At 40.0% G+C, this 72,089-nt stretch overlaps 1 long non-coding RNA gene and 1 other non-coding gene across 2 annotated transcripts; both read right to left on the bottom strand.

Annotated features, from left to right (window-relative positions):
* Positions 1–38,032: 38,032 nt before the first annotated feature.
* LOC111754776 (small nucleolar RNA SNORA2/SNORA34 family) lies at positions 38,033–38,167 on the bottom strand. The gene has a single exon (XR_002789442.1). It is a non-coding gene; the product is annotated as a small nucleolar RNA SNORA2/SNORA34 family (small nucleolar RNA).
* A 16,785-nt stretch (positions 38,168–54,952) lies between these two features.
* LOC134472639 (uncharacterized) lies at positions 54,953–63,500 on the bottom strand. The gene is made up of 5 exons (XR_010042532.1): positions 63,316–63,500; positions 60,036–62,712; positions 57,369–57,460; positions 55,723–55,883; positions 54,953–55,537 (listed from the first exon to the last, which is right to left on the bottom strand). It is a non-coding gene; the product is annotated as an uncharacterized LOC134472639 (long non-coding RNA).
* Positions 63,501–72,089: the final 8,589 nt, after the last annotated feature.

The raw sequence follows: 72,089 nt of genomic DNA, 5'->3' as shown, positions 1-72,089 counted from the left end.
TTAATAATGTTATTAGATATATTGAAATTGGCACCCTCATTTAGCCTATTTGTTCTAAATAGTCATCGAGGATCTCAGCAAAAGAGGGGAGATACTCTGTCGGGCAGATGGAAATCAGCCTCTCCATCACCCTGAGTGTCAGATGCTGCAGCTTTGCAGTAATGTGTTCCTGCTTACCTGGTAACTAAGCTAAACTAATCCTCATAAAATGCACGAAGTAGCTTAGGACAGTGCCTCGTGCTCCACAGGAAGGAGGCACTGTCCTATTTTATTTTATTGCCCATGTCTTTACAACAGAAAACTCTGACCTTGAAAATATCCCCAGTAACCCAATTCGCTAACTGAAGATAGTAATAAGCCAAACACAAGCAAACGTCAAGAAAATGGAAGATCTGACATTTATCCTGCTCACTAAATGAGCTCTTCATCCATCCACATCATGCGAGGTTTTAAAAATCGGTGATAAACTTTGGATTTGAAAAGAATTTGGCTCAATCTGTAGGAAGGTGCTTTTTGAAGAAATTCATGCTAGGAAATGAACTGGAAGTGAATGTTTGGAAATATTTGCCATGTTTATATGATTATCAAAAGTCGAGTGCAAATTCTTGCGAATAGACTTTTAATGAGTTGTAAACTTATTTGTTAAAAGTACAGATATGCAAGTATTTGTGATTACTTAGGAAAAGCAACTGATTGACATCAGAGAAGATGAACTTTGCTAGCAGAATTTAAACCAAAACCTTTGCACAACCAGTGGAACAGAATGAAACCGAGCATCTGAAAGGGCACGTGTTCCATCTGGTTGTGTGCATTTTTGTGAGACATTTTTCAGCTGCACTAGCAATAAAAGAAAGGAAGAGAGGGAAAAGCAAGAAAATGACCCCACAATTAGAATTGCTGAATCACAAGTGTTAAACCAACACTGTATATTCTAAAATAATGAAGCTCTCTCAACCACATGACATTTACTAAAAGTTATTACTAATAAATTTCAGAGAGCAATGATTTATCTTGCCTTGAAAATAATAAATTACTTTTAAATATGTATGCATATATGTATATGTATATTTTATGTCAAGATACATGAACTCAAATTTTAAAAATTTCCTTGTATTGTTTGTTTTTGGTACTGAGGGTCAAACTCACAACCTTGTGCTTGCCAGGCAGGCATTTATACCGCTGAGCTAAATCCCCAGCCCTTCTGTGTATTGTTTTATTATAGATATATATTGTATGTTTATACAAGTATAATAAGAACTCTTTTTATTGATTTTTATGAATTATTGCTAATGTTTGAATATTGGTTTCCTCTAAAACACACATTCGAATGTAATCATCTTTGTAACAGTACTCAGTGGCAGATGGACCTGGGGGTGTAACTCAATGAAAATCACCTGCTTAGCATGCATGAGGCCCTGGAATTGATCCCAATACCAACAGAATAAAATAGAGGTAGGACTTCTTAATAATAAATGTGATTCTGCTGTGGGACCTCCATCTTTTTGAATGGAATAATACATCTTTTTAACAGTGTCTCTATTACATATCACAGTTCGTTATAAAGTGTTAAGCAAGTCTCTGCCTCTCTCTTGTCCTCTCTCTGTCTTATCTTTTTCCTCTCTCTTCTCTCCCTCTCCCCTGTCCCCCGCTTTCTATCAGGTACTTAGACTTCAATCTCATATTGGATTTTGTACATTTTGGCCTCCATAACTATGAGGAATAAACTTCTGTTCATTATAAATCATCCACTTTTGGGTATTCTATAATAGAACCGAAACAACGAAAATGTTTGGGCTGAGTCTGTAACTCAGTAACAGAGTGCCTGCTTAGCATGAGTGAGGGCACAAACTGGATCCCCAAAAAGCAAAGTGATCACTCAACCAATCAATGAATATCTAATTGGTTTCAAAAATATTTGAAGATCACTAACAAAAACAGGAATAAAAACAATCCAGGAGAGGCTAAGTTATTCTACATGGTAATAACATCAGTCGAAGGTCTAGTGCAAAGTGAAGAACCCACATGTGTGTGAAGCTAGGCAGAGTCGGGCCTTCTAGACTTCCTTGATGTGTTATTCACCCACATTGTGCAAGGGAGAGTGAGCAAAAGAAAAGCAGTTGTCTTCAGAGTGTCGCTATACCATGTGCAGGGCACTGTGCTGTCCACTTCGGCACCTCTTCAAGGGATGCACACGAAGCCTGACTACCTACCCCATGCTTGTACAATCATGACTTGCTCTTCTGTTTGGGGTGGTGGTGAGCTGGGACTGTCATGGAGAGGCCTGGCTGCCTGGGGGTCTAAGAGGCAGGAGGCTCTGGTCCAAACAACACAAATGGCCAAGGCATGTGGTCAGAGGGACAAATCTATTTTCCTAAAAATTGCTCATTTAGTAAATATCTATAAATATAGGAGTACAAATTAATGAATATGAAATTTTTAATTTGCTTAACATCAAAATAAGTACAAAAAGAAATGATACTTCAAAGATATATAGAGTCAGAGTGGGGGTAAAATGTAAAACCTTCTCATCTTGGAAGGCAGTTGCAGTTTGAACTTGGACAAAACAAAGAGGAGAATCACCCATGATTGCCCTACAAGCAAATGCAGTATATAACAGAAACATGTGGGGTGCCTGTTGCCCAGTACCTCAATAGAGTCTCCAAACCCTTTTCCAGTACCTGCAGCCACTTCTATAAAGCATCCACACCAGCCACCTGGGGAAATGACCATGGACCTGCCTATTTTTTTTTAATTTTATTTTGAAAATAGTAAAAATGCAACAACATGAGACAGAACAAAGCCAATTGAGACAATGCAGTGAAACTGGTACAGGACTTCACAGCAGGATCCTGGGATAGCAGTAATAAGCACTATGCTGTATCTCGTTAACCTAACAATAGTTGTCCAGTCAATTAGATATAGCAAAATCCAACGAAAAACAGAACATTATAAAACCAATTGAGAGTATTAAATAGAGCAAAAGAAACATAAAACAAAACAGTGGAAACAACCTTTGCTTTCAAACAGAAGATAGAAGGAAATCCCCCGTATTTGCTATACTGCATATGATCATCCTCCCAAGAGATGCTGAGACATCTATCCCCAGTAGCTATGGGGCCGGGTGTATTTGTTTTTCAATCCACGTGCGGGGGCTCACAGGGTTCTCCTCCTGGCCCACGCTGGGGTTGCTTACCAAGAGGGCCACCGTGGCTGGTCTCAGGAGCGCTGGTTCTCCTCCTGGCCCTTGCCCGGGGCACTTACCAAGAGGGCGGAAGGATAAGCTGCCTGAGTCCCACCAAGACGTTCTCCAAACCTTCTTATTCTAACCGCAGAGACACGCCAGCTTTTCAAGTGAAGGAGGCCCATGCAGAGCCAGCAAGGTAGATAAAATGAGGAAAGATATGGAGGTTAAAAGTCATCAGGAACTTTTGCATTTTCAGGGTGACAGAGGTTAAGCTTCTAGGGGCTGGATATAAGAATCCCAAACAAGACACTCAAGAGTAGAGAAAGGCTATGAATTGTATAAAAACATACATGTGCACATGAAGAATGCATATGAATAATGTTATAGAAGTCAAGATAATTAAGAAGCATTTCTCTAACACTAATCATAAATATTTTGAAAGTCAAATCGAACTTTTCAGTATCACAGCTCCCAAAGCTTTGCAAAAGCAATGCACGGTGCTCACACTCTGGGTTTGACCATTGTGTCTGTTTGCTAGGATTGCTGTAACCAAACACTGCAGAGTAAGTGGGATAGGCAACAGACATTTATGTTTTCAGTTTTGGAGACAAGTATTCCAAGTGGACAGGGTTGGTTCCTACTGAGTACTGTGAGGGAAGAGTTGGTTCCACATGCTCTGGCTTCCAGTGATTGGCTGGCCATCTTTGGTGTTGTTCTTAGAGATTGTGTTTTCCCCCGGCTGTTTGCATTATGTTTTCCTTGTAGCTGTCCTTGTGTCCTAATTCACCTCCTCTCTTTTTAAAATAATTGATCTAGCAACACTGGACTGTTGACCTACACTATTCCAGATGACCTGATCCGGGATGACTTCCTCTTAACTAATTACAACCTAAATGCAATTATTTTCAAAGAAAAGATCACATTCTGAATGAGGTATTGGGAGCATGTGAATTTGAGGGATGCAATTCAACCTACACCAGCCATAATTTCATACAAATAGAAGTCTACCTCCCTCATTTCTTTTAAAAGTGTGGTTTTGGTAAAGGGTGAGGACACAGAGCACTTTCAGTTCTGCATTGCTGTCAAGGAATCACATCAGCCCTTTAATTGCTCCATAATTAATTTCCAACCAATACCCAAATATGCTTGTCCACAGGTGGAAACGGAACAGAAACATTTTGAGACAAGAAGTGGTCAAATCATTTGCACCCGTCCTTAGTTCTGCTTCTCCATTGCGGGTCTCTCTTCCATATAGCAAACTCTTTGTTCTTCTAAAGCTGCACACAAAGGATTGTAGATAAGGCAACATGTCAGAAAGTCTGCCACTTGTGAAATACCTTCCCAAAAGAACAGTGAAAGGAGACATTTTAAAGGTCTTATTTTAATACATTTTCATTCTGAATATACTAAAAGTGGGTTTTAAAAAAATTTTTGCCCTTTACCTGTTATCATTCTCAATGTGAATAAAAAATATTGTCCTCACCACAGGGCAGGAGGCTGCTGTTCAGAATATAGTCACTAGAAATATGCACTTAGGCAGTTGTAAATCTTTAGCATAGGTGATAAATAAAAAGTATTCCCAGACATTTCACATATTCTTCCACTGGGCACCAAGTGTTGCTTTCGGTATTCATGGGAATGAGCCTGAATAATGAATGAGGAAGGCCTCGGCAGCAGGCAGCTCGGGCTGTGGCAGAGAGGGAGGCGTCTCAGCTTCCATATGTAATTTCCTACTTAGAAATTACTAGCAGAATGTGTGAACTGGTCTGAAATATCTGAAATTACCAAACACTTCTTGGAAGATTAAAATATCTCAATCTAAATCCAATACTGAGATGGAGACTTGCAGAGGATACTTATAAAATGCATTGATGTCTGAAACTAATTTATGTCTGAGCCCCTGTTGATGCGGGGGGCCCTCTGAGGAAATGGATAGTGTGTGACCTCAGCTGAAGGAGTCTGATCGAGCACAGTGGCCATTTCACAGGCACTTCCTGGTCCATCAGATGGGGCATGTTTCAGATTTCTTTCATTCTTGAGATTCTATTAGTCTCCAAAAGTAGAAAACATTTATAGATCCACATGTGGCATGGGAAAGTAGGTCTAGGATGAAACCCAGAAGCCCTCACCTAGCCCAGCTCTGCACAAAAGTATCCAGTGCTGGGAGAAAAAAAAAGAGGGGGAGCTTGAATATAACCAATTTTGGGGGTATTCTAAATGGGACAAACTGCCTGTCATGTCCACAGGACAAAGAGGTTGGACTATTTGATGATAAGCAGAGACAAACTCTTTGGTGCATGTTTGGAGGATAAAAAGGGGTCAAGTCTCTCTGAAAACTACTGAAGTATTTGGAGTTAGAGATGCTCAGTTTGCTTTCAAATTAGTATGCACACAAGCACCTGTGAGAATCCTACAAGAGGCAGCTTCTGTCATTGCTCCCAAGATGAATTAACCTTAAAGAAAGAACAGAAGGTCACTCATTCAGTATGGCATTTGAAATCACAAGGGAATATGATGGCAAGCATTTAATTACTTTCCTCCTTATGACAGGTGTTGTTGGTGGATAACCAAAAAATTTTAGCCATGTAAAAATTTTTAAGCAATTTGAAAATAGTCAATTTAAACCACTATACAATGGCACACAGTACATTCAAAAGTCTTGTGCAAACATCTCTCCTACCTACCCCCAGAAGCCATGTCCACTTCCTCTTTAAACTAAAAGTGATGAATATACACATGGTTTTACACTCTCTTCTCTGAATCTGAGCATCTCCTCAGTCCTGCAGTGCCTTCCACTGGGGACAGCAGTGATGAGAACAGGTAGGGATCATCAGAACCATACAGTTGTCCCAGCACAGGTTTTATGACCTGTGTGTGACACAGGCCCAGGCTGGACTTTTCCTCTGCCAAGGTTGTTCCAGGAACTCTGCCTCCTTGGCATGGGCTGCTTGTTCTGTGCCAAGATGAGGGCTCAATGAATTTTAAAGATGCCATAAACTGAATGATGGGAAAATGAAATGGACTGGTCTGTTGTTTCTCTCAGGGGTTAATGACAATGGTCACAAGAAAAACAAATAGCATTCAGGCTGCAAAATGATTCCTTCCATTTGGTTACCTGTCTGGGCTTAGCTTTTCCAATGGTTTTATTTATGTAGGAGGAAGCAGTAAATCTCTGGAATTAGAATGGACTGCATGAGAAAACCAAGCACTGCATTGTGACTCTTGGCCTTGGATCCTCTCTACCATGTTCATTTGTCAGTGCCAGCCAGTGTTAAATGCTGCTCCTGCCTCTGGGATGAGGAGAGTTATAGGCAATGAGACTTTTCCAGTCACCCAGGGCTCCTTGTAGAAAATGAGATCAGCTTCATCAAGATATTAATTCTGGGCTGTGCTGGTAGCTCAGTGGCTCATGCAAGGTCCTGAGTTCCCCCTAGGCACGCAAAATACAACACTACCACTTGGAAATCTACCACCACTGGGCACCGAAAAACACCTGGCATCTCCACCAGATACCCAAGATGACACGGTAACACTTGTGTATGTTTGTCTTTGGGGACTTACTGCTGTAATAATATATTCTAGTCTTGTTTCATTCATTTCCAGGAGATAAATTGAGTAGGGTTTATGAATTAAAGCCTCTTCCTTTTGGGGAAACTGAGGCTTCATGAAATAAATCACTTACTCTAAAATAACCAGGTAATGCCCTAACCAACTTTACCTTCTGAATGGTGTATTAGTTCCTTTCCCAATGGGAGAGCATGAGAAGACCAAGATTTGACATTGACCCAGCAGAGGCAGAAATCAGAAAATTGACTAAGGAACAAGAAACTCTGAATAATAATAGCACTCCTGAATTGGAAGCAACCTTAAGTATTTTTTTTAAATCAGTGGTTTGGTTTAAATCTAAAATGTCTCCTAAACATCTCATGGGTTCAGAGGCAGGCCTTTGAGAAGGTGATTGCTTCCTGAGGGCTGTAACTTCATCAGTGAACTCCTCTACTGATGAGACCATGATTTGGTGGCATTATTGGAAGGTAATAAAACTTAAAATGTGGAACCTAGCTGAAGGAAGCAGATCATGGAATGTGATCTTGGGGACTATATACATGGTAATGGATTAAAAATTGGTGATCAATTTAGCACCAGCTGAATTAAATCAGCATGGTACTGAGTATAGATGGCTCAACTGAGGAAAGTTGCCAGCACAGAAAGAGACGTGGAGAGGAGGAGTGAGGCATTGTGGGTTTTCCTAAGTGTCATTGTCTGGAGCCATTGGTTCTCCTGGAGGAGCTTGTCATGGTTAGCTTACCCAATATGAATTTGACCATTATCATTATAAGAGCTCAGGAGCCTGTTGCTGAGAGTGTCTGTGGTTCACTTGGGGGAGATTTGGTCTTTACATTGAGCATCATTTCCTGGCTCTAGAGCGAAAGATGTGTGCTGCTTAATGTCTAGGAGAAGCTTGTCACACTGGCTTCCTGACATGTACTCAACTGTTTTCATTGTGGAAGGAGCTAAGGACCTCACTGAAAGTGAACGTTCAAGCTGTGAGACTGCAAATAATTGTGTTCAGTGATCCAAACAAAAATATTAATATGGTCATCGATTTAACACACCTAAACATGCTTGCTGTTGTATCCTTTAGGGCACTTTTTTTCCTCTCTTTATTACAACAAAATTTACACATTTTGGGTTTTATTGCTCCCATAGATCTTATTACTTTTTTTTTGTAAGAGAATAAAATCAAATATGATAAAACAAAGCTTTCAGTCAAAACCAAGGATAGACATAGCACGTGATATAAAAACAGAGTACAAGGTTATCAACAATGGTTACCATAATGCCTCTTGCTTTCTTAAGAATTGTCTATCTCATTAGGTATTATAAAGTGGAACTAAACAGTAGAGAATAAGACCTACAAAACCTAAACATTGTAAACCTTACAAAACTTCAAAAGAGGATAACAGTCAAACCAGAATGGGCATCAATATGAATCTTATTGCCTTCAAAGTAGTTGCCTATACTCTGATACTTAATACTATCATCCAGAGCGGAACAGAGTCTAATCAGTCAAAACAAGATAGTGGGAGTATTACAGGACTTCAAATCAAGTTAAAAGGAAATCAAAAAAGTTACTATAATATATCCTGCTAGTTTTTTTAAATTTTTTCTCCTTAGTTTAAAAAAGAAAAATAAAAAAAAATTAAATAATTTTTTAATGAATAAGGGAGCGGTTGAGATAAAAGAGGGCATAACAACATAACAATACAGGTCAAAGCATGACAGTTTCAGCAACCTAGTGCTTCACCACCAAATAACCTGACGTAATAGTAGTTACCATAGTGTTTTTTTTCTTGAAATATTTGAATATAACTTCACATGCTATAGCATCAAACATATCAAGACTGTGTAACACCATTCAAGTGGATGAAAGCATTGTACAGTATTTAGAACCAGCTAACAGAAAAATGAACAATGGTTTCTATATTGTCTCTTTGCCTATAACAATTTTTGTTTATACTTCCACATATGATAAAATCCAGCAAGATACAACATAATAAAACCAATGGAGACAGAAGAGCCATAGTTTGGTGGGGCTTTAAAACAAGATGATATTAAATCAGCACTAGCTATTATGATGTCTTGTTTTCTTCAAAATAGCTGTTCATTGCATCACAGGCCATAATATCAAACAGCCCAGAATACAGCCATTCCAATTAATGAGTGAAAACTTTATAAGCCTTCAAGGCCACATAATAGGAAATCATGGTTATCACATACTTTTATATATTTGAATCATTTCCTACACTAGGGAAACTATTCGGTGTTCACAGATGTGAGTTTGATTTATTTCACTTATGAGTATGGTTTCAAGCTGCATGCATTTATTGATAAATATTTCCATGTGATCCTTCTTTATAGCTGAGTAGTACTCCATTGCGTAGAAATACCGTAACTTTTTTATCCATTCCTCAGTTGATGGACACTTGGGTTGTTTCCAAGATCTGGCGATTACAAATTGTGCTGCTATAAACATAGGTGCACATATATCACTGTGGTATGATGCTTTCAGTTCTTCTAGGAATATGCCTAGAAGTGGAATAGCTGGAACAAATGGGACTTCCAATCCCAGTTTTTTGAGAAATCTCCAGACTGATCTCCACAAAGGTTGTACCAGTCTACACTCACACCAACAGTGTATGAGAGTTCCTTTTTCCCCACAGTCTCTCCAGCACTTGTTGTTGTTGGTTTTCTTGATCCTAGGCATTCTTTCAGGAGTGAGATGGAATCTCAGTTTGGTTTTAATTTGCATTTCCCTAATGACCAATGATGATGAACATTTTTTCATATATTTATTTGCCATTTGTATTTCTTCATCTGAGAAGTGTGTATTCATCTCAGATGCCCATTTTTGGATTGGGTCTTTGAATTTTGGGGGTCTGAGTTTTTTTAATTCTTTATATGTTTTAGACAAAAGTCCCTTGTCTGAGGGGGAGTTCACTAAGATATTTTCCCAGTTTGTGGGTTTTCTTTTCACTATGATGGAGATTTCTTTTGACTTGCAGAAACTTTTTAATAAGAGGTGGTCCCAGTTATTGATTCTGGGAAGTATTTCCCGTGCAGTTTGAGTCCTGTTCATGAATTCTGTACCTACCCCTATGTCTTCAAGGTTTCTACCTAATTTGTCTTCCAATAAATTTAGTGTTTCTGTTTTAATATTCGTATCTTTGATCCATTTAGATTTTAATTTAGTACATGGTGATAGGCTTGGGTCTAGTTTTAGTTTTTGGCAAATGGAGAGCCAGTTTTTCCAACAGCATTTATTAAAGAGACTGTCGTTCTTCCAGTGAACCTGCTTGGCTCCTTTATCAAAGACAAGGTAGTTGAGTGTGTTTGTAGTTGTGATTGTATCTTCTAATCTATTCCATTGATCTTCGGCTCTGTTTTGATTCCAGTACCATGTTGATTTTACTACTGTTGCTTTGTAGTGTAACTTCAAGTCAGGGATTGTGATGCTTCCTGCCTTGCCTTTGCTGCTTAGAATTGCCTTTGCGATTCTAGGTCTCTTCTGGTTCCAGATGAATTTTAGGAGTGATTTCTCTAGATCTATAAGGTATGTTGATGATATTTTTATTGGGATGGCATTGAATCTGTATAAGAGTTTTGGGAGAATGGCCATTTCCAGAATGTTTGTTCTTCCTATCCATGAGCATGGGATGTCTTTCCATTTTCTGAGATCATCTTCAATTTCTTCTTTCAGTGTATTATAATTTTCCCTGTATAGGTCTTTCACTTCTTTCATAAGAGTAATTCCTAAATATTTCATTTTTTTTTTTGCTTGTTAGTGTGAACAGTATGACTTCTCTTATTTCTCTCTGTGATTTTGTTGTCAGTATTTAGGAATGCTATTGATTTCTGAGTATTGATTTTTTACCCAGCTACATTACTGAATTTATTATATCTAAGAGTCTTTCAATGGAGTTTAGGGGGTCTTCTATGTAGAGTATCATGTCATCTGCAAACAATGACAATTTAACTTCTTCTTTTCCTATCTTTACCCCTTTTATTTTTCTCTCTTGTCTAATTGCTCTGGCTAGTACTTGTTAGGTCTGAGAAGAAGGGGAAGAAGACGGGAAGGGAAAGAGGTCCGTGGAAGGAGTGGAGTGGACAGCCGTGAAAGTAGTGGGTGGCGGTGGCTGCAAAGATAAGAAATATAAAATATAAGTAACCTTTATTTCAGGAATGCAGGGAGAGACCCCCCCCCCGGCCCCGGGGCGCAGCATCTCCACTGCACCCGGGGCCGGTGGTCTCTCTCTGGAACACACTCTCCCTTTCTCCTTCTTCTTCTTCTTTTCTTCTTCTTCTTCTTCTTCTTCTTCTTCTTCTTCTTCTCTAACACGTGGAGTCAGGCCCATAAGTAACCTCTGTCTGGGGTGGACCCCAAGGGGCATCAGGGATGTACAGGTATTTCATTGGCACACGTTTTGACGCCAGGGTTACACGGATGGGGGTCTAGGGTTACAGGCAAATCTATAGGGCTGCAGCTTTTCCTGGTTAAAGTGTCCGGTCTGGGCCAGCAACTCTTTCAGTACTTCCAGTACTATATTAAATAGGAGTGGTGATTAAGGACATCCTTGCCTTGTGCCTGATTTTAAAGTAAAGGCTTTCAATTTGGGGCCATTTAGTATGATACTGGCTGTTGGTTTGTCGTAGACAGCCTTTATTATATTGAGGTAAAGACCATCTATTCCAATTTTCTGTAAAGTTCTTATCATGAATGAATGTTGGACCTTATGGAAGGCTTTTTCTGCATCTATAGAAATGATCATATGATTCTTATTTTTGGCTTTATTGATGTGGTGGATTACATTTATTGATTTACGTATGTTGAACCATCCCTGCATGCCTGGGATGAATCCCACTTGGTCATGGTGTATAATCTTCTTAATTATTTGCTGCATCCTATTTGCCAATATTTTATTGAGGATTTTTGCATCTGTATTCATTAGGGAGACTGGTCTGTAGTTCTCTTTTTCAGTTGGGTCTTTCTCAGGTTTTGGTACTAGAGTAATATTTGCTTCCAGGAATGACTTGGGAAGGATTGCTTCCCTTTCAATGTCACTGAAGATTTTGAAGAGTGTTGGCATTAGGTCTTCTTTGTATTTCTTGTAGAATTCTGCAGTGAATCCATCTGGGCCTGGGCTCTTCTTTGTAGGTAAGGAATTAATTACTTGTTCAATTTCATTGATAGAGGTTGGGTTATTCAGCAGTTTTACATCCTCTTGATCTAGCTTTGGTACTTCATATGTTTCTAAGAATCTGTCTATTTCTTCTGTGTTATCAAATCTTTGAGAGTAGAGGTTTTCGAAATAGGTGTTGATGATCTTTTGTATTTCTATAGAGTCTGTAGTGATTTCTCCTTTTTCATTTCTTATTGCATGAATTTGAGCTTTTTCTTCCCTTTTTTTATTAAGGTTGGCTAGGGGCTTATCGATTTTATTTATTCTTTCAAAGAACCAACTTTTTGATTTGTTGATTCTTTGGATTGTTTTCTTAGTCTCTATTGCGTTGATTTCTGCTCTGATTTTTATAATTTCCTCTCTTCTTTTGGCTTTGGTCTTGACTTGCTCTTCTTTTTCTAGCTGTTTGAGGTGTAGCATCAGGTTGTTTATTTGTATTTGCTCTGTTTTCCTGATGTGGGAATTCAGTGCAATAAATTGTCCTCTGAGGACGGGTTTCATTGCATCCCACAGATTCCGGTAAGTTGTATCTGTATTTTCATTTTCTTGTAGGTATTGCTTAATTTCTTCTTTAATTTCCTCTGTGACCCACTGCTTACTCAAGAGTGTGTTATTCAGTTTCCATGTGTTTGGGGGATTTTTGCAGTATCTTTTATCATTGATTTCTAATTTCATAGCGCTATAGTCCGATAGCATGCAAGGGATAATTTCAACTCTTTTGCATTTATTTAAATATGTTCTGTGAGTTAATATATGGTCTATTTTAGAGAATGTCCCATGTACTGCTGAGAAGAATGTGTATTCTGTTGTTGTTGGGTGGAATACTCTGTATATGTCTATTAAGTCCATTTGTTCACAGGTGTGATTCAGTTCTTTTATTTCTTTGTTGATTTTCTGTCTGGTTGATCTGTCCATTGGTGTCAATGGTGTGTTAAGATCTCCTGTTAGAATTGTGTTACTACTGATTTGGTTTTTCATTTCTGTTAGTACTTGTTTTATATAACTGGGTGCTCTGGAGTTTGGTGCATATATATTTAAGATAGTTATCTCTTCCTCGTGGAGTTTTCCCCTAATCAGTATATAGTGACGTTCTTTTTTCCTTCTGATCATTATTCTCTTGAAGTTCACTTTGTCTGCAAACAGAATAGCTAACTCCGCTTTTTTTTTTTTTTTTTTTGGCTTCCTGTTGCATCAAGTATTGTTTTCCATCCTTTGACTTTCAGTCTGTGAGTATCCTTTTGGGTTAGATGGGTTTCTTGTAGACAGTATATGGTTGGATTTTGTTTCTTGATCCATTCTGCCAGTCTGTTTCTTTTAATTGGTGTATTGAGACCATTTACATTAATAGTTAGAACTGTTATATATTGGTTTATTGTTGACATGTTATCTTTCTGCTATAACATGTTTATCTTTCTGCTCTGTTTATTTGTCTGCTTTGTTTAGTGGTTTTTTCCTAAATGTATCTAGGCTGTCTTTCAGTATTCTTTGCAGGGTTGGCTTGGTGATCATGAGGTTTTTCAGCTGATCTTTGTCATGGGAGTATCTTATTTCTCCATTGATTTTGAAGGACAGTTTTGCAGGGTACATCAGCCTAGGTTGGAAATCATTTTCCTTTAGGATATGAAATACTTCACTCCATGCTCTTCTTGACTTTATTGTTTGTGCTGAGAAGTCTGCTGTGATTCTGATAGGTTTTCCTTTATAGGTCATCTGTCTTTTCTCTCTGACACCCTTTAATATTCTATTCTTTTGTTCAATTTCTGGGATGGTCATTATTATATGTCTGAGTGTAGATTTATTTTGGTTATGGCTATTTGGAGTTCTATATGCTTCACTGATCTTGATATCAGTTTCCAGTCTCATGTTTGGGAAATTTTCAGCTATTACTTCTCTAAATATCCTCTTGACATCTTTTATGTTGTTCCCTTCTTTTTCATTTATCCCTATCAACCTTATGTTGCTCCTCTTTGGGTCATCTTGCAGGTGCTGAATTGTTATTTCCTGATTTCTTGTTATTTTTAAAAGATCTTTTCTTTCCTGTTCACTGGCTGCAATCTTGTCTTTGAGGTCTGAGATTCTATCTTCACATTCATTGAGGCAGTCTTTACAACTTTCAATGGAGTTTTTGATTTCCTGTGTATCTCTTTGCATCTGTTTTATGTATTGTTTGTTTCTTATATTGTTCATCCAGGGATTCTATCTTTTTGTTTAGTTCCTCCAATTTTTTAACTGCGTCTTCTTTAGTATGTTTAGCATCTGCTTCATTTCTTTTACCATTTCTTCTTTTACCTGAGAGATTATTTCTAGTTTGATATCCTTTAAGGCTTCCCAGAGTTGCTACTTTATTTCAGTTACTATTATTTCAGGTATTTCAGTTATGTGGCATGTGTTTTCTACTATACACATGGCTCCTAGGCTTTCTTGGGTTGGGCTGGATGTTTGAGATTGCATTTTGGTCTTTCGTTTTGTCATCCTCCTGTATTTTGGAGCTTCAAGTGTTGTTCCAGGTGTGGAAGAGAGTTCTGCCAGCCTGGGGTGGGGTTCCCTCTGGTGGCCCCACTCACTGGAACTGGCAGGGGATTTCGGCCTGGTCTCCAGGCCAGGAAGAGAGTGCCCTCAGGCTAGGTGAGATTCCCAGCCTCCGATGCTCCACTCACTGGTCCGGCAGGGACTGTCCTGGTCCCCAGGTCAGGAAGGAAGTTCCCTCAGGCTAGGCAGGATTCCCAGCTGCCACTGCTCCATTCACTGTCTGGCAGGGACCGCCCTGGTCCCCAGGTCAGGAAGCATGGCTTTTGAATTTTAAAAAATTTAATTTTGTTTCCAAGAAATGGGAAGTCATTAACAGCCCTGGTATAGAGAAGGGATCATGTATGACACACAGAAGCCAGGGGAGACTAGGATCAAGGGTTCTTTTCAAGATGTGGCAACAACCTGTACAGTTTCCTGTGACTGTTGTAACAAAGTGCCACAAACTTGTCAGCTTCAAGCAGCAACATTTATTCTCTTATAATTCAGAGGCCCAGAAATCTAAAATGAGTTTCATCGGGCCAAAGTCAATGTGTCGCTAAGGCAACACTTAGGTCTTTATCTTTTCTAGCTTCTAGAGCTGCATTCCATGAGTTTCTTGGCTCTTTTTTGAGCACGTGCTATTTTTGTAATTAAAAGAAAGATCAGAGCAGCAAATGAGGGCCAGGAATAGGTGAGTGAAGAGGAAAAGGGAGCAACTTATATTCCTCCAGAGATCAAGTCTGTGAGACTTTGGCATCTGGCTGGCTGTCACAAACAATGAGGAATTCCAGACCGTTGCTAGGTTCCAGCCTGACAGAGAAGGGTGAGGTTGGCGGACACCTGGGCAGGAGAAACTGGTTTGGGGAAGACCATGTGTTATCTTTCAGCTGTGTTTGTCCTTTCAGGCAAGCCCACTGCTAGTACTTGGCTTTTATGCTGTGTGACTTGTAACTTCCACTGGCTGGGTAGAAATCTTTTTACAGAACCAGAACCTGTCAGCAGTTGTGAATGCAGAAACAGAGGAGACTTTGAAGTGAAAATCACCCTAACCCTACCTTGCAGGCAGCTCTAATGAGATGTGGCAGTGCCTTTGCTCTGGCCTCTCTCTTATCAGGCTTGGCAGTGCTGGATGCTCTCGCAGACTGTGAATCAGCTCCCCTGGGGAGTCCCATTGCAGCTCTGCTTAAGAGAAGAGGAAGGAATGGCTGGCAATTGTCTGGCTGGGCCCACACCGAGGATCCTCTCTAATGTCAGATAAAGATCATCCTCTCCAGACCTTCCAGACCAGGCTGGAGCCACCTCAGATAATGCTGCAGTGGGGACATCAGAGATCAAATCGGCCTTTTGAGAAAGATCCAGGAGGGGAGTGAGGGCAGAGGATGAGGGACTTGTATATGCAAAGAGCACCATTTTTTATCTCAGGGGAAAACTCCTTTGCAAAAAAAAAAAAAAAAAGTGCTAGGCTGGAAAATTAAGCAGAACACCAGAACCTTTTGTAGCTAGGAACTCTGTGCAAATATCCTAGCAAAGTCCTTCTTCTCTGGACCTCCCTCTGTTGGACTGGATTTCCTAGGTTTCCTTCCAACTTCAATGTTCTGGCCTCTGAATATAGGTCTTTTGGATTAAATCATAAAACATATGGCCTCTTTTCAACGTGGGCTTTGGTTTGCAGGAGTGTAGTAGGCTAAGAAAGGGTCCACAATGATTTCCAGAACATGTGCACATTATCTGACTTAGAAAAAGGCTCTTGGCAGATGTAAGGATCTTAGATGAGAAAAGTTTCCTGGGTCCTCATGCGGGCCCTAAATGCTATGCTAAGAGTCCTTTAGTGTCCTCAATTATCTTTGTGAAATTTCACAAAGAAAAAATAAAGATGGAGCAGAAAAGAATTCTAAGATACTGGCTTTGATACAGCCACAAACCAAAGAATACTGCAGCCACCAAAAACTGGAAAAGGTTTAAGATAAATTCTTCCCTAGATACTCCCAATCTACTGTATGTCTGGTAAGAGTTCCTGTTCTGCCCGCCTGGAAACCAGTGTCATGCTTGTGCCGCGCCAGACTGGAGACAGCAAGACCCAAACCTCTCTCTATGACTCAGCACCATTCTCTGACTGTGAGAGGAGACAACCAGGCCTCAACAGGAGGGGATCTCTGCCTGGGAACCAGCACCATGCTCAGGTTTTTGTTGGAGTGGGGACAGCCAGACCCAAGCCTCTCTCTGTGAGCCAGGGTCATTCAAGGTGAGATGGTTCCAAGGTGAGGGAAACATGGGAACTCACAAGGCAGGCATAATGTGGGACACAACTATGGTCAACCAATAAGATTAACTGCTCAGGTAAAATTGATTAAATCAGGGACAAATGGAGAAGCCAATAGAAAGCAGTCATAAATACAGAACTGGGCCTTTGGCTGTAGGGCGTTGGGATGGTGACTCTTAACTTTCTCAGAATGACAGAAACCTATTTAGAATATCAGTCCTTAGGATGTGGATGCATTTTTTATCTAACTTACTTAACTGTAATACTACCAGTACCCTGTAGCAGAAGAAGAACAAAGAAAAGACTCAGAAAACCTGTGTGACTTCTAGCATGTTACTCCATTTATCTGAACAATGATTTCCCAATCCAATGAAAACAGAGAAGAAAAGTCATTGTGTTAACAGGCAGCTGAGTTAGTTAGAAATACTATAGGCAGTGAGACAGGGCTAGGTCCTTGAAGGAGCCAGTGCAGAAGCCCAGATATCTTGCAACTATGGGGGAGACTGACACCTCCTGTTGTAGGCCAGCTCTCAAGACAAAGGATCAAACAAATACATCCACATCCTAAAGACTGATACTCTAATTAGTTCCCTATCACTCTGAGGAAGCCAGGAGTCACCCTTCCCACCCCCTGGGAAGAGCCACTGCTTTCTAAGAATGCCTGCTTTCTACTGACTCACTTCCCCTTCTGTCCCCAATTTAATCAATTTTACCTGAACTATTAATCTTATTGGCTAACAATAGTTCTGTCCCACCTTATGCCCATCTGCCTTATGAGTTCCCAGTTTATTCCCCCACCTTAAACCAATCTCATCCCATGATTTTACTCTATAAAAGTCCCTAGAAAAGACAGTCCTTAGCTGAGGACTCCCTCTGGGGACTCCTGTTTCTCTCAGAGACAAGCTTTCTTTCTCTCAATAAATATATTCTGCTCTTAACCTCCATTGTCCCTATAATTCATTCTTCAATTTTAGAGAACATGAACTCGCACTGGACATAGTAGTTGGGAGTTTCATTCCCCTGTATCAATTGCTTCTTGTCACTGCACAGCTAGAATTGTGCCAAGTAAACCACAGCAAGCACTCAATATTTACCATGTGAAAAATTAGGAAATTAGTACTGTATTTTTCTGCTTAACTCATAGGATTATCCATTTTAGGGCCCAAAGTAGAATTGTACAAGTATTTGGAGAGCCGTGATGTGTAAGCAAAAGTTAGGTACTATTAACCCAGATGTATGCTTCTCTATGTAACTCGAACTAAGCAAGTTGCAGCTGAGATCTGACTGGAAGCCAGAAGCCAAGTCTCCTGTATACATCCAGATAGAAATGAAATTGCTCAGAGACTGAAGCAGAATTGGGACCTAGAGGCTGTTTCTAAGAAGGCAAGGAGAACTTTTTTCCAGGAGCTGAGTAACATTGTGCGTTCTGCATTTAAACCTGCTAAATTGCTCTACCGTGTACAAATGTGGGAGACAATGATGAGACTACAAAGAATTGTAGTTTTGAAGAGATCCTCCCTTGTGCATGGGTGCACGTGATATTATAGAAACTATATCTGGTCTTTGTCTCCAATTCCTGGACACGGAGCTTTAAAAATGTGGGATTTCCTGAGTGACAGGAATACCTTCTGCTGTTTGTGGTTAGACCCTTCTGACTACTTCTGAGCTTATGCTAATGAGGTTGAGGCAGGATAGAAGAAAAAAATACGCAGAATTATGACAATGAAACTCAATTTTTGTCTCCTTTATTACCTAAAAACCCTGGGTCTTTTCTGCTCAGTTGGGTCAGATTTCTGCTCAGTTCTGAATGTAGATATGTTAATCATTTAGGAAAAGTTAGCAAAAGAAGTTTCATTATTCCTAAATTTTCCTAGTGTGTTTCACCCCCTTACCTTGAGGATACCAAGATACAAATAACTAGAGTAACTTTTGGGGCTTACAGGGAGGTTCAGTTGCTAGTTTTTACATCATTCAGTTTCAGACCCCTTAAAGCAATGAAGTCTCCCAACTTGTGGTCACCTGGATTCCAGAAAGCAGAGCTTTGCAGACATGATGAGGTCCTCTCCCCCCACCACCACACAATTAGTCCATGAGAATCAAGGCTGCTCCCCTTCGAGGAGAACAGTCATCTTGTTGAGGGACTGAGTTGCTCCAGAGCATTCTGGAGCTACACCACCAAGACAAAGGTAATGGCATGGCTCAGCTCAGCTCATTCTTAACAATTGGCCTCCTTCCTCTGGGAGTGGGCCAGTTTTTGCAGTAGTTACTCAGATCTTGTAGTAGTTACTCTCTACTACTAAAGTCTTGTATTCTCCCTTATTATCCAAATCTGCCTAATAAACCTGACCAAGTCTCACACTGACAAATTCCTTCCGTGATATCAAATTACTTCCGAAGTAGTCAAGAACCTACTTCTTACTCTATGGGAGATACAAGTTGAGTTCCCTGTTTCCTCATCATACCCCACTCAGTGATAGGATGACTTAGACAGACTCAAGAGAGGGCCTAGCTATCCTAGGAAGACCCAGACACGATCAGGGGGTTAGAACATTCACCTCACCTCCTAATCTCCAAGGAGGAGAGGGAGCTTGGAGATGAAGTTTAATTACTTAATTCAATTATATAGGATACAGCCTTATATAAAAACTCTGAGCACTTAGGGTCAGGGAATCTTCCCAGTTAATGAGTATGTGGCTGTGCCAGAAGAGAGGGCAGTGCATCCCAACTCCACGGACACCAAAGATCCTGCCCCGAAAGCCCTTCTAGACCTTTCTCTATGCATCTCTTCATCTGACTGTCCACTTACATTCCTTATAAGAAAACAGTAACAGGGAGTAAAGCACTTCCCCCAAGTTCTGTGAGGCATTTTACCAAATGATCACACACAATGGGATTGTGGGAAACTCTAGTTTGTATTCAAATCAGTGGTACGGGCCCCTTGTAGACCTCACTTGAAATTGGCATCTGAGATAAAGGCAATCTTGTTGGAGACTACACTTCAACCTGCAGCATCTGATAGGAACTCTTGTGGTTAATTTGAGAATTGAATTGAGCTGTAGGACCCCCCCCCAGTTGGAATTAGAGGACTGGTGTTGGAACCCAGTGCAGCATTCAGTTCTTTAGACTTTTCCCTTCGAAAAGCAATGGCAGAAGAAACAGCCACTCTCTCTGACTGACCAGCCAAGAAGGAATAGAGCAATGTGGACCAAGCACAGGAAGCCAGCTACCTGGGTTCTAGCACTACTTCTGCCTCTAACCCTGGAACAATGCCTTGCCAAGGACCCTGACCTACACACAAGACAGCTCGGCCACACATCAGAATCACCTGAGAAGTTTTAAAACATCCAATTGCCCCATCTCCACCTTTCATAATCAAAATCTTTGAATGTAGCCTCAGAAATGAGTATTTTTAAAAATCTGCTCAAGCAATTTTGAAACAATTAACAGGTAGTTAACCAAGTCAGAATTGTCTTCACTAGTATCCATGATAAGAACAGTTTGGCCCTTATTGTAAATCTATTAAATCAGACATTCCTTTAAAGAGACCTGGGAACCACTGTTTTTAGCAAATATTACAGGTGATTCTTACCAACATGGAAGTTTGTAAGAGCAAGACCAAGAGCAGTTCTAAAACTATGCTGCTGGAACCAGAATCACCAGCCACACTTATGCCACCTTGCAGCACCTTTGTCCCAGACCCACTCACTCAGAGACTCCAGGTGGGGTCGGATTTAACGAGCTCTGCAAGTGCTCTGATGCATCACAGCTTAAAAATCATTGAACTGGAGAACCTTGAAAGCTCCAGAGAGAGTTAAGATTAGACAATTTCAGTCTAAATCTTACATGGGAAATTTTATTTCATATATTCTGTGGATTCCATTACATAGTCTTTCCTAGAAATTACATAGCAAAGCCTCCCTGGAGGCTCTGATGTGGTTTACTTTGACCCTCAGGTCAATCCCAAGACCTTTCTCTCCAAGACTGACAAAGACCCATGCACTCATACAAAAGTCAGCGTGGAATGAAATCCTTTCCACTATAAGTTGCAAAGGAACCAGGTTTCTGAAGACAGATACTCACTCTCTTCATGGGACCACTTCACTACCAAAGCTTCTCAGGCACACTCTACTCTTGTTGACGGGTAAAAAATATTTGTAAGCTTGTTGGATGTAGGTTATACAAGCTATTCAAAACTCCGAGAGTCATGTTATTGGAAGGGGTTGGAGGTTCATCTTAGTCTGATCTCATTTTACACATTATGAATCAAATGGGCCCAGAGCTTGTTAATAACTTTTCCAAGCTAACAAGACAGCATCATACTCTGCTAAGATGCTGGACTCATGTTTGCTGCCGTACTACTCTGGGTGCTCTTACTGACTAACTGGTGCCTGGTCTCCTAAACCCTAAGATGTAGGCTGTACCAGGGAGTTCAAAATCCCCGGGACAGTGTGGACATGGGCTCAGAGAGGCGAACAGAGAAAGAAGGGAGAAAAGAGGCTTTGCAGACAGAGTTAATGCTGCATTAACAACAGCTCCTGCTGTAGAGTCTCCTCCATGTGCAAGGTGCTTCTTTCCCTCAAATTCACCCTGTGTAAGTGTGGTATAAGCCTTTCAGTTTTTCCAATGAGAAAGCAATGCACCAAGGGACTGAGTGTATTGATCAAGTCCAAACAGCAGGGCAAGCAGAGCCATATTAAAATCTTGCACCTGAATTCCCTACTCTTCCCATGAAATTATACTGCTTCCAGATAGGTCGTTTATGACAAGGTGGTGTGATTCCTTTCCACCTCAAAATCAGTGAGTCTTAGTCTTGACTGCAGGTTAAAATTATGCCACTATTTAAAAAGTACTGATAGCCATTGTCCTTCCTCACACTCCCCATTAGAATAGAACCTCTGGGAGTTGGATCAGGATATTGGGTTTTGTTTTTAGAACTCTCCAGGTAGTTCAAATGTGCAGAAAGGGATGGGAGCCACTTTTCTAAATTGTTCAATTTGCCTCAAAATACTTTAGCTAACCAGGAATAGATACTCTTCTTTAAGCTGCTGATGGTAATTTCATTAATTAAATTTCTCAACCCGATGATTAGAATTACATTTGGAAGTTGCATGAGAGGAGAAATGGGGAAGATGAGAGCTAAGTTTTGTTAAATAGTTTATTCAAGGAAATGCATGCTAGACTGGTATTGGATATAAAAAATAATAGCTCAAGAAGCAACCCTCCTACCCCTGCTTACCCTTAGAATTCCCTAGAGCACGGTGCTATCATGGTATGTTAAAATGCAGGTGTGTTTTTTAAAAATTAAAGCAAATTGAAAGTTAATTATTCTGAACTTTATTTTACCAAGAGAAAAATTCTCTTTAAACTTAGGATTTCTATTTAAGGCACTTTGTGTCATATCCGTAGGTTAAACATAGAAAACAGTCTCATAGTAAGTCAATCTTTGGGTCTTATCCAAACAGCTTTTTAAGTAATAGCATATTCATTAAGGTCAAAAATAGATTTTTAACAGAGGCCTTTCTTTAAGAAAATCAATACCCTCTCCTCTTCAATTAAGGCTTCCTAAGATGAGACATGCTTCCAGAAAATCTAGCCCTCTTGGCTTGATTCTCTAGATGATTTTTTTAAACAGAGCTTGGGAGTAACCAGGCCTCTACCTGGGAGCAAGAAGACTCAGGTGGTGAGGTGTACCAGAAAGCCACAAAGTCACCACGGCCATCTCATTGCCAACATGTTGATGGGAGAACAAAATCAACCACTAATAATATCCCAGAAAATTACCATCTGCTATGAAACTATTTCAAACTGAACCAAAAAGTAATTTATATGTTATGCTTTGTGCCTAGATATCCCTCCAAGCCTCATGCAGTCATAGGCATGCCTTGTTCAGAAATGGGTGGATCTAGAGTGTGATTGACTCATGGTGCCATGCTAGAATTAAGGGCACTGGGATGAAGTGTGGATGATTGCTAAATCAGTCCACCAATTGGTCTGGTACCCAGCCTAATCCCTCCAGCCTACGTAGGATATGAAAAGGACAGAGAGAAAATGTTTGGGTCCTTTGCTTGCTTTGCTACCTTCTTCCTGCCACAAACTGTTTCTCTTCCACTGATGCCTATCTGCAGTGACAACCTGCCTTGGAGCTATGCAATTAGGGACTGAAATCCCTACAAACTGTGAGCCAAATAAACCTTTTCTCCTTTAACTTTGGGAGTTGAATATTTTGTCTCAGCAATGAGACATAGTTACAGCTAGCTGAGTTAGATAGAAATACTATAGGCAGTCAGACAGGTCTGGGCCCTCAAAGGAGCCACTGCAGAAGACCATAGACCTTGCAATTGTCAGGGACAATTGACAGACATCTCCACTGTGGGCCAGACCTCATGACAAAATACTAGAGAAATGCACCTACATCGTAAGGATAATATCAGGGGTTAATATTTTAAATAGGTCTCTATCACCCCAGAGAAATCAAAAGGAGCTACCTACCCAACCTTCTACAAGCAAAGACTCTTCTGTATTCATGCCCATTTGCTACATGACTTGCCTCAAAATTTGTCCCCAATTTAATCAATTTTATCTGAGGAATTACACTCATAAGCTTACTGGTTGACCATAGTTCTATCCCTCATGCTCATGTTGCGAGTTTCCATTTTTCCCCACCCTGGACCTGCTTCACCTCGAGATTTTGCTCTATAAAAATCACTAGAAAAAAAGCAAGATTCTTGGCAACCTGCTTGGGACCCCTTTTGTCTCTCAGACAGAAGCTTGCTTCTCTCAATAAATATCTTCTACTCTAACCTATATTTTTCCTAAAATTCATCCTTCAATTTTTGAGAACATGAACTTGTATCAGACATCTAGTAGGTTGGGAGTTTTTTTCCCCCAATATTAACACAACATATTTGTACTTTTCTACTTGAATTTTTTCATACTGGGGGCAATACTGTGGCTTGAACCTAGCACATTGCACATAAAAGGCATGTTTCCTACAACCCCAAATCCTATTTAAATTTTATTTGCAGACAAAATCTTACTAAGCTTCACAGTCAGCTTCAAACTTGCAATCTCTCTGCCTCAGCGTATCAACTAGCTGGAATAACAGTTTTTAATTTTTTTTAATTTTACTTTACTATTCAAATGACTTTTAGTCAAGAAATGCAAGTAATAAATTTTTCTGTATTTGAAGTACATTTTTTCCACAAAGTCTTTCCATATACATTTCTGGAGACTTCCTCTACCTTTCTGTACTAAAGGAGTTGGTTCCAAAAAAAAAGCTACAATTCAGTGACAAGTGTGCTGAAAGAGAATGTTTGAAAAAGACTTAAGGTGCTACAATTCTTAGCCTGGACGATATTGGCTTTGGGGAAATCAGCTACAATTGTCTTCCATAGTGAATACAGAGATTACTCTGTGGAGAATGTTCACCACCTATTTTGCACATTCACTGAGGTGGAACATAGGAAGCTTTGTCCAGTTGCCCAAGGAGGGATTTAAAGAGAGCTACATAAGAAGAACTTTCTCTGTAAAAAACAAGTACTTTTTTCTTTGAAATGTTAAGGAAAAAGACAACATAACCCCTCATATTGACTGACATTGATTATTCTAGAGAATGAAAGGAGACCTTTTCACTTTGCAGTGACAGAAACACACCTGGCTGTTTTCGAAATGGGGAAACCATTGGCTCACACAAAGGAGTTCAAGGGACATTATAAGCGTTGCTGGGTTCCGGGTGTCAAACAACAGAGGCAGGGGACCTTTGTTTCTTTCCAGGCTCACCTGTTTGGCTATATTGTCTGAAAGACTTTCGTTGTGGTGGCAAGATGGCTGTGGGCAGATTCAAGGCTGGGAAGTCCTCAATGGGCTCTCTCCCAGTATCTATAACAATAGCATAAAAGGGTTGTGAGTAGCCTTGCATCTGCCCCTGGCCTGCTTAGAGTTCCAAATGAATCTGACAGTTGGGACTGGGTTGTGCGACTGCCCCTAGAACAGGCTGCAAGAGCCCTCCTTTGGCAGAACTCACATATTACATGAAGGATGAGACAGAGAGCTCTAAAGGAAAGAGGCAGGGCAGCAGGAAATCAGCAATCCTCCGAGTTCCTCGTGTTCTGCAACAACCTGCAGACAACGCTGGACAAAAACTTTAACAGAGCATATTTACCAAACTCCGGGATATTTTATGATTCCTGTGTAAATTTAAATTTAAAAGGAAATAACCTGGAAAAACTCAGACCTGCTAAGACGGCACAAAACCCACATCTCATGGGAAGCATCTACCTTGAAATCAAGAGGGTGATACCAGGATCCCATAAACAGGATGCAAGTAATTGCTTCATATCTACGTGACCAAGGAGCCCTTTCTGGTGACTTTTCTCAAAAAAAAAATGATTACTAGCAATGCTAATGTAATACTTTTCCACCAATAACCATTATAAGAAACAAGCTGAAACTCCAATGAGATATCGCTTCACATGCATTTGGAAGGGCTACTATCAAAACTCCAGAAAAGAGTGAGTGTTGGCCAGGATGAAGAGAAATAGGAACTCTCGTGCAGTATTGGTGATAAAGTAAGGAGGTAACTACCACTGCAGAAAATGTATGGCAGGTCTCTAAAAATTACGGATAGAATTGCTGTGCGATGCAATAGTATTATTTCTGTGAGTATAACTCAAAGAATTGAGAACAGAGTCTCAAAGAGATGTTTGTATATCAACATCCATAGTAATATTATTCACTGTGCCTCAAATATGGAAGGAAACCAAAGATGAATGGATAAACAAAAATGTAATACATGTATGAATATTATTCACCCTTGAAGTAGAAATTCGTTTTTAAAATTAACTTTGTTGGGACACTTTTGATATACATAATGCTCACATTAATTATAGGGAATTTGTCCCTTCACATAACACATCTTGCTTCTTTTTTCCTCCGTTACCCTCCACTCCCTTCAACCCTTCTTCCTCTTCCCATTTGCAGAAACTTTATTTTCATTTTTTCCTGTTATTCTTTTTTTTTGCCCTTTCCCTTGCTTCCCTTCCCCCTGCCCCTCTTTTGTTCTCTTTTCCATTTGAACATTTTTTTCTACTTCCCAATAGCTATCATCTTATTTACCCATTCAGTTTCTCACACAAGAGAAATAGGATGATATTTAAACAAGTGTGTCCATTTCACTTAAAATTATGCTCTCAAGGTACATCCACTTACCTAAAAATCATTCAAATTTATATTTGTTTATGGCCGAATAGTATTCCATTGTACATTTTCTTTACCCATTTATCTACTGATGGGCATTTGGGCTGTTTCCAAGATTTATCTGTTACGAACTGGGCTGCTACAAACTTGGGTATGCATTTGTTGCTGTGGTGCGATGCTTTTAACTCTTTCAGGAAGATACCAAGAAAAGGAATAGCTGGGTCAAATGGAAACTCTAGTTTTACTATTTCAAGGAATCACTGTGTTGACTTCCATATTGGTGTATCAATTTACACCCTCACCAACAGTGGAGAAGAGTTCCTTTTTTCCCCACAGCCTCAGCAGCATTTCTTTGGTTGATTTCTTAACAATAGCCATTTTTTTCTGGAGTAAGGTAGAATCTCAGTGTTGTCATTTGCATTTTTCCTGCGACCAGTAATACTGAACATTTTTGATACAATTATTTACCATTTGTACTTCTTTATCTGAGATGTATCTATTCATTTCAGATGCCCAATTTTGGATTTGGTCCCCAATTTTTTTTTAGTTCTTTATGTATTCTAGATATTAATCCTTTGTCTGAGGAATAGTTAATAAAGACATTTGTCCAATTCTATGGGTTACCATATCACTCTGTTGGTGGTTTCTTTTCTGTGCAAAAGCTTTCCCATACGATGTGATCCCTGTTGTTCTTTGTAACATTTCCTGTGTGATTAGGGTTTCACTCACAGTCTTTGTCTACACTTGTCTTCAAGAATTGCACCTGTTCTATCATCCAACAGATGAAGCATTTCCTTTTTACTATTCATATTTTTGATCCACTTTGATTTAGTTTAGTGCATCATGAGAAATATGGGTCTATGATTAATATTTGGCATGTGTGAAGTTTGTCCAGCACTGTTTATTAAAGGTGCTATCTTTCTTCCAATAAAGGTATTTGGCCCCTTTATCAAAGATCAGGTAGCTGATTGTGTTTGGAGTTGTTTCTGTATCTTTTATTCTTTTCTATTGATCCTCAGGTCTATTTTTTTTTTTTTTGCCAATACCATTTTTTTTTATCATGGTAGATTTGTAGTATAAATTCAAGTCAGGGATTATGATGCCTCCTGCTTTGCCTTTGCTGTCCCAAATTTTTTTTGTTATTGTATATCTCTTCTGGTTCCAAATTAATTTTAGACTATATTCTGTGGATAATTTTGATTGTTATTGTATTAAATAGGTATACAATTTTGATTGGGATTGCATTAAATATGTAACAATTTTGGGTATATGAACATTATACAGGTTATGCCTATCCAAGAATAAGAGATATCTTTCCATTTTCTGATAATCTTTTCAAAGTCTTGAAAGAGTACTGTAGTTTTCAGTGAAAGATCTTTTACTTCATTATATTGATACCTGAATATTTCATTTTTCTTACCCCTGGTATTAAATGTGTTACTTCCCTAACTTCTCTCTCAATGAGTTTGTTATTTATTTATAGGAATGCTACTGATTTTTGAATGTTGACTCTGTATCCTGCGATACTAATAGTTATTAATTTTAGGAATCTTTTGGTGGAGTTTTGGGGGTTTCTATTTGAGTATCATGTCTTCTACAAATACTGATAATTTTGCTCCTTTTTCCCCATTCTAATTCCTTTGATTTCCTTCTCTTGTCTAATTCCTCTGGCTAATGTTTCCAGCAGTATATTGAACAGGAATACTGGTAGTATACTGTGTCTTGTTCCAATTCTGATTTCAGAATGAAAACTTTCAGTATTTGACCAGTTAGTATGGTGTAGTTATTGGGTTTTCACAGATGCCTTTCATCAGATTGAGATAAAAACCTTCTATTCTTTAGGTTTTTATTACAAATAGATGTTAGACTTTGCCAAACACCTTTTATTTGTCCATTGAGATGATCATGTGGTTTTTGTTCTTGGTTCTGTGATATATTACATTTATTAATTTGAATATGTTGAACCATCCCTGAAACCTTGGGAGGAATCTTACTTGGTGATGATGCATAATCTTCTCTATGACTTGCTGCACGGTTTCCCAGTATCTTACTGGGGATTTTTGCATTTATGTTCATTAAGGATGTTGGCTTGTAGCTCTCTTTTCTCTGGTTTTGGTATCAGGGTAATAATTGCTTCCAGGAATGAGTTTAGGAGTATTGCTTCCTTTTCCAATTTCATTAAAGAATTTGAAGAGTAGTAGTATTACATCTGTCTTAATTACTTTTCTCTCATTGCTGAGGCAAACTACTCAATGCCCAAAATTAACAATGAAAAGGTTTATTTAGCTGATAGTTTATAGAGGTTTCAGTCCATAATCAGCTGTCTCCAAAGCAGGGTGGCATTGTACAGGGGCAACAGTTCAAGGCAGCAGAAGATAGCAAAAGCAGTAAGAGCAAGAAGGGAGAGAATAAGCCTCTTTTTCTCCCTTATATTGTATGCAGGCTGCTTGCCCTTGGTGGGTGTAGCATTACACCATGTCCTTGCACAGGTTCAAGATATTTACAAAGTAAGGACCCTGGCCCCCTGCTGAGTCACTTAAACTTCTTGACATGATGAATCAACCATTACAACATCCTGGAGCATAAATCGCTGCCCTCTGTCATGTTTTCTACCGTGTAAGATATAGAACTGCTGAGTCATTTAGTTAAGCTTCTAAACTTCTCAAATTGACAATGAATCAACCATAACAAAATCTTCTGTAAATTTCTTGTAGAATTCATAAGGGAATCAGTAGAGAACAGCGTTTTTCTTTGTTGGTAACTGGTTAATTACTTCATCAGTATCACTGACTGATATTGGGTTATTTTGAATATTTATATATTCTTGATTCGGCATTGGTAATCCATGTGTATCTAGAGATTTGTCCATTTCTACTGCATTTTCCATCATATTAGACTACTGGGTTTTGAAACAAGTACTGATGATTCTCTGTGTTTCTGCAGGATCTGTTGTGATTTAATCCTTTGCATTCCTATTTGCATGAATTTGAGTCTTTTATTTCCATTTTTTGATAAGATTGGTTAATGGCTTCACCATTTATTTAATCTTTCAAAGAACCAGCTCTTCAATTAAACATTGATTCCATTTTTTTTTTTTTTTGGTCTCAATTATACTAACTTCTGTCCTGTTTTTATGATTTTCTCCATTGTGCATGCTTTGAGTTTAATTTGCTCTTTTTTCTAAAAATGTAAGTCTCAACATTTAATTATTTATTTGAGCCTGCTAAGTTTTCCTGATTTGGGAATTCACCACTGTAAAGTTCTCTATGGGGATGCTTTCACTGCATCCCTTAACTTCTGGTATATCATACTGGCATTGTCATTTAACTAGAAAAACTATTTCATTCTATCTGTGACCCACAGGTTTTTCAAGAGGGTGTTAGTTAATTTTCATGTATTTATGCAGTTTGGTGGTTTCTTTGTCATTGATTTCCAGTTTTATTGCACTATGATCTGATTACATGCATGGGATAATTGCAGTTCCTTTGCATTTACTTAACTGCGTTCTATGAGCTAGTAGGTGCTCTATTTTGGAGAAAGTCCTGCACACAGCTGAAAAGAATATGTATTTTGTTGTGGGGTGAGACATTCTTTAGATATCTACAAAGTCCATTTGTTCACAGACTTGGGTCAGCTTTGATATTTGTTTGTTTGTTTGTTTTTCTTTTTCTTGTGTGTCTAGTTGGTTTGTCTATTTGTGCCAGTGGAATATTGAGGTATCCCATTACAATTGCATTAGTGCTTATTTGATCATGTTCATTAATATTTGCCTTATGTATTGAGTGCACTAGGATTTAGTGCATATATATTTATGATTGCTATCTCTTCCTCTTGTAGTTTTCCCTTCAAGGTATGTAGTGAACTTTTTGGTCTCTTCTGATTAGTCTTGGCTGGAAACCCACTTTGTCTGCACATAGAATAGATAACCCTGCTTTTTTACAAATTCCTGTTGCATAGAGCATTGTTTCCTATCCTTTGACTTTTATTTTATGAATTTTTTTGCACTAAATGTGTTTCTTGGATGCAACATTGTGTTGGATCTTGTTTCTTGATCCATTCTACCAACCTGCTTCTTTTGATTGATGAATTGAGACCATTTATTTACCTGGATAGTTATAAGTGATAGATGTGAACTAATCCTTGTCACATTATTTTCCTATTGTTAGTTCTCTTTCTTTCCTGTCCATTTAATTGCTTGCCTTTCTTGGTGGCTTCATTCTGTTGGAATTCATGAAATTACTGTCTTTTTCTGGAGAATCCTTCAGAAAGTTTTGGAATGCTAGTTTAGTTGTCATGATACTCTTCAAGTGTTCTTTATCATGGAAGTATCTTATTTTTCTATATCAATTTTTTAAAAATAACTTTTTGAGGTACATCAATCTGGGCTAGAGATTGTTTTCTTTTAGGGCTTGAAATACTTCACTTCAAGATCTCTTTGACTTAAGTTGAGAAGTCTTCTGTGATTCTTTTGGGCTTTCCTTTATAGGTGATTGATTTCTTTTGGCTAACAGTTTTTAACATTCTGTTCTTCTGTTGAATTTCTGCAATCTTACATTAAATGCCCTGGTGTAGATTTTCTTTTCTGATCATAGTTAATTGGAGTTTATGTGCCTCACTTATCTATATGTAAATTCTTTTTTCATTCTTGGGAAGTTTTATACCATTACTTCTGTGAGCATGTCTTAATGTCCTTCATGCTATCTTCTGCTTTTATTTGATTCCAGTCAATCTTATGTTATTCTTCTTTGCATCATCTTGCAGCCATTAGACTAATTTTTTTCATATGTCCCTTGTTATTTTTAAGAAGTCTTTCATCTGATGATTGCTAATTGTGAACCTGTCTTTTAGATCTGATATTATATCTTTTTGGGTATATACTTTTAATAGAATTTTTAATCTTTGTGATAATTTGTTTGAATCTATTTCATGAGATACAGTTATTTTTTATGTTGGGCATTCATGGTTTCCACTACTTTTCTAAGATTCTTTTTTTTAAAAATCTGTATCTACTCTGGATTCACTAACCATGTCCTTCATTATGGTCATCACCTCTAGTTATCTGTGTAATTATTTCTGATTTTTTTCTAGAAACTGATCTGCTTTATTACTTCCATTATTACCATATCAAAAAGTTCAGCTAGTTGATTTTTGATCCACTTCACAGCCCCCTGGGTTTGTCTTGGGTGAGCTGGAGGTGTGGGGTTCCATCTTGCTTCTATGTCTTCTTATTTTATATTTTTAAAATTTGTTTTCTGCATTGATGCTTGTAAATTGCTTAGCGTTAGGTAGTTTTATTATTAGTATTGAGACCTCCTTGGGAAATGAATACTTTTCAGAGGTGTCTTCTAGGTGTAGCTGGCTTTTGGCTTTTGCATCTATTTCAAGATGCTGCCCCTTCAATTTATTAGACATGGTATGTTGCTGTCTGTTTAGCCTCTTACCCAATTCTTTAGTATTGAATTATGGGATTTTTTCTGACACCACCCCCCTGCAATCTCAGTATTGGCATACAAGGAAGTAGAACTGATTACAATATGTCCCCTTTCTAAATGAGTAAAAACAGTCATAATAATAACATCAAACATGATCTATAAAATGCAAAACTCTAGTTACTGGTAATTTGCCTGGTTTAACCACTGGCACAAAATTTACAGTTATGTAACAAAATCTAAAACAAGTCAGAAAATTATGTTCAGTAAATATCCCATCAATAGAGCAATTTCACCCACAGAAAAGAGAAACTGAAGAGGATAATAGGAAAAAATAGAGAAATAAAAGATGAGAAAGAGATTAGAAGCAATACTGAAGGACAAAGGAAGACTATTTACGCTTTGGGAAACTGATGAAGACAGGGGAGAAAGAAAAAAGGAGAAATAAACAAGAAATAAACAAAACAAAAACAATGTCCATACTTTAAAAAACACAATCAAGAAAAAAAAGCAAAGGAAAAAAAAAAAAAGAAATTTCTTTGTGATTTCAGACCTGTGGTTATCTTTTTGATCTAAGGTTTTGTGATGGTATCCTATTCAGGTTGTCCCTGTCACTGTCACTGGTAGACACGAGAAGCAGACAGAGTTCAAATCTGTGCTGGATGAATCTCGAAGTTCTGCATTAGGATTAGGGTGAGGCACTGGATAATCCCAGTGAGCCGACAGAAGGAATAGGATGGGGCGCCAATTTTGGTGCTTACAACTCTACAGAAGTTTAGGCTAATCCTGACTTTGGTTGTGGGATTGGCGCTGGAATTGTTCAGCCTATAACACTCTGAGTGTCTCTCGTCTGACCTTTGCTCCCTGACCTTGAACGTCTGCCACAGTTGTTCCTCACCCAGTCAGTGAGAGCCCTGAGATGAAGCCAGTTCACAGCTGCTCTGAGTCCCAGGTTCAGATGGCCTTTCCCTAAAGTGCTGTCTGACAAGCACCCTCTCCAGGGGAGGTGGTGGAAGCTGGGCTGGAGTCGCTTACAGCTGTTGTAGCTTAAAGCATCCACTACTTTGTTCCATTCGAAAGTGGAAATTCTGACATAATAAATGCCATGGATAAACTTTGAGAACATTGTGCTAAATGAAATAAGTCATCAACAAAGGACAAGTGAAGTAGAGCAGTCAAAATCATAGAGACAAAGAATAGAATAATGATTTTCAGGTAGTTTGGAGAAGAGAATTTGGAGGGCGTATACAGATGGGGAGGAAATTTTCTCTCCTCTCTTTTTAAAAGTTCACTGTCATATAAGGACCCACATTTGTGACTTCATTTAAACTTAATTACCCCCTGAAACATAGTTTCCAAATATCTCGAAATACAGTCATATTAATGTTAGAGTTTTAAATTATAAATAGGGGGTACAATTCAATCCATACGGTAAAACTAAACTATATCCCACAAGCCATCCAATTACAACAGTTCCTCAGACTCTATCAAAATACCCATAATCATAAAAACGACCTCATTGAAAGCCATGAATTCTATTTTATGAGGCAGGCACAATATCTGTATGCATATGGCCAACAGATATGTGTTCATACACTCACCTACCTGTACTGGATTATATTCATAGCCCCAGAAGAAAGAAATCCCCCAAAATCTTTTTATTACAGAATGAATACAAAAGCTGTGATATATTCATAAATAGAATAGTTCACAGAGATGAAAATGAACAGAAACACAGATAATTTCAGTGACAATAGGAGTAAAGCAGTGAAATACAGAGTATATTATTCTATTACTATTAAGTTCCATACTGACCAAAATTACAGTCAAGAAGTCAGAATACTGAGTCCCCTTAGGAGAGGAAGCTAATGAGTAGTAGGGGACAGGGAGAGGAGGCTCTGAGATTCTAGTGATGTTCTCACGATCCATTGCTTGGTCTGGGTATATGCATTCCTGTTGTGAAAATTCATTGAATTCTGTGTTTTATGCATTTTCCTCAATATAGTTTAATCTTAGAGGTTAAGAGCTCAGTTCCCTGTATAGTCAGAAATTTACATATAAATTTTGACTCCCCAGTGAGTGGCCTGCTGTTGACCAGAAACTTTACCAATAATATAAAAAGTCGATTAGCCCATATTTTGTATGTACTACATAAATTAAAAAATACAAGAACCACTTGTTACTGCTATGTACAATTTACTGAGAAGGGGAACTGTGATGTGGAGATGATCAGTATCATAGGTGGATACCGGATAGGCTTGAGCTCACTGCAATGGCAGTAAGAAGTGGCTATGAAATTCTTACAGTGGTCCACTGTACTTCAGAATGGAAATGAACGCCAAGGCCCATGTACTGAAAGCTTGCTCCTCAGCCTTTGGTATTCTTAGTCATTTTTGCCAGAACAAAATATCCCATACTCACGATTTAAAGGAGAAGAAGAGGTTCATTTTGGATCATGTTTTAGAAGTTTCAGTCCTTGCATGACCAGCTGGATCCAGGCAATAACGACCTGGCAGAAGAGTCTGCTGAAGGAAAGCTACTCATCTGATGGCAGCCAAGAGACAGAGAGTAAAGGAGGAGCCAAGGAGAGATATAGGCCACGTGCGCCCGGTACCAAACTCCACCAGGCCTCATCTCCTAACAGCACATTTCGTTATGCATTCATCAGTGGACTAATCCACCACTGAGTACAGCAGCCTTATGATCCAATCACTTCCCCAAATCCCTGTCCATGATTACATGAGGTTTTGGGGATCACATAAATATATACTGAAAGAGTTGCTGGCTCAGACTGAACACTGTAACCAGAAAAGGCTGCAGCTAAACTCCCCCCCCCCGCCCCCTATGGACTTGATTGTAACCCTATATCCCCATCCTTAAGAACCTGTGCGCCAATGAGATACCTGTGCATCTCTAATGGCCTTAGGGCGCTGCCCTAAGCTTAGGCTATTTAGATTCCCCCACGCCACGTGTCAGAGAGAGTTCGCCAGAGAGAGATCGCCGGATTCCAGCGGCCAGCGCGCCAGTCTCCTCTCCCCGTGTTAACCACGGCCCCCCGGGTGCAGTGGAGGCTGCGCCCGGGCCGGCAGGGGGGGGCCCTCCCCACATTCCTGGAATAAAGTCACCGCTGCCCACTACTTTCACGGCCGTCCACTCCATTCCTCCCACGGACTTCTTCTCCTCTCCTTTTTCTCTTTCCCCTTCTCTCAGACCTAACATAAACTGCAACAGGTCTCAAGTATTTTGCCACAGTAATAAAAAGCTGACTAAAATGCACATTATAAACTATAGTTAATTTTATATAGATACACAATTTAACTGTGGGGGGGAGAGTACTAATTGAGATTGATTTCCCCAGCTCTATATTTACGAGTTAATACTGACACTTTTTTACATTTTGTGTATATTTCTCTCAACTGCAAATGGCACTATATACAATTTAGAACTTTTTGTATGCAAAAGTTATGACAATTTCAACTTTATATAATAGATTGTATATATTTTATAGTTGCATATTATTAAATTATATGTAAACATTTTATCCATTCATGATATACATTTTTCTTTAAAATTTCATATTTTTAGACTGTATGGCTTGCACACAAGTCTTTTCCATTGTTACAATTTCCTAAAAATATAATCCACATAAAAGTGGACCTACATGGTTCAAACCCATGTTGCTCACAGTTCAAATGTATATGTTAGACTTTAATGAAATTTGCTTTACAAAAAGCTTGAGCCCCTAAAGATCTGACATCTGATTCAGGGCACATGTAGTTTTCCTGGTCCTCTACAGATGTCCACAGTCAGTTGAGTGCTTTCAGTAGAACCAGGACAAGGGTCAGGGCCAGGGAGCAAAGCGTGATAACAGCTGCAAAGGCTCTCAGGAAAAAGACAGACCCTCGGCTAGCGGGCCGCGGAAGGAAGCCAGAGCAGATCAGCTGGAGGGATCACCACTAGGGAGGACCAGGGCAACAAGGGCAAAAGTAAACAAGATAGTGAGGGCAAGAGGGCTTGAGAAGGAGGGGATTTACAAAAGCAGATCAATATGGACAGGGTGGGAAAGGAAAAAAATTGCTTTGACAAAAGCATTTTAGTATTAGAAATGCACATAATGTGAATTTGAGGGGGAACCAGGTTCACTGAGAGCAAATGCAGATAAGTACAGGCTGGCTCAATACTCATTTGCATTTGAATCCATGGAACATTTCCTGTGAGACAAGATGTGCAGAACATTCTACCATCTCACCCAGCAGACAATGCTGATGTTCCTGCTGCCACAGCCTCTGGTTAGCAATAAGATCAACTTTTAAAACTAAGGGGCATGAATAGCCTGTTCCATGGAGGCAGGTTCTGCAGTACTACTCAGCTCAACTGACAGGACACTGGCTGCCCACCAGGCCCCCGGAGTTTTTAGAGCTTTTGTCAATCCATTGTTATAGTCATTGTCACAAGACCAAAGGTGGATATTGTATTCTTTACAAAAATGCAAGCCAGCAAGGAGTGGGGAGTGTTGGGGTGCAGGACTCTGCCTCTGCATGTTACCTGGAAAGAACTCAAAGCATCATCTCCCTGATATCCTGGCATTACATCAAACTGGTCATGACCAACAATTTAGCACCAGACAGTTTTATGAAATTTGCAGAAGCTAAGGGAAGCAAGCTTACCAGTTAGCATCTTACTCATATCCTTTATCAAAAGAAAATGTAAAAGGAGGGGATGTGGGTGATACAGTTCAGTGAGAAGGTCCTGAGTGTAATTCCCAGTATTAAAAAAAGCAATTTGTGTGTATCACATACCATTGTCATTGTTGTCATTATGCTAACAGTATTGGCGGGAAAGCTACAGCTCAGAGGCACTGAATAACTTGTTCAGCCACACAAAGCCAGTAAGTGAGAAATCAGAGTTTTCAGATCTGTCTGGCTGTTAAATTATATTTTTGGTACCCTGCTGTCTTCTAGTGTGATTAAAATCTAGAAGGAATTGATAAAACTAGAAATAAATCAGAAGATAGAAAAATTCAAGGAAAAAAATTATATCTGCTGGTAAAGAAGCAGATATAAGAGGGTAGTTTAGAATATTCTCTCAAAGATCTCTGTATTTTTGTTGTCTGTTGCTATGGTTTGGGGGTGGTTGGTCCCTCAAAGATTCTTGAGTTGGAAACTTGATCCCCAGTGAGGCAATGTTAAAGAATGTTAAAGAGATAGAGCCTAAAACAGGGTAATCAGGTTATTGGAAAATTAATGACAGTCTTTTAGAATAAGTTCTTGCAAGACGGGCCCTCCTATCACTCTGGCTTTCTGTCTTGCCCTGTGATTTCTCTTCTCATATCTATTTCTACCATGCTGCCATCTACCATAAAATGATACAGTTAAGGAGGCCCTTGCAAGGGCTGGTGCCATGCTACTTGAAATTTCAGCCTTCAAAACTGTGGGATAAGTAAACCTCTTTTTACCGTAAACTATATAGTCTATGGTATTTTATTAAAGTAATGTAAATGGACTGATGTATTATCTGTTAATGAGTCTGGGAAGGCCTATTCAGGGGAAATTTGCTGTCTTTGCTGAATAGTCTTACAGATGTTAGATAATTAACAGCTGGAGAGAAGCAGGTTTAAACCAGTCCTTCTGTTATCCCTGTATATTTGAGAACCTAAATGACACACGCTGGAGAAATTTCCTAGGACCAAACCAGGGGGCTCCAGACAGACCGATAGGAGCTAATTCCCTAGAGGAATTTTCTAGTAACATATCCTGTTGTCATCCTACATAAGGTAGATATTCATAACTCGTGGATGCTGTGGGTGTAAGTGACAGATGTCTACTTCGGAAGAAGATGAAGTTTTGGGAGATGCTCTGCATCCTGAGAGAATGAAACATTCCGAGACAGGATGGGAAAAATAATCCAAGAGAGAAGTCAAAAGAAATGAGTTCAAACAGGCAAAGGTGTGATGCAGTGCCAAAAGTTCAGTGAATAGGACAAAGTGTCAGCAGGAAAAGCTGGGAACCCCTGATTCTCAGAGGCAGACATGGGGAGGGTGGAGGAGGGGGTCTTCCATTTCCAGAGAGACACAACATGTACGAAAAGCACAACGATGTCCTAATGAGATCACACGGTTAGCAAAATGGGAGAGTATGTTCTCGTCCGTCCTCCTGCCACATTTATCAGGTAGTCATGAACTGTCTGCGGGTCTCTGAAGATAGAGCTGAGGGGAGTTTGAGCTGGAGATGCACTTAGTCTGTTGTTTTTTTTTTAAGGGGAGTAAAATTAAACACAACAAAACAGAACAAAATAGGACATAAGAAAGCAAGGTAAGAGATAAATTTCAAAGCTAGACAACCTGAGATTATCACTATCTATCATATTGTCTCTTGTTTTCTTCCAAATAGTTGTCCATGTCTTCACATACAGAGCATTCATACAAAACAACATAGTATAAAACTGATCAGAACAGAATGAGGAAGGCATTTTAGGTCTTCAAAATCAGACCATCGGGAAGTCACTAATGGCTGTCTAGAGTTTCTCATTTTCCTCAAAATAGCTGTCCACGCTTTCATGTATATTGAAGTTCAACAAAACAAAACAAGCAGGCGGGAGCGGTTGCTTGGTTTCCCGGTGCTCCAGGTCCCAGCATGGCACGGGCTCCAGTACACGCCTGGTGGCTGCCTTTCCTATCACACTCACAGCTGCTCACCATGGGAGAGGGCTTGCTTCAAGCTGTTTCTTTCTAATGAACTGACCATTTCACTGCCCAAGTTCTGAAATGGGCAACAGACCATAGAAAGATGTCTCTTTAGGCTCCTGCTTGAAACCAATAGCGAGGAAGTTGCCAGCCTTGATTTAGGGTCAGCACTTAGTCTGGTTTAATGGAACATATTTGTAAAGTTTTTAATAATTTCCATGCGTAATCATCCTCACATAATGATTTCCAGGAACATACCTAGCACGGATTGTGCTGACTCACTCAGCATCTTACCAGGCCCAGAGTTCTCATCAAGACATGAACAAGTTCTGTGCTGAAAGTCAGGAAAGTACAGTATCTAGTTAGTGGAGGAGAGAGACGTTTTGAAATGTTTCAAGCCAAGCTAGTCTAGAAAAACTCTAATCCCATGAAGACAACTAAAGCAGAAATTAAAATTAAATTCAAAATTAAATCTCTCTCATCAGGAATATATTAATTATATAACTATAAACTCTCTTTAAATCTATTTTTCCTTTTTTGTTTTTGTTTTTTTCCAGTCTGGGGATCAAACTCATGACCTCACACTTGCCAGGCAGGCACTTATGCTGCTGAGCTAAATCCCCAGCCCTATTTTTTCCTTTTAATAAGGAACATAAAATAGAATTTATCGAAACCCTTATATTTGTAGAGCCCACATCTGAATCAGTGCTAAACACAGTAAGTTTTGTGTATGAATTTGAATCTTTTACTCAAACCAGTTATCCATAAAAAGAAATATGTTCTGATGATCTATGCTAAAGAAAGTCTAAATTGTCTTCCTATCTCTCTATAGAAAATTATTTCATTAATTTGCTATCTGAATAAGTGATGAAAGAATGAGGAGGCAAAAAATTTTTAAAAATGTATCATAAATGTTTGTCAGGAAGTTAAAAAACAAGTTATTGTTATTTTATAGGTTTATAATACTACCTTTTTAAAATTTGTGATTTCTTTTCACATTCTAAATATATCCTTTTTATCTAAATTTAAATTTATATTTCTGTATTCTATTTTTTAGGAAATGCTCACAAAAATTGAATAAATGCCACCTTTAACTCAGATGAATGAATCAGTGAAGAGGATTCAGCAGGCCAGCTTGTGAAGAGGAATCTGTCATCAATGCAGAAGAGTTACAAGCTGCTGGCTCTCCCTAGAGGAGGATGGAGGTGACTAGCTAGAGGTGCTCAAGCACAGATATAAATGGGCAATAGAAGCCATAAAATGCCTATTATGGTTTCTCCGGGCCATAATTTTGGAAAGTGAGTGGAGTTCTCTGTTTGAAGCAACAGGACTGTCCCAGAGTCCACGAAAGCAAACCATGTGTGGCATTCCAGTGAAAGAAGGGACAGACAGAAGAGGCTACATTAGTGCATTGGTCAGCTTTGCATCACTATGAAATGTCTGAGGGAAGTAACTTGATAAAGAGAACAGGTTTTTCAGTGCATAGTGTAGAAGTTCAAGTCCCTGGTAAAGGTGACAGTTCACAATGAAAGTATTTGTTGAAGTGAGTTTTTCTATCTCAAGCCAGGAAATGGAGAAGAGAAAGCCAGGTACAGACTGGGGTCCAAATCTCTACTGAGGACATAACTTCCAATGACTAAGGTTGTCCCCTAGGAGCCCATCTCTTGATGTAGTGCCAACCTGGGGACCAAGGCTTTGCTTGTGAATCTTTGGTAGGTGCTCATCCAAACTGTAGCACTCAGTAAAATGTATTTCATAAAATTCTAGAGTAAGTATATCTTACACTAACCCATGATGCATTGGGCCCATCAGTTCCCCAAAGCTACTTTCACTCTCAAAGCCTTGAGATGTGTTGCTTCTGAATTTTATCATAGCCAGGCATACAACACCTCCATAATGGAGTACTGCAACCCATTACACCTTGGATTTTTTGAGAATTAGTGCGTAGAAATGAACTCAAATTAATTATCTGGCTATGATGACAGGATTAACCTTTAAAGTGGACGCAATGGCCATGATTTACATAATCTATTTAATCATCTTTCAATAGCTTTAATATTTAGAAGGCAAGTAGGGAGAACTAAATTATGTCTTATAGATTTTTGTGAACACCAAGTTCAGTTCACAAAAGAATAAAACTAACCTTATCTGAAGTATAGAATATACCAGGTGCCTGGAGCAATTAAGTATATTACGGAGATAATTATCACTTCTAGTGAGTAAACAAACAGTGCCACTTGTGAAGAGCAGGTTTCATCCATCACTCCCCTCTTTCAATCCAAATGAAATATCCTGATGTAAAAAGATGGTGTGAGACATTTCACAGGTACGTAATACATGTGGGACCATTTGTTTAAAGAGATGTATCCAGATTCATGGACTGTGGGGGAAGAGAACAAGAAGACACCAAGAAACAAAGCCCTCCCTATGAATCGGCACCATGTGTGAGCAGCTGTGGGGAGAGCCAGACGCCAGCCCTTTCCAGCATGGGTCGGGAAACAAGAAGAGTCAACTTTCCCTTCCCCACCACCCCCACCGTAAGCAACTGGCTGATCTGGAGAAACACAGGCTGTGATGATAGCTAGTGAGGTAACATACAGTTTAATGTTTGTAGTGGTAAGTGTTTCACTGACTTTGCAGGCCTCAAGCCAGTAGTCTAATCTCCTGTTCAGAGGATAACAATATGCAATGTGCCAGCTATTGGGAATCTCCTTCTGAGGGTGGTAGCCATTGTTAATTTCCTACCATATTGTTTTGAAGTCCTGTATCATTTTCATTGTTTTGTAGGGCTGGATTTTATTCTGTTTTCTTTGGTTTTATTATATCTAATGGCATGGGAAGCTGTTTAAAGGTAGCAAGATATATTATGGTAGCCATTTTGGATTTACTATCATTTTGTTTTGAAGTCCATTATTGAATTCATTATTTTGTTTTTATTGGATCTATTCTGTTGTTTTGTTTGATTTTTACTATGCCTGAAAGTATCTGCAGCAATTTTGAAGACAACAAGAGGCATTATGGTAACCACTGTTGATTTCCTATTGTTCTGAAGTCCTGTGTCACTTACACTGATCTGTTTTGATTGGCTTTATTCTGGTTTATTTTACTTCGTTTTATTCTCTTTAAAGTAAAAATAAATACATACATACATACATACATACATACATAAATGAGATGTATCCAGATGGAACAGCATGAATATTGATTAAATAGAACTTAATTTGAATCTATATACATTTCTTATCTGAATATTTACTTCATGTAGATTCACTGTGGGAAGGCGGGGCATGTTGGCTTTATTCTGCTTTCTAAACAGACAAAGGTCTAAGGACTAAACAACCAGAGTAAATGGTCCTCATTTCCCAGGGGAACCTGTGCCTCAGAGCCCTTATTTGAAAGTGCAGAATAGTTCTCACGGATTCAAAGTGAACTTTCTGAACCTAAATCCTTGGAAATCTTAGACTGTCCCAAAGGAATATGACTAGAAGAGTAGGAATGAAACACAGGAACTTGTCCTTTTTAAGAAGTTGTTTACATAGAAACTCAATTTTCAATTAAATAAAAGCATTTACAGTGAGTTTTGAAGTATGAAGGTAAAATGAAAGCTCAAAAAAAAAAAAAAAAGTAGGCAAGTTCTACCTCTTAAGAGGTTCCTGAGTTACACAGGGAAATGAACAGGAGCCTGAGAGTCCAGAGAACTGGGTTCCAGACCTGGTAGCCACTTACTAGCTGGGAGGTCCTATACAAGCAAGCATTGTTCCTCTGGGAGTCCTTGTCCTCACCTAAAAATAAGGAGCATGAGGTTCACAGTGCAGCGATTGGTTCACTGTAGGTTTAGGCTCAGTCTCCTTTTTGTTTGAGATTCAATCCTATTAACTATAGGATCTTAAACAAGTAATTTATCCCTTTTAACCTTAGATTTCTCATCTGCAAAATGGAGAAATTAGTAGGACTATCTCAGAGAATTACTGAGATGATTAAATTAACATATATTACTTTAATATATATATATATATATATATATATATATATATATATAATGTAGAGCACTTCAAACTGTACCTGACACGTAGTGAGAACTCAGTAAACGTTGGTTATTGTTGGATATAATGCAGCGCCTAAAATCTCTCCTGCTATATCATTCTATGACTCTGGTATATGACGTGAAGACAGAAAAACCCTTGTTGAAGACTATACAATTGCTGTAATTGTAGTTGTAAACTGTGTCAATTTATGGAAACATACATACACAATAATACTAAGTAGAAGAATGCAGTTGGAAGAATTTGTACTCATTGCATAGTGCAGAATGAAAGTAAGGCGTATACTGATAAGCCATAAAAAGAAATCCTTGCCAAAAGAGATGCAATGTTTCACTAACATTTTCTTAATAATTGAGAGTTCAATATAGACTGATAAGAAACTGAAACTCTATAAAAAGTGACTTTACTTTTCTCTGTTTCTGTGAAACTGTCCCAGATAAGTAGAGATTGCCATTTGGGCTACTGTTAATGGTCCAGGACTCTTAGAAAACCATTCTGCCAGGGTGATGGATCTCATTGTTTTGTGGTTCATCTGTAGCGCCTCACAAAAAGCTTTTTGAAAGAGAAAGATGATCCAATCTCTTCTAGTAAAACTTACTGAACATTTTTCCTCTGAAAATGTTCCTATTAGCTTTTCTCCAACTCAGCCTCTAGCATTTTGAGAAAAACTCATAAAGTCTGCCTACTCCAGAAACTAAATGGAAACACTCTTCATCAAACTTTGACTTTCACATTTTATTTCTTGAACTTAGTGGGAATGGGAGATGTGTGTGACTCTCCCGCCATTTAAATAGCATCAGAGAAAAAGAAATCATACATGAAATCAATGATGGGGAAGCTACCTGCTGACTAATGAACTAAATCTGAGTTTCTATGCCAGTAATCTTTCCCACTAGAACACCTGCACATTCCTCTAATAATTGTGGGAGCAAGAGCTGAATTACTGAGCATGTTCTACATGCCAGGCCCTGTGAAAAAGCACTTTACATGTTGCGATCATTCAGTTCTCATAACTGTGTTACAAGCTAGGTGTTGACATTGTCCTCATCTTATAAATGAAAACATGGGGGTTTCAAAAATTTAAGCAACTTGTTCAAGGTTACAATGTTGGCAAAATCAGAGATAGGACTAGAATTGCCTTCTGCTTCAGATGCATTGCCTTTTGACTATTGATTAAGTGATTGCTCAAGGCTGTTAACAATCTTCTCCAAGTTATTTTAGTGTCTCTTCTCCTTCAAGAGTGAGATATCCTACTCCTTATGGTTTAGGGAGAGTTTGCCTCAGGGAGGGGCAGCAACCAGCCAGTGGTGTTAAGGTCCCATTACTCCCAGTCTTAGCATTTTCTATAAAGAATGTACTGTACCTGAAGGAAGTCCATGGACAGTTAAGATTTTGAAAAATTAAATCTATCATCAAGTAAGAGGCTCCTTCTAAAGCAGGCCAGAGAACAGAAAATTCCAAACCAGAATGTATGGGGGGGAGATTGTGTCTGCATATTGGAAATTGAAGAGAAACGCTGCCCACTTATTCCACACAAAGCCAACAAAAAAGATGAGCAACAACAAGGCGAAAGTAGACTAGCTATTTATTCTCCAAAAGAAGAACACTTGATGAGATTCATCAACATGACATCAGCAATCTTCCAAATCATTTATACATGAATTCCTGGAAGCAAAGAGAGAACAAATCAATCAAGCACACAGCGTTTGAAACCATCACATGACACAGTTCTGTGATAGTCACTCAATGTCTGCGAATGCAGAGCCGCTCCCTCCACTGTGGGCTTCCTTGTCCTCCACCTACTGGACTGAAAATACAGCTCCGGGTCAGCCTAGCTGCGGTAACTGTCTGCAGCTTCTTGGGGCCGATATTCAGGAAGTGAAGTGGACAAAGCCCACTTGTCAACAGAAATAGGCATTTTCTGACAACAGAGCTCCATCTTTTCCCTCATAAAAGGGCCAGAGCTGGGTATTTTTAATGGGTTTTTGAGTTTCGTTTGTCCTTGGAGATGTGTTGTTTCTGTTTGCAAAGGTTAACTCTGGTTGTCATTTGCAGAGCAGAACATAATTATCAAATTGGATATGACACACATTTGTTTCTCTGTATCACTGATAGATCAGGGTGCTGGAGGGAAGAAATAAATGCACCAACTACATATGAGGGAAGAATGGATTTAGCTCATAAAGTCTATAGTGAGCTACCCTAACACTCCAGAGTTGAGTCTCTGTTCCTTACTTCTTTGAAAATATATTCCTGACCCCAAGATTAGCTTTTTTAAAAAAAAAAAATCACTACCAGGAATCTAACTCACGACTGCATGCTTGCAAGGCAGGCACTTATGCTGCTGAGCTAAATCCCCAGCCTCATGAGCTAAATTCCCAGCCCCCCAAGATTAGCTTTGTTTGTGCAAAGAAAATACTCTATGCCTTTATAGCAAATTACTTATTCACACGAAGGCTGGAATGCAATGGTAACTTTGTCCCTCACATCACTGTGGGAAGCTAAGGAGTTCGATCGTATGATCTTGAACTCTAAAGATGTGCAGATTTGAATTCAAGTCTTTGATTTTTGGGGGGCTGATATATCATGTTTAGGGGGAAAATTAGTTTTCAAGTTGAGAATTATGTACTTATATGACAAATTATACATCCTTGGGAACTATTGTGCAAGTTTGAGAGAAGAGTTGAAGAGTCACACAACCGTTTAAAAGCCCATCATGTGGTATTTGAGAAGTGACAGAAAATTCATTAACATTCCTGAAAATTTTATTTCTTCTTTTGTAAAATAGAAATACAATGTTCTGCCTACCACATAAGTACAACCCACTAGAACAGCAGTTGATTTCGAATAAAAATACCATCTTTTAAAGTTTTATCTCAAATCTTTGAGCAGCACTTTGGCATCAAGAAAATGCTGAAAAACATCACAGAAAGAATGAGTACATGAGAGCGGGACTGCACCAATGGATTAATAGTTTTAAGATGTGACATCTCTGCACTATGTATAAGCGCACTCTTCTCTAAATGTCATAAATTATAGGATATTTCCTTTGACATAGTTTATAAAGGATTTCCACTTATGATTTAGAATCATTTGAATGATTTTCTAAAGCTCTGCTTTCTCTTTGGAAAGACAGTGCTAACATAAGCATGACTCCTTCTGCAAAGAGTTGATGATTCATTCAAATTCATCTGAGCCCTAATCTAATGTCCTCACTGTTCTCCAGGTAGTACCATCCACTTGCATGGCAGCTTAATAGAAGGCTTATGAAGTCTCTTCCTTCCCTTTTCCATAATCCTTCCAGTCTTCAAAGAACTGCACTTCCACAAATCAATCAGCCTCCAAATATGAATGGGAGATGGTACTTTTCTTAGAAATAATTAATGAAATTCAAAACCTTAGTCTCAGGCCTGGTCTAACTATGAAGTAGAAAAGAAGGACCGATCTTTGAGGCTAGCTAGGTCCTACTATGCAGACCCACGTCTTCGCATTTAACATGTGCTAGCTTCCCTCTTTACCACAGCTCTAGGAAGATGTTAGCTACTGACTAGTTCCAACAGTGACCTCGGCCCTGTGCAAGACTGTGTGAGTAAATAGATGTACATGTGTCCTCTGCTGTACAGACAGACTGGAATGAATGCACGTAGTCTACCAATCATAAAGTGGAGCCATCTGAGTGGGATGGAGCTGTCAGGAGTGGAAGAGTGGAAGAGTTTTCAGGGAAGATTTCCTGGAGGAAATGGGACTGCTTTAAGGGTAGAGAGGGGTAGAAATCCCAAGTGGAAGTGATGACACAGAGTGAATGGTCAGGCAGTGAGCGACATGTATGCAAGGAGTCCAACACTTCAGGACCAACATCAGAAAACAGGGCTTCTTCAGAGGCTCTTCACTGACACTGGGCAGTCAGTGGGGTTGCTGTGGCCCAGGTCTCTTTCTGGACAAACTCACACCTTCATTCAGTCATTGTGAAGCTCAAATTCATGGGTGACATTCACATTACTTGAAAACTCTAAATATCAAAACAGACTCATGTCTTATGATTATTGTTATTCAGGAAAAATAGAACCAGCAAAAAAGACTGAGAAGGTCCACAAAGGGCCTGGATGATGGCTCCAAGCCGGGGCCCTGGGAGATCCTCTTCCCCATCAGCCGGCCCCCTCTTGTACCACATGCCACACTACCTGCCCCGCTAGCCGCATCTCCTTACAGTTGTGAAGGGGAGCATGAAAGCATGTCTATGAATATCGATGAAGAATGACTTCACTCTCGTTCAGCTCCACCTTCCATCAAAGCTAAAAATGAGAAAACCAACACAAGGGGTCTATTTGACAATTTCAGCAGAGGTTGCAAATCTGAGTCAGTGCTGCTTAGCAACAAGAGTTTTGCACAGTGTTGGTCTCAATTGGAGATGTGCAGTGAATTTACTGCTTCCTTTGATTTTTCTGGCCAACCACTTGGTCTGTGAATCTGTAGGGTGGGGGCTTCCACATTCTCTAAGGACTTGTCAAATCTTCCATTGGTTTACTCTGAACCTGAGAACAGAGAAATTCAGGAGCCAAGAACCTTAGGAAAGGTAGATAAAAGCCCGTGGAGGACACACTGACAACCACACATCCCACCTAGAGCCAAGGTGACACTTGGATATTCAGGGTACAGAGAGAAGACACATTGATGAATGACTCAGAACTTCTGCCACTGCAGAGTTCACATGCGGGGCAAAATCCAACAACTAACGTGTCATTACTATGAAGCATAATAGGTGTTGGCATGGAGCAGTGTTGCAAGGTAAGAGACAAGTGATCACATAGCTCTGGTGTTGGGCAGTGTCTTTCAACTCAATTTCTTCTTCAGTGAAATAGAGTACAAAAGAGTTGCTGTTTCAATGACTTATGAGAATTCAGTGTGACAAGACAGGGAGAGCACTAGCAGAGTAGCTGGCACACAGCAGCTATTGTGAAGGAGCAGCACAGGATAAAGGGCTTTCCTGACCTTTACTCTAATCATTCTCTTCTCATATACTCTTTGCCATGGGATTGTATGAAGGGTAGTGCTTTCAGGCTCTTGGGTAGGACACACGTTATGATTTATATCTAGATGCTCCAAGATTCCCATGGGCTCATAGGTGGGCTTTTGGAAGATGAATGGACCATGGAGCTCTGTCCCTCACTTGCTCTTGGAGGAAGGTCCTGGTCAGAAGACACAAGTCAGTATGGCCTGCACTACAAGAGCACATCTCCCTTCCCAGCCCTTCCCTTCACTCTCTCCTTCCTGACTGCAATGAAGTTAGCAGCTTATCCTCCACCATGCCTCTCTTCCATGCTCTTCCTTTTTTTGGAGCTGGCTGACCATGGATTGAAACATGAGCTAAAATAAACCTCTCCCCCTTACATTGTAGGTGTGAGATATTTTGTTCTAGCCACAAGGAAAGTGACTAAGACAATAAAGTATGATAAACTAGAATCTGAAGGAGGATGGTCTGGCAGCATCATGCAAGGTTGGATAGAATAGAAAGAAGTAACAATCAGGTTATAATTGACTGCCCTTGACTAGGTGGCCTGTTCAACCTAGTTGGCCATGAGTTCTGGGAGGAGGAAGTAGAAGCCAGGCTGGTTAGACAGCAAAACTGGGAAAAGCAATTCCCCATAGCAAGGATGTGAGTAAATGAAGTGAGTCTGGTGTGATATAGATAGAGGTGTCTACTCCTTTCCTTACAGTATTGGTAATTTTGGGTGTACATCATCTCTAAGTCTATTCAACCAGCTCATCTGCAGATTTGCTAAGTTCACTCTTGATTATCAAAATCCATGCTTTATTTCTGCTTTCTTAAAATGATCTTTCTGAAACTTCCAGGTTCTATGTCCAATAGTCTCAAGCCTGTGCACTTCAATCTTACCATTGTTTCAGAGATCTGTTCAATCCCATATCAGCCTCTGCCACTCTGGACTGAAGATCCCAGACTTTCCCATCTGCCCAGACTTCCATCCCCTTGATCATCCTATTGTCCTCTCCCTGGGCTTCCTCCTTAATGCCCGTCTTGCTGAGCAGCAATGAGGAGTACACATATTCAGCCTCTCTCAGGTGAAAGAAACGTATGCCATTGTTTCCAAGCTTTTCTTGGAGACCTCAGCCTCATATTGGCCATGCTGGCCACATCACCTGTGTGCCCAGATGAGCCAAATGATAATCTCGTGGCTGCCTTCTCATCCTGCATTCCCTCAGGTACAGACACTCTCTCCAAAGCTCTCTGAAAAATGATTCCCAGCCAAATAACAGCAATTTCACATTGCTGTGCAGTCATTATTGGCCAAAAGTAAGATTCAGTCAGAAGCAAAACCATTTTGCAGCCAACAGAATTCTAATCCTGGGCTAAGCGAGTATATATCCCAAACACATGCAGAGCATGGATTCTGAAAAACAGATGACACCGTCACAGTGGTGGGAGTCGAGCTGTTCACAATCTGCTGGCTTCATCCTGGAGCAGAGGCGAGAAGCTTTCTATTAACGCCAGCCTTTTTGATGACAGTCCTAAGGCGTAGCCGCAGTGAGCAATTTCTTTCCAAACAGCAAGAACTGAAATCTATGTGAAATGAACCGGATTGTGCTCATCAAAAAGCTCAAGTATCTATGTGAGCAATTCCATTTTCTGTGTTCCAGTGCAAGATTTTTAAAGGTTTTCACTAAAAATTGCAACCTTGGGTTAGCTCTCTATTCTGCAGAAACACACTAGTGTGCGCACACACACACACACACACACACACACATCTCACTTCATCCACATCTATGGTCTCTGTCTCTTTCTCTCTTTCCGTCTCTGTCTCCCTTGCTCTCACTCCTCCCTGCTCTTCCTTCTTTTCTTCACTCCTTTTCTCCGTGCCTCATCCTTCTGTTTTCTCCTTTTTGTCTTCTCCACATCTCCACATCTCTACTAACTCCCTTGATGCCCTGAAACGTCACAAACAAGCAAATTCAGCCTCGTCCCCTAAACTACAAGGGGACATATTTGTGACAAGGCAAATCACAAATATGCTTTCTAAATCATGAATGATAACATGACCAGGGTTTTGTTGATTTGGTTTGTTTTGGATATTTTATTACACTTTGAGTTTTAGAAATTTGGCAGTTAATGTGTGGTATCATTTTTGTATTAACATATAACTAACCAGCACATTAGATTAGCCTAAATACCATTTTCCCTTATTGTTTCACATGGCAAAAAGGTGCCATGGAAATTCTACATGGGTTCTTTGTGTAACATATGAGAAAATAAGGAAGAAGTATGTAAACGTCGTGGAGCATCATATTGGAATGTGGCCCAGCAGTGTGTGTAAATGTTCACAGACCTTACATCACATCCATATCCATTCTTGAGCCTCTGGTGGCCTGAGCACCTGTCTCTGAAAGTCTTGGATGTGACCTGCCCCTCTGACCCTACTTTTTGGCACTTTTACCCTTTTTGGCACTTTTGCCCTCAGAGGATCACGCACTCCTGTTTCCCGTGCTCCTGGCCTCTCAGCCTTACATGTGTGCAAGTTCTAGGCTGTGTATGTTCCTCCTTTCAGCTTCCCTGAGTACGGATGATGCCTTAGCGACTCTGTCCTGTTGCTCCTGGAATGAGAACGTATTTTACGTGTGTTCCAATTGCCGTGAATTATGGGATCATAAATTGGAAAGGGACCTCGGAGTTGTCCGCTCCAGTCTCCCACTTTGACTAATGAGCAGGGTGACCGGTTTGCCCGAACAATCTCGATTTATGCTCTTGTCTTGATACAGTCATTAATAGCTCCCTCTTGTACTCTCATATATGTCCTAATATGGATGATAAATTATACGCTTCTCCTACTGATGAGAGCAGCAACTTAGCTGAACCCAGGACCTGCACTCAAGGATCCAGTGTTTACTCTTTAAGAATTATCTACTGTACTCCTCCTTCTACTTTAGAGATATTTCTTTAAAGCAATGCTTCTTAACTAAAATCTCCTAGAGAGCTGTTTGAAAACACAAATGCCTTGGCTCTCATAACCTCTTAGGGTGGAGTCTGGATGTAGGTCTTAAGACAAAATAATTCCCAGGGCAGCACTAATGTATATTTCTCAGAAGCCCTGTTTAGAGAAAAGAGGAGATTAAGAGGGGTTGCTGACTCCCCAAACCAGGCATCAAGGCGGACTACTTTGAACCTGACCGACCATTTGCCAGACTCTGTTCTGCTTTCTGATGTGTTGTGTGATCTGGAAATAGACTAAACAGGGAGCTAAAATCCCCAGAGGTGACCCCCCTGTGGGTCAAGCTCTACAAGACATGCGTAAAGACTGAGGCGGTTTCCTTCAAGATGACTTTCTGCCTCCCATTTACCACAAGGAACTAAATGCTAACAAGTCTCCTTCATCCCATAACAGATGGCTTTGAGATAAGCCAAAAAGCAAGAATGACCACCAGCAATATGAAACTGATCACCAGAACAGGTGTGATAAATGGTAGGAATACTTCTGGTATTTTGTCTGGAAGAAAGGGAGCCAGAAGGAGAAAGTGAACCACAGCTGGAAATCTAGGTGAAGGAGTAAAGTGATTAATCACTTCTTGGAACCCATATGCTTCCTGTGGCCATGGAACCTAAGCCAGCAGCACCGCCTGCAGACGCCAGGACATGGGCTGAGTGTGTGGAAGAGATGCAGTTTTCCTGTTTGGTGAAGATGTAAAGATCAATTTTTAGAAGACTGGGGCTGTGAAGGGGTGGGCTCACTTTATCAATTAAGTTCCTGGGCCTTATCTGGAGTAACTATAGGTTGGTTTTCTCTTGTTTTGAGTTTTTGTAGTACATTTTTGTTTCACGAGTTGAAATTCTCTTCCTGGACTCATAGTTTTGCATAGGTGAATGATCAAACATATTTATCTTCCAAAATTCCAACTTAGAAAAAAAAATAAAGGTATTGACCCATTGACAAAGAGAATAGAAATAAAGAATGGAAAAACAGAATCTAAAATACTTCCGTAAATGAGAAGTTCACAGAGCAGAGAAGGGTTGATTTATTTCAGAAGAATAATGTAGATTACCAAGGAGTTCAGAGAAGGGTTGAGTGATGGCAAACAAGTGAGTTCTTTGTCTGTCTGTGTCTGTCTGTCTGTCTGTCTGACTGTCTGTTTATTTGAGAGAGGCTCTCACTCTGCAGTTCAAGCTGGCCTTAAACTCACTGTGTAGCCCAGGCTGGCCTGAAACTGACAGCAATCCACCTAGCTCAGCCTCCCAAGGCATGCTTTGAAAGGCTCTTAGGGCAAGCTCTTGCACCAATAGGATCACCCGCTCTGGAGAGCAGGTAAGTACCCTTGCTGCTCACCTCCTGCCCTGAGCTATACCAGAAGGTGTTGTTTTCTGGAGAAATTGAACTGCAACACAAGGTTGAACTGGAGCAGAGGGAAACGTGGTGATGTGGGTGGTGTGTTTCAGGACATGCATAATGAATGGTAAAATCCTCAGTCCTCTGCCTCAGCCCCAATTCCAGAATGCACAGTCAAGGGAGAGGAAGTTGGGGGATTCTTTGTATCAGTCCTCAGCAAAAGGTCCCTACACAATGAAAGATGAGGGTCTACCAGTGGAAAAAATAAAACCCGCATTCTTCTGTATTCCCTACAAAGGAGTGCCCAAGTTGAGTTGACAAACTCTACCAAGTGTACCAAGTTCACAGCTTATTGGCCAAAAGAAGAAGGCCACTGAAGAAAGCCAAAACGAGAGTTGCAGTACAAAATAGAGAAGGAGTCCTACAGGGGACATGAAGACTGGAAAGCAACCAACTCATGTGACACAGAAGAACGAAAGGATGCAGAGGTGATGTCCACAGGGAAAACAGTACAAGTGAATAGAAACGGATGCTTTCCTGTGTTTAGAAAAAAGATTCTTGGATGTTTTAAATATATCATGTAACATGTAAAAATGATATCATTTAGCATTATTAAAAAATAATAATCAGAGAAAAAGATAAGTACTCACAGCCAGTGTCTGAGATGATCCCCAGTGATACTCATTTCCTGGTTTTCATGCCCTTGTATAGTGCCCCCCCCCATTCAGTAGGATTGAATATGTAACAACTAGCATTTTGTGTAAATGAAAGGCATGACAGTTTTAAGGCCAGGTTATAAAAAACATCGAGGCTTGCCTTTGCTCTCTTAGGTCAATTGCTGTGGGGGAAGCCAGCTTGCATGATAAGATGACACTCAAGCAGCCTCAGGACCATGGTCAGCCAACAGCTAACAAGACTCGCAGGTCATGTGAGCGAGTGACCTTGGAAGTGGATCTCCTCATCTAGCCAAGCTCTAAGCTGACTTCAGTCTCCTGTCAGCACTTTGTACAAGTTCACCCTGTATGACCCAGGTCAGAACTACCTGCCTAAACCTCTCCTGAATTTCTGATCTACAGAAATCATTCAAGATAGTAAATGTTTGTTTTTGTCTTAAGCCAGTAAGTTTTGGAGTAAATTTGAAATATGAGGCTTTTGTTCTGAAAGTGTAGTACAGTGATGACAAAATCCTAAAAAAGTGGGTGTGGATTTGGATCGAATGGTGGGCAGAAACGACAAGGACTTTTAGGGAAAGCATCAGTGAAATATTGAAGAATGTTAAAGATTTCTTAATATTACCTGATGGCTTTTGAGGATGGTACCGAGAAAGCCTAAAAACTGGGAAGGGAGGTGATGTTATTAGAATATAGAGTAAAGGAGGTTCTTGTTGTATAGGGGCAGAAAGTTTAGCAGCACTCTTGCCTGTTCTAAGATGGAAAATAGAAAAATGTACCTAAGGAAGTAGGTAATCTCACTCAGGACATTCCTTCAGGGTGTTGGAGGCCACATCTTTCTTTCTGCTGCTTAAGTGAGAGTAGAGATAAAGGCCATGGGAAAAAAATGTTAAACCAAAAGGAGATAAGACTTGATAGCTGGAAACTCCCTAGCATCTCCAGATGGCAGATGATTCCAAAACTAAGAAATGGCTCCCAGATGTAGATCAAATTCAAAGCACAATGAGAAAAAAATATCACAAAGATGAACCTGAATGTGTGGCTGCAAAAAATACAAAATCTGTTACAGTGTCAGAAATATCTAAGGCAGAGCCTCAGAGAACTGTTCAGTGAAACAAAGCTCCTAAGAAGCTTAAGGATATTGACTCTGTCTTCTCAGCAAAAGCTCAAGGTAGGGAAAGGTTTATCTCAGAGATTTTTGAGGTGGCTTCTGTTTGATGGTATGAGTCGCAGGCGTACAGGAAACCTATAGATGTTTTACAACAATTGTATTGGCAAAAATGCCTCCAGTTTGGACAGAAAGGAATAGAAACAGAATCATTTATGAAAAGAGCTTTGGATCTCCAAACTTCTGTAGCCAGAAAATCGGCTGAGAAAATGCCCCAGCTGCTGACTTTCATGGGAACGGAAGAATGACTCACAGAGTAAAAACAAATATGTAGAAGGTACAGGCAGAAGCCTGGAGAATCTTCCTAAGCTGTAAATCTCAATCAAGGAATGTTAACTGAGTCCTGCTGGGTTTCAGAACTGCTGCAAACTACTGGTCCCTGTGTGTCTCCTCTTTCCTCCCTTTTCCATAACAGGATTTCCAGAAGAATCATGTCTGCCCCCCTCATGTATGTTGGGTGTGGGCTGCAGATGAGTTGTCCCTTTAGTTTACAGGTCTTCAGATTGAAAGGAACTGTGTTTGAAGGGTTATCAAAGAACTACCCTTGGGAGCTTCACTTTTCCTGGATCTGATTTAGACAATGAAAAAGTCACAAAGTTCTAGCTGATGCTACAGTGGGGTGAGATTTGGGGAAGACCTCTATAGAGGGTGAGTGAATTTTGCATGTGAAAGAATGACAGGGTGTGGTGTGGTTTGGATGTGGTCTGTCCCCCAAGGCTTGATGTGAAAACTTGGTCCCTATGTGGTGATGTTAAGAGGTAATGGAATCTTTATGAGGTGGAGCCCAGTGGGGAACCTTTAGGAGCACTTGAGCTCAGAAGGGATTAAAGAAGCATCCTCGGAACCCCTGATGAGTTATAAAAGAGTAAACCTAACCCCTCAATTACTCTCTCACTTCTAGTCACCCCATGTGATCTCTCACTACTGCTTTGCTCCCACCACTGTGATGCTGTTTTCCACAAGGCACAGAAGAAGCCACCATCCTGTTTTGTACCCTCAAAACTGTGAGTTACGTTGTTTTTTAATAAATTATCTACTCTCTGGTATTTTGTTATAGCAATGGAAAACTAATATAGGTTGGTATCCTACCTGAAGACTCACATTAGGCTTATTGGCTTACAATAATAATAACACAAAAATGAATCACAATATTTGGCTAAGCAATACATTGTATTTACATAGCCATGATAACATTAAAAACTGTGATATGACCATCTTGGAGAGGAGAGAGGACAAGCACGTGGAGATATAAGGGCTCAGTACTCACCTATCTTAATAGAATCAGTACCACTACCTAAAATTGATGCACTAATGAGTAGCCCCAAAATTCATATTAGAAAAAAAGAAAGCAGAGCTAAATACAAGGGTACCTTTGATATTCATCATTATTTTTTCTGTATGTATGACCAATACAACAAGAGTAAGTACCAAACAAATTTTATCTGGAAAGGATAGTAAATTAATCAATTTACTGTCACGGACACCAGGTTCTAGCTTGCCCATCAAATACCCCATAAAGGACTAGTATGGGAACAAAGGCATCAAAATGTGTCAAGTACCAAGTTTGGTAAGTTTCAAAGCAGTGAAGGTGTGACTGTATCAGAAGCACTAGCTAAAATTTTTGAAAGATCGTATTTGTAGGAAAGAAAAGCAGAGGGAAAGACTGGGAAAAAGGACTGATGCCCAGTCCCTGAGGTGAAGGATTTAATAGTGTACGGTTGTTCTAAAAACCAATGAACATATAACAATTTAATAAATATAAAATTTTATTTAAAGAAAAGAAGGCAGGCTTTAAATAACATCAGCGAGGGAGCAGCACGAATGCTGTAGGCACAATATAAAGAGAATATTCGCAGAACGGCTGAAGGGAGCCAGTTTCCTGGCCAAGGGCAGGAGCCTGGGGACCTTCCAAGTTTGGAGAGCGGCTCTTGGCTGCTGTGCTGGGAAACACACAGGGGATATGCGCTTCCTTTGGCCACCATCTTCCGCAGTCACACAGTCTCCCCTTTCCTGATAGCCCCGTGCCCTCATCCCAGCTCCCCACCCTAAAAAGAAGCAAAGGCGTTTTCGGAGAAGACACTGCTCTTGGAGAACACGCCAAGTAAGAGTGCTGGGTCAAGGCTCCCCTTGGCCACTCAAGAGTCCCCGCGAGGTCATCCAGTGCTCTGCTCTCCAGCCTGCACAGTCAGCTCCCTTACTGATTCTCTCATCCGGCCTTCAAAGGAGTAAGATCATGAAGAGGAAACCCCTCAGGCTTTGCACGCTGAGCACCTATGGAAACTTCCTCCCAGGATGTTGGTAGGAGAAGTCATGCAGCTTTCTGGACCCTGAAGAAAAACGGCCCTGATCACCATGACCTAGAAAACCTTAAGGGTCAGAATCACCCCCAAACATTATGGAGAGCAGGACCTTATCCTTTTCCAAATCAAATGAGGTGAACCTAATGAGGACTGAAAAACTGATAAACGTGGGCAGTAGAGCCCAGAATCATCTCACGGGACGGTTTCAGTACCTGGCCCCCTTCCACTTTCAGCACTGTCCCGAACAGCACAGGGAGACACGTTTGTAGTTTCCCTTCCTTCTGCTCTTTGTACCACACTTCCAGGATGGGATGGGCAGTTAGGGTTCCCTTCTTTCCTTCTTTCCTTCCTTCCTTTCTTCCTTCCTTCTTTCCTTTTTGGCACAACAAAATGAGACCAAGAGAAAACTTCGTGATTTTTGGCTTTGGCAGTTCTTCCCAATTGAGAAGGAAAGGTCTGAAGCGACCCCGACTTGTGTGTGCATGCATAGCCTGCCAGCACCAGTGTTACAGGCAGCTGAGTTAGAAATATTCTAGGCAGTCAGACAGGGCTGGGCCCTCAGAGGAACCAATGCAGAAGGCCAGATACTTTGCAACTGCAGTGGAGACAGACATCTCTGCTGTGAACCTGACCTTAGGAGACAAGATACGTCAAATGCACCCACATTCTTTCTAAGGATAAGCATCAGGTATTGATATTCTAAAGAGATCTCTATCACCCTGAGGAAGCCAGGAGTCACTCCCTACAGAAAGAGTCACTGCTCTTTAGGCATGCCAGCTTGCCATGTAACTGGCTTCCCCATTTGTCCCCAATTTAGTCAGTTATCTGTGCAGTTAATCTTATTGTTTTATTGTCCCACCTCATACCCACCTTGCACCCATTTTTCCCCACCTTCGGCTGCCTCACTTCATGATTTTGCTTAATAAAAATCCCTAGAAAAGACAGAGTCTGTGGCAACCCCTCAGGACCCCTTTTGTCTCTCAGACAGAAGCTTTCTTTTTCTCAATAAATATATTTTCCTCTTAACTTCTGTCATTCCTAAAATTCACTCTTTGATTTTAGAGAACATTAACTTGTACTGTACGTCCAGTAGGTTGGGAGTTTTTCTCCCCCTTTATCACAAGTACCTCTGTGAGCACATAGAGGAGAAGATACTGACGACAACAAACTCCCACCCCTTCCGCTTGTTCCTGTGAGGTAGGCTGGCTCCTTTCTTGAATTTATTTGAAATATGGAGATGTTTTTCTTTCATTCCTATAGCTAATGTTGGCATTGCTAGCCCATGGCAGATGTCTAATGATTGGGCAAAATGTTTGGGCAAACTGAGGAAGGCATCATTAAAGGTCCTTTAGCCACTTTATTCCCCAAACAGAGGATCATCCAAAGAAGGCCCATAAATAAGCCCATTTCCATGTGGACACAAGGTGCTAGTCTTTATCTGCTGCCCACATTTATCCCTGAAATCATCCTAAAGAGCAAAAACGTACATTTGTAAGCCAGAAAACCCTGCAATATGGTTCATGGAGCTGGAATTCTATTAGTAATTCTGCACCTGCTACTGTACATGACCTGCATTTTTGCAGAATGAAAGATGTGATTTATAGGGGAGAAAATCTCTTCTATCATGCTGCAGAATCCAAACAGCCATGCGCAGGGTTTGTGAGTTGCTTTCTGGAAAATGGAAAGCTACACGGTCTCTCTGCATCTGCACGTGGCTCCTGATTGTTTGGGAGATTCTCTAGACAATCAGTCTAAAACATCACACTCAGCTGTACTGAGACAAAGCAGAAAATTAGCTGACACACATATGACTTCTCAGTGGTTAAAACATAAAGAATTACAAAAATAAAAAACTCACCTTCCCTGTTTCAGGTGAGTTTTCTTTTCTGTAGCTGCCCCATTGTGTTTCATGACGGTGTGGCTTACAGAAAGCATTTCTGTTGCAGAGGCCTAAAACACAGACTTGAAAACTGATCATATAGTTATGGACATATTTATTGATTCAACAAATATTGAAAGCCTGGAGGTTCTAGGATTCAGCAATGGCTATGGCATACAAAACAATCATGGTATCCTCTACCTCTCTGGTTCTCATAGTAGAGAGATGAGGGACACGGAAGGGGGAATAAGATGGAGACATACACAGAAAATCAGAGACAAAATAGGCTCATGGGCCCCACACGCGGATCTAGGAGAGAGGGACCCAGCCTCAGCCACTGACTGCCGTGCAGTGTTGCTTCCTTCCTCAGTGCTTTCAGGGTTTTTGGTCTCTCATCTGTTAATAAGCAGTCTTTTAATGGAGCAGAACTGTATAGCTAGGTGGATTCTCGCAAGTTCGATGCTAATAAAAGTTTGATATGCCCACAAGCTGTTCTAAGAAAATTTGTTCATTCCACAAATACAAGCAGTTATCAAGGCTGAGTGAGATACAAGAAGCACAGTGAGATATTAAAAGATACGGTGAATGTTTAAATAATTCAAAAATTATTATAGTAAGGGACACATTGCTAAGAACAAGCTAATGCATTAGAAGTGATGAAGAATATTTTGCAGGGGAGTAATGGCAATGTGTTTCATTAGACTGCATTTTAAAATTTCAACACTCACTGTATTTTTTGACCACCCCTCACTGACCAACTGTTTATTGCAACTGCAGTTAAATAAAGCATCACACTGCGTCCGTATCTAACTGACTCACCAGGTCTGGCACCATTGGCTTCTGGCTCCTGCCCAAAGTCAAAACGACCAGAAAGGGAAACATTTTGAATCAATTCAGGACACTGAGGCAGCCACAACAGTGCAACTAAGGACATTCACAAGAGAAGACTTGCAGAACTGCTTAAGTAGATGGCCAGATGGACAGGACAAGTGTCCCCCTTTTTAGAAGGGGGTTAATGGCAATACATCTTTCATTCTAACAAACATTAAGCATATGCCATATTTTTTGTATGAATTGAGGTTAACTTAAGAAAAACTTCTATCTCTGATCTCAATGTCATGAGAGTGTTTAAATGTGGTGCAAGTCAACTGGTGGGATTTTCATAGTCAACTGGTAGGAAATTCAAATGCAAGCTAGAGGATAATAATGTAGTACGCGTGTTCAAGAACACCAGAATCCAACCTGGCATCTAATTCCAGCTCTGCCACCTGACATCTCTAAGACTTTGGAGCATATACTTCTACAATCTATAGTTTCTTTATCTGCCAGCCTGGCACTAATAATATTGATGTCATGCGGTCTTCCTGAAAATGAAATGAAATGGTTTTCGTAATGAGTGCAACACAGTAAGAACTCAATAAATGGCAGCTCTTATCATCTTTAAAAAGGATTTCAATTCTGCTACTTGTCCCTAGTCCACATTTTTCCTGTAAATACCAAGTCGAAATGACCTACAAAAGGAAGCACCATGCTAAACTTCTGAGGAAACCTTGTTTCTGCTGTGGCCTTAACAATTACTGTTTGCTCTTTTCAAATCCTGCACAGGAACTATGAGCTTCATAAATATGTAACTACAATTTCAGATACTGGTGGCTTATTTTCTTCTTAGGTGATGAGAGTGAGGGTACGAATTAACAAATAATGTGACTCATTTGTTATAATTGTTTCTAATTTATTCCTACCCAAGTAATTGTAAATTTGGATTTCATCATATTGTAGTCTGTGAACTCTGAAAAGCCCAAAATTTAATTAGCTCATCCTCCAAAGGGAGCAGTTTTCTTCCTAATAAAAGAATATTTTGTTTGAAAAGTGGTTTTGAATGATTCAATGTAAACAATATATTTTAGCTGACACAAGAATTTTCACAAATAACCCAGAAAACAGATAAACAGGATACATCAATATGAAACATTTTTCAGCAGGACTTTACCAAAAACAATAAACTCTAAATCACCATCACAGTTGTTTATTGTCTTCCTTTAAACTGTTAAATAAATTTATTTTTTTCTATGATTTGCTCACAAACACTTCCATAGTGTGATCATACTAAACAGATTTTTTTAGATTAACTTTTAAGATCCTGAGATTCACATAAATCCTCCCTAATTATGAATTCTGGTTCACCTATTCTGTTTTGCTCCGTTTTGGAGTCATCCTCTCATCTATATCTTTTGTCCTTCTAGTCATCTTTATAGAGGGCTAGGTAATAAAGGCACAAAGAAATAATTCCACTGAAATTTTCCTGAAATATTTGTCATTCTCAGAAGAGACTGTTTTATGAGCATATTTTACCCGCTTGCATAAAACAGCAAGATGAATTTTCCTTCAAAATAAAATAGGCTGTATGCATCTGTAACTTTCACTTTTCAATTAGTATAAGCAATGGCACTCCTCCAAAATGCTAGACAAATAGCCCAGTATCTCGCTTATTTCATTTTGATCATTTTGTGTGAATAAGACATGGACTTATATTTCTGTGGCTTTCTCTTTATCACACACTGATATCTACTTGTGCCAAGTGCTGTAATAGTGTTAAAGGACCCAGATATGGTTCAGAAGACACTGTCTCTGCCCCAAAGAACTCACCGGTAGCCAGGAAGGCAGGAGAGGCTTCAGAAAAGGGGATGCCACTGGAACTGGGCCTTGAGGGAAGAGCAGAAACCCCCAGGGTGGGGGAGAGATTAAATGACATTCCAAGCAGTAGAGCACCCTCTTCAAAGATTCAAAATTGTTAATGCTAGGTTTAGGAAATGAATAAATCAATACACATAACAAAAGGACAATTGTCACAATTGAACAAAGGTGTGACTGGGCTTGCAAATTGGGGAAGAACATGAGTTGCTTATGAAATTTTTGGCTCATTTCATAATTCTACATCATTGGCCCCTTGAGCCCAGAGGCCCTGGCTCTTTTGCACCAAATGGTTGCTATGATCACCATCTATTGCCTCCTGGTATCAGTTTCTTCTGAATATTTTCCAGGCTCATAAAGATGGTAGTGATTTGCCTACTTTCAGGGATAATTCATGGTGAAAAATGTGTGCCCTAAAATTAGTCCTGCCACTCCTCATGTAGCCTTCAGCTATTGACTTAGTTATTTTTTTCCCCATGAGTGTTTCAACCTATAAGATGAAGATTAAAAGACATCAACTTGATGAGGTCATCACAAAAGTTAAATGTAATGAAGCACGTAATCATTCTAGATGCATGCTTCATCTATAAGTACTCAGTGAATTCTAGTTATTGCTTCTTATTAGTTATTCCCAAAAACCTCCTCACTGTGGAAATAAGACTTTATCCACAGTTCCTTTTGGTGCTTTCTCTTCTCCTAAGGAAGCCTGAAAGCATGACTGATGCTTTCAACCCAGTGAGGACTAACCATGTCTCTACACTCCCACATATTCCCACATTCCCTTTATTTTGTCTGGCACTTACTAAAAGAAAATACCCTTTGGTTTCATCTAATCATGTGATTTACAGAAAACTCAAGTAATAAAAACTTCTCAAATCTCTTTCTTTGACCTCTTTCCACAGGTTCCGTTTCTTGGGTTGTGACTCTTGCAGTAGGTAAACATCAGTGCACAAAACCACATCAATTTTCTCATGAACTGCTTCCTCTTGAAGAGCATACTCAGTGCATGCAGCCAGTGTATAATGATCAAATCCCAAGGTAACTAATATACTCCATAAATTAATTAAAAATTTTTTAAAAATAAAAGGGCCTGTCCTTTACTATGCTCTTAGTAATATTCAGAGTTTCATCCCATAGGTTGAGGTGGTCAACTCATGAGATGACCTTCTCATGTTATAACTATGAGATTCTGCATGTTGGCAAAGAGATATCAATACTCTGAGTCCTGTTTCTGCCTTCTTTCTTGATATTTATCCAAGTGAATTCCCCCATCTTTACTGCTCAGTAGCTAAAAGCTTTATCTCATCCTCCTTCATAATCAGTTTTAAGGTTTCTTAAACTGGCTATTCTTCTGGCAAATAGGTTCTTTTTCTTCCTAAATTTTACTCACCCAACAAACCATTTATGTAATTTAAACTATGCTCCACAAAGTAAAATTTGAATCTTTTCCATATGCATAGCCTTCTTCTCACTCACAATTCCAAAGTCCCAATAGAAAAAAAAAATCACCTGTCCTTTGCTGCTTTGCTGATACCAATAATAATGAAAATAGGTTAATATTTATTGGCCCCTGCTATGTGTGAACAACTGAAATAAAGACTTCATAAATATCAATCACGTACTTCTAATAATAATCCTACAAGGTTGCTGCTATTATTGTTCTCATTTTACAATTAAAGGAACTGGTGTTTGGAGATTAATTTGCCAAAGGTTGTGCTGTTAAAAATTGCTAGAGAATCTCTTAATCCAAGATACTATTAATCGTTAGAATACACTGTCTTGTCTAAAGGACAGTAGATCACATCTAAATCTTTTGTGGGCTACATAAAATTATCATCCCAAATCTCCCTCTTTGTAGCCACACCCTAACCACATACAATGGTCCAGAATGATCTTTCTGCACGTTGATTTTAGGTTAGGCCATGTGACCTGCTTCGGCCAATGGAATGCGGGTAGACATGAGAAGCTTAGCTCTGGTACTAGTTTGCTAGGATTCTATAGTATATAACTACAAATTAGTGGCTTAAAATCAAAGAAACTTATTCTTTCATGGTTGTGGAGGCCAAAAGTCCAAAATTTACCTTTTGGCAGGGTTGGTTCCTTCTTTTGGGCCAGAGTGAGAGTTTGCTCCATGTTTCTCTCCTACCTTCTGCCTGTTGCTGGAAATCCCTAGCGTTTCTTCATTTTGTCAGCACACCTCAGCTCTCTGCCTTCACTGCTGTATGTGTTCTGCATGGGTATCTGTGTTCCAGTTTCTCTTACCTTACGAGGACCTCAGTCATTGCATTAGGGTCCACCCTGATGCAGCATGACCTAACTTGACCACATCCATAAAAACTCTATTTTCAAATAAGCTCACTGTCAACAGCCAAATATAGACAGGGATCAGGACTTTGACTTATCTTTTGGCAGCATAGAGTTCAAATCACAAGTCTTCAGGTCCATCTGGTTTTTCTACTTGGCCTCTTTCACTTGTACCATGCTCAGGAAAATACCGTAGTTCCTCAAAGAATTCTTGTCCTTCAGCCCAGGCCCAAAAATATACTATGGAGCAACTGCTTCCCCAGCCTGGTGGGCCTGCGGCTTAACACACCGCTCCTGGCTGAACGCAGTCTTTTTGATCCACTTTCATCTGATCCATAGCCAGTAGAAAACAAGATGATTGTGGTAATCGACTATTTGGAGATGGTTTTGTTATGCAGCATTTTTGTGGCAATACCTAATTAACTCAACAAGTTTTTTATATATTACTAATTAAAGGATAAAGTGTGAGGAGAAACCCCTCACTAATTAAAATATGAGGGGGAAACCTATTCACAATAGCAACAAAAGCCATAAAATTCCCTCTGGTAGGTCTTGATCATAAAAAAACAAAGTGTATTATCCATATAAGAAAGACTATTTTCTAATTTAAAAATTATTTAAAACCCCACTATAGAATCCTTCAAGAAACAGTGTGAAATCATCTAGGGATAGTAAAGAGGACTTAGGAGAGAAAAGAGGGGCTAGAAATATAAAACAAAATGTCCCTCCCTCACAGTGCTCATAATTTATTAGTTAAGTAAAGTATTGTGGTGGGAAATGGGATAAAGAATACCCAGTCCCTCTATGTCTAGACGCTAATGTCTTGCCCTGCAAAGTTAAGAAACACCAGCATTGCAGAAGAGCACAGCCGGTTCATAGGGAAGAAGAGCAAGCGTGTGTGGAGCTCAGGGCCAGCCAGAAGTGTCTATACCTTTCCTTTTGCTGAGTCCTGGGGCGCCTCACGTGTTGCAGCTGATTCAGCTCTGACATTTTCAGTCCTTATGCACTCCCTTCCTTTCACCCCATTTTCCCACCACTGATAATACCCAAGCATCTTCCAAGAAGGATTTTTCATGCTAATAAATGGAGCTGATGTGTCTATGGGACTCTGTTCTCCCAGAGGATCGTCCGTCTGATGCCAACATTCCTTTACAAGTCTGGAGAATTTGAGTCTTGAAGGAGATAAACAGTTCCCAGAGAACAGAACCTCAGGGAATTAAACTCTGGGACACTCTTAAGATGATTGGCGCTCTTTTTCTCTCTGTGCACACAGTATATCTCTGGAAAAATTTTGCTGGCAAAATTTATTACTGATATCGTGTAAAATCCCAATTAATCAAAGTCTGAATACAATTCTTAACTTGTTTTCATTTTTGTTAAATTGAAGTTTGCAAAACTTGAGCTACTTTATCCCATAAAGAAAAAAGGTGTCCTGCTGTGCCATGGTGAAGTCTGAGTCATTTGAGCTACCTTGTCATTTCACCGAGCTCCTGGTGACTGTGCATAACTCACTGTTCCACACTGAGGATTTGCAACACAGTAAACAAAAAGCAATCGAAAGTTCATCTTCAGCTATCAGTTACTCAGTTTGAAAATCACTTGTACACATAATATTCAGTTGCTCTACAGTTCTTCAAAAACACCTCAGAACAATTTGTCCTCTTAAATGAGTAGCTAGAAAAGTTACATTATTCCAAGCACAATCTTACTGTTCCTCTGGAAGACAGCTGCCTAGAAAATGCATTCTGTACTGTTATTTATTGCTTGAGGATTTGCTGCTGTGGGAGAGCAGGTACATTTACAGCAAAGCCCGGGGAAGGATAAATGGAACAAAGAACAGTACAGAAGTAAACTCCGTGGTTTTAGGTTACGTACTAAGCCTCTCTAAGCATGGATTTCTTCATCTACATAGTGAAAATAATGATATTGCCTGCCTATCTTGCAGAATAGTTAGGAACAACTTAATAAATATAGGAACATTTCACAGATAGTTCCAGAAATGTAAAAGTAAGCAAAACTTGTACTTTAACCCAATGGTCATTCAATAACAAAACAAAATATTGTATATAAATTGTTAAAATGACATACAAATACAGTACTAGTAGCAGGGATAATAGAAATAAACCCAGAAAGTCACAACTAAAACAGGACTTGGAGATTCTTTAGTCTAACCCTTTCAGTTTAAACAAACTGCATTTCAGAGAGAAATGAAAAACAAGGTTACATGATTAGTAGAATCTAATATTCCTTGTCAGGATGCTCTAATTTTAAGGCATACTTCTGGAAACCCAGATAGGAAGTGCTAGTACTTTCAAGTGAGCTGGATACATTGTGAGAAACCCTTCAGTTCTGTTCAACATTATGGATAAGGAGGCAGGCTGACGGATTTAGATTCTAGCTTTAACACTTATTGGTGTTAAAAGAAAATCAGAGAAAAATTCAATTTAACATAGTTTATTGCAGCAACAAAAAGCATCTAGAACCAAGCAGTCTTCAGGACTAAAGCTATTGCTTGCTTGTTTGTTTTTCAGTTGTCCTGGGATTGAGCCCAGGCCTTCACCATGAGTTACATTCCCAGCCTTCTATATTTTATTATTTATTTTTGAGACAGGGTCATTGTTTTTTCCAGACTGGAGTCAAATCTGCAACCTCCTGCCTCAGCCTCCTGCTGCTGGAATTACAGTTGTGCACCACTGCAGCCACCTTAAAGGTGGGTTCATATGCTGCACTGCGTGACATTTGCAGGTTATATTTATAGTGAGAAAAAAGGAAGTAACATGAAAACAACCTGATTGGCTACAGTCAGCATTTTTCTTAAATGGGCTCAGTGCAACATGCACGTGATCACTTGGTAGCCTGTGACTGGCGGAAATTCCTCTGTGATTGAGAATGTACAGCACCCTTAAATGAGTTGGCAGCTTGTTTGCATAGAGTTAAGTTGCAGTTTATCACTTATTGTTGGGCCAAATGTCAAGCAAGTATGGAAACAGATTTAGGTTAAACTTACCAATTTAGTATGAGGTAATGACTTTAGACAAGGTAAGCTTTCATTTTCTCTTCTGTAATATGAAGGCAATAGTAATGCCAAGCTTCACAGGATAGTTAAAAGAATTCATAGAACAGAGTCTAGCATATAAGCTGTCAGTATTGCTATTCATTAATACATTTCAGGTAGTATGAAAGCTAACATGGGTCATCCTATCCATCAGGGAGGAGTCTAAGGAAAGATCATTGGGAAAGACAGCACAGAGGGCCGAAGCGCCAGCACCCAAACCAGTGAATTCAGGAAACATTTCTTTCCCCAGAAGCCAAACAAAGCTACTCTCTTTTAGAGATTGCTTCCTTTTCACAAGGGCCTGCCTCATCTATAACCCAGAGCGTTTCAAACACTGTGTGAGTGTTGATGCAGCGGATGAGCCTGTAATTCTAGGACATAACAGTGCTCTCAGCCACTGGGCTCCAACAGCGTCTCACTCCAGGTTCAATTAAGGTAGCAAATGTTTACAGAGTGGAAGAGCCGCTGAGATAAAGGTATTGATTGCCCTCATTACCAATTCATTAGCGTCCTCTACCCAACTGGACCTGGCTTGAAAGTTGACAAGCAAACCTATGGAGTGTGTGTGTGTGTGTGTGTGTGTGTGTATGTGTGGAACGGGTGTTGGGTTTACACACCAATCTCACATGACCACAGGAGGTTCCCTGACTTCAGCAGGACATGACAGTCACTGCTGATGTTAAAGCTAGGTTAGAGGCACTCAGAACAAGTGTCTGTTTCCCAGCTTCACCTGATAGGCAGGAAAGCAAGAGCAAAAAAGAGGGAAAACTGGGCTGTAACTAATCAAGGAAATCAACCCAGCTGAAGGAACAACACGTCCAACACAAAAGGTGTGGGTAGCATGAGACAAAGCGGTGTCCGTGAGGAGGAGGGAATTGTGTGTGCCCAGGTCTGCACTGCAATGATAACCTGTCTGCAGAATGTGGCCCATTTCACCCCTTGGATGCATACTTTGCTGCAAAACAAAGCATCTGGCTTCCTTTAGGATTCCAGTCAGGCAGCCAGCTCCCTCTTCTAGCTGATTCCAGGTTCACCCGGCTGTCTTCTGATGATCATTTGACTTCCCACCTAGATTTCATCACAGGGAGAGAATGTGCTTGAAACAGAATGTGTGTCTGATCTCCTTTCTGATTTTACTTGTCATTGTAAATTAACAAAATAGCATTTTGATTTACACATCTATCCATCTCTTGTGAACTTGCTTAGTGTGAACGAGGACCCCATAAAGTGATCTTACCTCAGTGTACTAACAAAACCAATTTCTCTGTTTTTGAACCTGAAACACAAAAGGCTCACACCCCAGCCTGTGGCTAAATCACCAAGGTAAATTTCCCCTTGAAGTGCCTACAGCCAAAGAGCCAGCATTTCCCATGCTTCCCATCAAACACATTTGTCTCCTGGACTTTAATCTTTCAAGTGAACACTCCACGTTCAATATCCACTCAAATGATTGAGTTCCTGTAAAGTCAAGAAATGGGAAAGTTGTGCCTAACCTGAGCCCCTATCTTTAAGGGTTCCTAATCAAAGCATAGCTCTAATAAGTGTATGATTTTTAGGGTTTTACACGGGTCCTCTGTCCATTTGTGCTGCTGTATCAGAACATCCCAGGGCATTTGTAATGAATAAAACTTGTTTGATTTACATGATGGAGCCTGGGAAGTCCAGGATTGAGGGGCCGCTTCTGGGAAGGTCTTCTTAATGCAGCAAAACAAAGTAGAGCCTTCACACAGGAGAGGGGGTTATGCCAAACTCATTTTATCAGGAGCTCAATAACTGATGCACTCTAAAAACAATATCATAAACCCATTCATAAGAACAGTCTTCATTAGATACCCCTTCTCAATACTGTTGCATTAAGGGTTAACTTTCCAACATTAGAAACTCTAGGGTACACATGCAAATCAGGGCATCCTCCATTAAGAGCTCTGCAGCTATTAGTCATCTGTAGTCTGAGATTTCCTAAGCTCCATTAAATAGCACAAATTAGGTTTTATTACCACTAAACTCAGTGGTGTTAGCTGGGTGGCCTCTACAACCAAGTCCATCCTGATGTCCTGGGAGTCCTTTGAGGGGAAATCATATATGCATATAGTCCAGTCCTCTGGCTATGGTGTGTGTGTGTGTGTTACTGAGGACTGAACCTAGGGCCTTCACACTGAGTTGCATCCTCAGCCACTTATACTTTTTTTAAATTGTGAGGCGGGATCTCACCAAGGTACCAGGCTGAGCTCAAACTTGCAGTTCTCCTGCCTCAGACTTCCAGAGTGTGAGAATTACAGGCACACACCATAGTGTCCAGATTCTGGTCTCTTTTTTACTGATTTCCAAAAGAGTCTGGCCTTTGCACCACCATTTCTCTTGGTAGTACAGCAATCCTTGGATGTCTTCTCCTAAAAGCCCTATATTTGGCAGTTTTCAAAACTGCTCTTGATACTTCTTATTGCCAAATGATACAGAGTTCTCTCAGGTCACCTCTGTACTCTTCAAACCTTACATTTGGACACAGAAATGAGTGGCACCTATCCCCTCAGGCCTCTACTGCAAAATGTACTCTGGGTCCCAGGGTGGCCCTGCCTATGTTGAGTCCTCAAAAAAAACCTTTTTTTTTTTCTTTTGGTTTTGGCTTCTCTCCAAAGGAAAAGTCAGGCCTAGACCTTGGAGAGAAAAATGTCTTACTGTCTACTTGGTCTGCTAGGACTGCCTCTGGTCTGTAGCATTCTCAGGTTGTATGATTCATTCATTTAAACAGATAGTTGCAGGCAGCAATGGTGCAAAATATTCATTTTGGGCTAAGGGTGGGATGTGAGAAGCCCTGTAATTGGCTGCCACCTTATATCTGCAGGCCGCACCACCTTAATCCCCTCTAGGAGTTAAGTTTGGTAATTAAGCAGCACCTTGCCTAGCTTCTTTGGCCTATTCAGGGATTACGTTAATCAGCCCATCAGCCCGCCTTGTGATTTAACCTACAACCCTTGGTCTTGCCACTGTTGCTAAGTTACCTGTTGACATCTCAGAACCCAACTCCCTCCTCCCCAATACCCTGTATATTTGATACTCTTTCCTAGAGTAAAGGAGACTTTATCAGACTTCTGTCTTGTCTCCATTCTTTGCGTCTCTTGTCCCTTTTATCCTCACTCTCCCTCTAGGGTCTATATGGACTTATCCGCAGGCCAGCACAGTGGGACATTTGTGCTACCCAAACATAAGAGTGTTCATTTGTCTTGGTTACTTACTCATCACTGGGACACAGTACCTGACACCCACAGCTTACAGGAGGAAAAGGTTCATTTTGGCACATAGTTTGTAGAGGTCTAGTCAGCTGGCTCCAAACCAGGGCAGCATGGCAGAGGCATGGCCGAAGAGAACTGTTTATGGCAAGGAAGCAGAAAGAGATAAAAAGAATAAAGAGATAGATCTTCCCAGGCCATGCCCCTAGTGACCTACCCCTTCTGACAAGGTCTTATCTTCTAACATCACATTTAGTTGTAAATTTATCAGTGGACTAAACCACTGTTGAGTATCATGCACCCATGACCCAATCACCTCCCAAAAGCCCCACCTTGGAGTGCATGAGGCTTTGGGGAGGATCTCTTGACATATGCCAGATTTTGAGGTAGGCTGTGTTGACAAGAGAAAAGAAAAACCGTCAGAAGTTTAGAATCATCACAAGGAAAGCATTTATTTAAAACTAGCTGTAATATAATATTATGTGTACCATAATAATAATGTATGCAAAATTTGCTAAAATGTAGAAGAAAGAGGCTTGCTTTCACAACTTAGGTAGTTGTAGAGCTTAGTGGAGAAAAGGTAGCTTCTTCAAAAGACCTGCTAAGAGGTAAGCATAATGTCACATGCCTGCAATCCCAGCACTCTGGGAGACAGAGACAGGACAATTGCAAGTTTGAGCCCAGTCTAGGCAATGTAGCAACCTAGCAAGACATTGTTCCAAAATTTAAAGGTGAAAAAAGATCTGGGGATTTAGCTCAGTGAGAAGGCCCAGAGTTCAGTCCTCCAAACCACAAAGAGAGACCAAAAGAAGAAGAGCAAGAGAGAGATTTGCTAGGAGATAACAGTTTAACCAGTGACCCTTCTAGCATGAGTTTTTCAGATGCATGAGAAAAGACATTCCAGGCAGGAGAAAAAGTGTGATTAAAGTGTTGAAGACAGTAGTTTTATTCTATAAATCTTGTAATTTATAAATTTTGTGTTCTGTCAATCAGATTTTATAGTAGCAAAATCCCAAGAAGACTCAATACATTAATAGCAGATCTTCAGTGGCACATTTTAACAAAACTGATGTTGCAACAAGATTTGATCTCTTTTTCTGAGACTTGACTACCAACTGGAGAGGAGGAACAGGAGGATGAGGGTAATAACAAAAGCAAAAGTATTTCAATACTATCTACTGAGCATGACTTAGCTGAGGAAATGTGGCATGAGCAGTCCTCTGACAACTTGTATATCAACCATTGATTTTAACTGAACCTATGATGATAGGTTGACCAATAAGAAAGCACAACATTGGTCAAGACATGTAGAAGGCACCCTATTCACTCTTCTAGACTGTGGAGACTTGCTGAATCTGAAAGATGTACTAGAAGTGAGAATAGTCCAAAGGAGAGGCTCTGCTCTTCTCCACCCTTCTCACTTAGTGAAGAAGTTCAAGATATATTACCCACTTTAACCATTCACTTAATATAGAAACACGACTAGTATGTAGTCTCGTTGCTCTAAGGAATAGTATGTTCATTACTGGAAAAGAGTCGCAGAAAAAGCAAGTGACTGATATATAAGGTTCACCACATACACTACAGAATTCTGAATCTTCCTCCTCATCAGACAAAGATGTCTGTCAGGAGTTGAAAGAAGCTGCATCCTCCCAGGAGAACTGTGCCTCTTCAAGGACTGAGAGAATAATCTCAGCTTAACACGCCTGGGATGCTCTCCCTTTTTAGAAAAAAATCACTGCTAAAGTTCGCCTCACCTGGGAACTCAGAAGTGGTGTCTTCCTGCAACATGAGTAAATACAAATGTCTTCTAGAATGGTCCAGTGGAATTTCTGAAGTTGCTCTTGGTGTTAAATTATTGATTTTCTCTTTGATGAAGAAATCATGACAGACTGGCCAGCAAATGTGTTACATCTCATACCTTGTGACTTTTGTAGCTTTCTTTTATCATTTCTTAAGATTGAAATAAGTTATGTAAGGCAACCTGGAAGATATATTTTGAAGCCAACACCATGCATGGAAAATAGAAATTTTCTGTGTTTTTTTTTTTTTCAAGGCCAGCATTACAAGGCCTGTGTTTCAGCATTAACTCTGCGTTGAGCATATGTTTTCTCTGCTCTTGGGAATTTTTATTTAAATGGTTCAGTTAAACTGCAGGAAAGTCTATGGGCCTGAAGTACTGTACTCATATTCGTATTGATAGCTCAACAAGTGCTATGTCAAAAAGTCCAGTATTTTCAAAAGCAGTGGCACCTGCACTACACTGCATAAGGCAAGCAGTGGAGGATGGAACTCAGACCTGTAGGAAGACAGACAGCCACTGCTGTGATTAAAGATGTGATCCCCAGGGTGGTAATACTGGAAGCATTGCAGACATTTAAGATTTGTAGCCTTATGTCGTTGGGAGTGGAACCTTGAAGGAACCTGTAGGACCCTGGTCTCTTTTTTGTTTCCTGGCTAAAGATGCAAACTCACTCCAACACATAGTCCAGTCAAATGTCACCATCTCTAGGGGTACAAACATTGGTTACTAATGTTTGCCCTTGAATCTACACCCTCATTAGCCATAATGAACCTCTCTTTCTACTATGAGCAGCCCATGTCAGGTATTTCGTGGTAGTAATGCAAAGCTGATGAATTCAGATACCTTACAAGAGCTTTAGCTTCTTTAATACTAGAGTGACACTCCCCAAATTCAGGTCCAATTGCTTCTCCTTATTTTCACCTTCAAATAAAGGTAACTGCCCATCAGTGTGGTACCCCTAAGCTTTATCATCCTGCCCTCCTGCTGTTGCCTTCCTCAACCAAGGGCCAGTGCTCAGGGTTCTCCCCTGACACGGGAGGAGAGCCAGCTCACACGCAATCCATGCTGGTGTTTATACAACTTCAGTGATTAATGGATCTGTGCCTTGTCACACTGGGCCCTCCTGAAGCTACTCTTCCTGTGGGGGAGATACAAGAGACAGGAAACAGCAACGTGTCCTAGACTATGGTGACAACGTTATGGCCTGAACTCTTATAATCATGGAGTCATAAGGAAACTCTCAGGAATGTTATTTGATTTCCAGGATATGTCAGTGTTCTCAAGTGCCTGCAATCAAAAGCATAGCTTTGCTCAGAAGATCAGTTTTCTACTTGGGATTCAAAGCTAAGTCCTGCCCACATGCTGGGTGCCATTCTCTCTAAAGGTATTCTTATCTCTTATCTGCATCAGCAACCTGAGAGGACTCTCCAGAAATCCCTACCAACACAGTGTGCCTGTGTTTGCCTGCATCCAACCTGGACTGATTTCAATTTGCTGTCCACCCATCTGGGATGTTCCTCGTAATCAGGGCATTTGGCCACCTCCAGGTCTTGGCATCGCTGAACCTCAGTATTAATTTAGCTGTATCCCTGGTGTCACTCCTTCTGCAGAAAACAGAT

This window comes from Cavia porcellus, unplaced genomic scaffold, assembly GCF_034190915.1.
Source record: "Cavia porcellus strain 051 isolate PalLab524CR breed Dunkin Hartley unplaced genomic scaffold, mCavPor4.1 scaffold_24, whole genome shotgun sequence".
Classification (NCBI taxonomy): domain Eukaryota; kingdom Metazoa; phylum Chordata; class Mammalia; order Rodentia; family Caviidae; genus Cavia; species Cavia porcellus.
This window is presented reverse-complemented; position numbering and strand designations above follow the sequence as displayed.